The sequence below is a fragment of the Lactuca sativa genome, chromosome 3 (genome assembly GCF_002870075.4).
Source record: "Lactuca sativa cultivar Salinas chromosome 3, Lsat_Salinas_v11, whole genome shotgun sequence".
NCBI classification, from domain to species: domain Eukaryota; kingdom Viridiplantae; phylum Streptophyta; class Magnoliopsida; order Asterales; family Asteraceae; genus Lactuca; species Lactuca sativa.
The window spans coordinates 279,754,000-279,826,088 of record NC_056625.2 but is presented as its reverse complement, the minus strand read 5'-3'; the positions used below and the strand labels follow the sequence as shown (position 1 = coordinate 279,826,088).

The window sequence follows — 72,089 nt, the reverse complement described above, 5'->3', positions numbered from 1 at the left end:
AAATCCCACTGTATGAACTTGTGGGTGCAGTGGTGGTAGGAACAGTAACAACGTGAGCCGCTACCACTTGTTGTTTCTTGCGGTTCCCTTGTAGGGTTTGCCCCCTTCTCTTGTTCCAAGGCCTTCCCTGGCCCTGCACCTCCTTTGATGGGTCGGCAGTAGCTGCAACAATACCCTGTTTGACCCCATGGTCGATGAGTTGTTGAGCCAGGCGCTTAGCGCTGTTGAAAGTGATAGGGTTGGAAACCAAGATGTGACCTTGAATCAGGGGTGGCAACCCCCAAATGTACCTCTCAACCTTTTTCGGTTATGGGTTGACCATGGCAGGGCACAAGGCGGCAAGGTCGTTGAACCTGGCCGTGTAGGCTACTAGGTTAGACCCAATCATCTTCAGATTCCAGAGCTTCTGCTCTAGCTTTTGTATTTCGCCCCTTGGGCAGTATTCCTCCAGTAGTAGGACCTTCAACTCCTCCCAACTTATGGCGTTAGCGACGGTGAGAGTCACGGACTTCACATGGCTTTTCCACCAGGTGAGGGCTCGATCAGTGAGGGTACAAGCGGCGAACTTGACTTTGCTCGCTTCTTGGCAAGAGCAGATATCAAAGACCATTTCGGTCTTTTTGAACCATTGCATCAGTGCAATGACTCCCCCTGTGCCATTAAAAGTTTTTGGATTTGCGTTGGAGAACTCCTTGTAAGTACATTCCTTTACTTGACCATGACTAGTGCCATGGTTGGAACGATTCATGCTGCTTCCTGCCCCTCCATTTACGTTGGAGTTTATTTGTGTGAGGGCAGCGGTTACTCCTGCTGTGATAGCAGCCTGGACTATGGCCGAATCATAAGTTGGTGTTGGTATCGTGCCCGGCCTGGGTCTTAGGTTTGGACGAGAAGGCATCACGCTGCAAAGAATTAAAAATGAAAGATTATTAGTTTTGGTGGTTAAGGGTTGAATGACAATGATTAACTATCTTTAATAGTTTAAGAATTTGGTTTGACCTACACAGGGCTTTGAGTTTGATTCACAAATGGAGTTTGAATAGCAATAGATAAACTCATGAACTCGAATGAAATGCACATAATTAACACACGAAAGAGATATGCCATATATATATATATATATATATATATATATATATATATATATATATATATATATATATATATTAAACATATGGTTGTGTTACATCCTAAGTTAGAACAAAATTGACCTTTCTAAAGGTCTCCGATTACAGAAAGTTAAAGAAAGTAAGACTTTTAGCCGATGGTCCTATTCTATATCAAAATTTGGGAGTTAGGTGAGTACTACTCGCGGCGTGGATTGCACTTGGAGCTCGATTCTGCATCCGATTGCTTGGCTCCCATGAGACGCCTGTCAAAGGCAAATTGTTGCTCCCTCAAATCTCTCATTTCAAAGAGATCTGCAGTCATTTGCTCTTGGAGAGAGTTGGTGTGGAGTTCAACATTCCCTTGTAGCATGTCAAGGCGTCGGATATCAAATGCATTATCCTCCATCCTTATGTCAACCTCGTGAATCCTATTTTCCTGGACTCCAGATTGATAAGCTTGATTGGCAAGTTTTCCTACCATAACTGGGAGTGCTCGATCAACTGAACTTCCTCCACTGACTTCGTAGAAGTCCCGACACATACCGTAAGGAGGACGCAGTCCTTGCTGCTGGCTCCAATGGTGGATGTGGCTTCCCCAGACGGGAGTTGGTCCTTGAAATCCCATCCTGAAAAGAGGTCGAACGGATGGAGGTCGGACGGCTGGCGAATTGATTACCTCAGGCTCTGAGGCTGAGCTATATGAATCTTCCTCTTCCTCTTCTTCCATGGGTTCCTCCTCGGGGTCGTCTTCAATCCATCCCCCATTACCTTGGTTGGGGTAGTAGGGGTCGTCGGGGTTATGGAGTCCAACCATTAAGTCTATATGAGAATAGGGTGAAGAATTGACTATAAGCTAAAGCATGTAAAAACTTACCCTTTAGTTTGACGGTTGAAGATACCCAAATACTCCCATAGTATTCTTAATGATATGCTCTTGGTAAGTTTTAAATTTGTTGTCCACTGCAGACACTCCCTGGCATACGTTAGTCGGCTCTCGGACAAATATAGTTGATCAGGCTATATTCATCCCAGTTCTAATTACATGTCCCAAGGCACACCTACACTGCACAATTTGTTTATAATACTTATATATTGATCTATTTATGACACTGTTATTAATATGAAATGAATGCATGTCTACTTTACAAAAATTAAATAAATTTAATTTTTAAAAGTATGACTCTTACTCAGAGTGTTTTTGCCCAGTTGTGTTTATAGTTGTATACCAAAAATGGTTTTGATATACTTAATTCACTATAAACAATGCTCTGATACCAATCTGTCACACCCCCAAACCAGAACGGTGGAAACGTTCGGGGGCGGAGGACGTCATATTCAGTATCATAACAGTTCATAGTAAGGAAAGTACACACCACCATATATATATATATATATATATATATATATATATATATATATATATATAAAGGTTTCTAAAATGTTTACATAATTGTATTTGTTACATGTTCAAAAGATAAATACATAATCATCTTTCAAAAGAAGTAATTAACGTCAGAGTGTTAATCCCCAAAAGTTGATTTCCAAACCAGCTTAGCGGTTCCCTGCGAATACAAGTTATTTCAAAGAAAAAGTGTCAATAATTAAGTTGGTGAGTTCATAAGCGGTTTTGAGAAAATGTATGCCATTCCAAAGTTTGTGCGTTTTCGATGAAAATCCCTTATTTTCTTATAAAAGTATGAAATGCATATGAATATTTGCGTTGTGAATCGTAAATAGTTGAACCAGGAAAATCTCTTATTTTCCTATTAGCTGATTGTTTTGGATACAAAAAATCTCTTATTTTCCTAAAGTAACAGGCAGTCTCTAATGTCCAAGACCGAAAATCGCAAGCAAGTGACATGCTTAAAAGGTTGAGGCATAGTTTTATATAATAAAGCTATAAGAAGATCGCACTCGTTAGATGAAGAATAGTTTTAATAGCTACCCATTCATAAAAGCAGAATACCATAATAATTGTCTATCCGGTGAGTTTTATAACCATACTAAACATAATATGTCTGTGGTGACGGTCTTTAGGCGTCGAAACGTTTATGAAAAACTGTCACCCAAAGGACTGTAGCTAACAGTCAGGGTGCAGGATCATGACTTCCTGTATAGATCTATACACGTTTGACACACTCTCCTAACGGGAGACTCTAGTTATAATAGACAGGACTTTTGGTAGTACCTTTTTAACAAAAAGGTAGCATTTGAAGATGTAATCGTCTCACGGATTCTCAACTAAGTCTGTATTAAAATAATAGTTTTGTATGCAATGTTTATCCTCTTTCACAATGTTTGACAAAGCATAAATCATAAGTTCTTTGAATGCATAAAATGGTTTAACAAGGATGGCTACCCTGGATACTATGCATTTTGTATCAGTCTAATGCATGCATAGTATAATAAGAGTTTTCACGTTTTCACTCGGGATCAACCGTGTGTTTACTTGTATTCTCCCCCGAAATGTATTAAAAGTACATTATAAAGTATTTGAAGGTGTATAAAAGGGGGTATGAACTCACTTGATTGAAGTGGTTGTTTTGAAGTAGTCGAGAGAAGAATCGAGTAGAACTTCGACTAGAGAGAGTTGAAATCTCGGGATTCTCATGGATCTCGGGAGTGTAGAACTTCCTTCGGGACTCGAGTATGAAAAACCAGGGCTTCGGGGAGGCTTCTCGAGGTAATCACGTAGAGTAACGACACTTAGATGGAAAGAGATGAGCACCTAACCCGACACCCTTAAGCTTCTATTTATAGGGGCTGATTTTGGGTCTCAGGTTGTGTGTTTTGGATTTCTCACGTCGTGAGGCTTAGTCAGCATGATCCTCTTCGATGAGTTGACGTGGCTGACACTCTGGAACCCATCAGTCACGAACTCACGTCGTGAGCATGGTTCCCTCACGTCGTGAGGCTGAGTCAGCCTCAAGTTTTGTGTCCCGAACTTTTAAAATCCATCACTTTCGCGTACGTGCTCCGATTTTGACGTTCTTTATATGCACGCGTAGGTGTGAAAAAGCTCTACAACTCTTGTTTAGATTCTGTCGGCTAATTTTGACTTTATTTTTATTATATTATTTTTAATAGGCCGAGCCTGGAAAAGTCTATTTAAATTCCATAACTCCTTCATCCGGTGTCCATTTTTGTTAGAATTTTTACTATTGTACTACTATTGTTGGGGTCTTCAACTTTTGTTTAGGTTGTGTCGGCTAAAGACCGCTCGATCTTTATTTCGAGTTTTTAGTTGTCTACTGCTAGGTCAGAAACTTTGAAAAATCATAACTTCCTCATACGAAGTCAGATTTGGGGTGTTCTTTTTATGTATGTTCGCGGTGTAAAGATATCTACGACTTTCATTTAGATAGCTAAGGCTAAAAAGTATTTTATTGAAATTTCTCATTTTATGCTTAACAACGCTTTACCGGTAGTGTTACGAATCTTTGATTGGTCATAACTCATTCGTTATAACTCGGATTTTAGTGTTCTTTATATTTTTGGAAACCTTATCACGATATCTACCACATAGTGTACCCAAACAGAGCTTTTTGAACATTTCATTTTCGATGATATTCTTATTACTTTACAAAGAGGTTACAAGACTCGACTTTTAGTCATTATATTGACCTGAAATAACGGGTTGTTACATCATCCCCCCGTTAGAGGGAATTTCGTCCCCAAATTAATTACAAAATAAAAGTTTAGGGACTAGGGAAGAGATGCGGATACTTCTGTTGCATCTAATCTTCTCTCTCCCATGTGAATTCAGGTCCCCGCTTAGCATTCCAGCGGACCTTCACTATTGGTATGCGACTCTGTTTAGTTCGTTTGATTTCCCTTTCCATGACCTCGATGGGTTCGTCCACAAAGTTAAGATTTTCGTTATGTTCGATTTCTTCGAGTGGAATCAGAAGAGTTTCATCGGACAAACACTTTTTCAGGTTAGATACGTGAAACACTGGATGTACTTTGTTAAGCTCGATCGGAAGTTGAAGTCTATAAGCCACTGGACCAATCCTTGAAGTAATTTCGAAGGGTTCAATGTACCTTGGATTTAGTTTTCCACGCTTCCCAAAGCGTATCATGCCCTTACAGGGTGACACCTTCAGTAGAACGCGGTCACCAACCTGAAATTCCAAGGGTTTTCGTCTTTTGTCGTCATAGCTCCTTTGCCTATCCCTCTAGGTTTTCAGATGTTCTCTAATTTGAACGATCTTTTCAGTTGTTTCTCTAATGATATCCGTACTAGTGAGAGTGCTATCAGGGACTAGTCCTTTTACTAACTGCGTGTCGCCTACTTCTGCCTAGCACAGAGGTGATTTGCACTTACGGCCGTAAAGGGCTTCAAATGGAGCAGTCTTGATACTAGTATGATAATTGTTGTTATAAGAGAACTCGACTAATGGTAAGTGAACATCCCAAGCTTTACCAAAGTCAATTACACATGCTCGCAACATGTCTTCTAGGGTTTGGATCGTTCTCTCACTCTGTCCGTCAGTTTGTGGATGATAGGCTGTACTCATATCCAACCTTGTTCCCATGGATTTTTGTAACGATTGCCAGAATCTGGAAGTGAATCTACTGTCTTTGTCCGAGATGATAGACATCGGCACTCCATGAAGTTGCACAATCTCTCGGATGTAGGTTCTCGTTAGCTTTTCCATCTTATCAGTTTCCTTGATCAGTAAGAAATGAGCAGACTTGGTTAGTCTGTCGACGATCACCCAGATGGTGTCGTGACCACCCTGAGTCTTGGGTAGTTTTGTTATGAAGTCCATGGAAATTTGTTCCCATTTCCACTCAGGTATTTCGGGTTGATAGAGTAAACCTGAGGGCTTCTGGTGTTCTACTTTTATCTTGGCACAAGTTAAGCACTTGCTCACATACACAGAGCAGGTTACTGGGGCTTCGTGGAAGAAGCCCAAGGGATATGACACTAGGCCGAAGGGCCAGCCGGGCCAGAGCCACTGCAGGAAATGCAGCAAGCCACATGAGGGAGCTTGTAGATGGGGATCGTCGGCCTGCTACAAGTGCGGCAAGATGGGGCACTTCAGCATGGATTGCACCACCCCTATAACCACTATTCAGACATCAGAGTTGCTGTGTTTCCACTGCAACCAACAAGGCCACAAACAGGCCAATTGCTCGAGGTTGACAGCGGCAGTGCCAGTAGCGGCGCCAGGTCCAGTGACCCTGCGGCTTATGGACTGCCGACAGGGCAAGTCAGAGGCTCCAGTGGTGAGGAGCCGAGCGTTCTGGTTGAATACCGAGGAGGCACGCGCCGCACCCTATGTGGTAACGGGTATGATTTTTTCTCCCTAGAATTTATTATATGTTGCTTACGATATTAATGTGCCATGTTATATGCTTTGCTTATGATCGTTCCATGTGAATGATACCCCAATTCAGGTGTTGTTCGATTCTTGTGCTACCCGTTCATTTATGTCTCTTGAACTTAGCAAGAGGTTACCTGAGTCTTCGGGCATGTTGGATTGCCTTTTAGAGGTCGAGATTGTGAGGACCGATTAGTGCTAGCATCAAAGGTTTTTAGAGATTGTGTTTTGAGGTTGTATGAGGAGCATTACCTGGTGGATTTGGTTCCCATTCCGTTGTGTGGGAACAAGGTCATTATTGGTATGGATTGGTTGAGCCCTAATGGGGTAGTGATCGACTGCGTGCATCAGTTGGTCCGAGTCAGGACCCCAAGTGGGGGAGAGCTGGTGATGCAGGGCAAGAGGCCACAACATGGACCAGCTTTGTGTTCAGCAATGAGGGCTAGGCGCTACCTCCAACAGGGTTGTGTAGGGTATGTCGCCTATGTTATGGATACTTGGGAGACGGGTAAGGCGACGGTGAGTGATGTACCAGTGGTGTGAGATTATACGTATGTATTTATAGAGGATCTTCCTAGAATACCTTCGGAGAGGCAGGTAGAGTTCAGGATTGACGTAGTCCCTGGTGCGGCTCTGATAGCCAAGGCACCATATCGGTTGGCTCCTCCCGAGATGCAGGAGTTCTCTATGCAGCTACAAGAGCTGCTAGACAAGGGATTTATTAGGATGAATAGTTCGCCTTGGGGAGCCCCGATCCAATTCGTAAAGAAGAAGGACAGGTCACATCAAATCTGTATGGACTACCGGGAGCTGAACAAGGTAGCGGTGAATAACCGTTACCACTTCCAAGGCTTGATAATCTGTTCGACCAGCTATAGGGAGCATCTTCAATTTCCAAGATAGATTTGCGTTCAGGTTACCGTCAGATGAGGGTCAGAGATAAGGATGTGTAGAAGACTGCTTTTTGGACTCGCTATGGTCACTATGAGTTCGTGGTTATGCCCTTCGGGCTCACTAATGCGCGTGCCGCGTTCATGGACCTCATGAACCGCATATGCATACCGATGCTGGATCGGTCTTGTTGAAAAATACTTTGTATGTGACCATCACTGAAATAAGACGAACTATTTTTATGCTATCTAACAAATATGATCAGTTATTTCAGGTTACATGAAGTGGTGGTCAAACGGAAAATACGAAAATACGCAAAGGACAGAAAACGCATAGACAAGAAAATTTAGTTGTGCGACTGAACAGTTTCATATATATATATATATATATATATATATATATATATATATATATGTGTGTGTGTGTGTGTGTGTGTGTGTGTGTGTGGAATAGTCAACAAAAAGAGAAGCAAATAAGAGACCCACGTTTTTGCTCCTACTCCTATTACAACGTGCAACCTCTACATCAAACCAACTCAAACTCAAGTGCCATTTCGATATTTTTCTTTTGCTTCCATGTCTACATATATATATATATATACATATATATATATATATATATATATATATATATATATAGATATAGATATAGATAAATAAGTATGTAGTGTTTGTAAGTGTTGGTGAGAATAGAAGAGAGTAAGAGAGTTACACATGTTCTTGTGAGTTTTCTTTTGTAAAACATACACCATCTTCATCTTCATCCCTGGTGGTAATCAAGAACACCAAGATCAACACTAAACAACAAGCAAAGTGAAGAACACCATTAACCATCTTCATCTTCTTCATTGAAACTCAAGGTTCTTCATCTTCACCGCCTTTGTTCATTATGCCATTTACCACCAAACACCTCTCTTATATAAACCTTCTTCTAACCTACAAACAACCTCAAAATACTCTCCAAACACCCTCCAAACACCCTCCTTAAATCTCCTCAAAAAAACCCTATTTAAATCACCTCAACCATCACCACCTTGCTATTTTTTGACTTCAGAATCTTCATGTCATAAAATAAAAAACTGGGCACAACACCTAAAGTTCCTTCAACATCACCATCTTTGCTTCCTTTCACCACCAAAACTACAACGTTATTCTACCTCCTACCACCCTCCAAATACCCACTCCAACCTCATCAAATCTCCTTAGAACACCATATACCCGTATATAAATAGATGACCCGTGTACTTTGTACTGTTTTGTAAACAACCCATTTACATGAAAATGAACTTTGTGTTACTTATCAAATACCGGATTGATCTTTGAACAAAAAAGGAACAAAGTGTAATAATATTGAGTCCAACTATTGAGCAGTCGTTCCATTAGTCCAACTATCGACCAGTCGTTCCATTAGTCCAATTGTCGACCAGTCGTTCCATTAGTCCAACTATTGATGTAACGTCCAAAAATTCAAGACTAAAAATTTCTTTTAAATAAACATTAGTTAAAGCAAAATCATCAATCCAAAACATAATCAGAGTATTAATTTCCAAAACACATGTTCATTATCAGAGTAAAACATTCCCAGGCTGTCTAATCTATGGTGTGTGCCATGCGATCACCCCGAGCTCTTCCCTCCGCTACCGGAAGCACCTGAAACCAAAACTGAAAACCGTAAGCATGAAGCTTAATGAGTTCCCCACCCTATCACATACATGCATAACCACATACTACACATACTGGGTCACGCCAGCTATCCTGGGCCTCGCCCCTACCTCGGGCCTCGCCCGCTACAACAGCCCTGCCGCTCCAGGCCCCGCTTGGCTTCGAGCCCCGCTCGGATATAGATCTGTTTCATTTAGGCCTCGCCTGTCACTGGGCCTCGCCCGCTAACATATAATACCACATAAACATATAACAACACATAAACTAAACTCATGCTAACGGATCCTGTCCTAAGGCCTCGCCTATCCTGGGCCTCACCCTTGTCCTGCTACTAATGAGTCATGGAACCCCGTCCATGCTCCTGCTGATAGTGAGATTCAGGCCCAACTTACAATCACTCCTTCCCTAACTTGGGCCTCACCCCTATTCTGCTGCTAATGAGATGTGGAACACCATCCACACTCTACTATTGGTGAGGTACGAGACCTCGCCCACGCTCAGCTTCCTACCAGGCACATACATGTATCACACAGACAACAACTATAAACTATCATATAAACCATTCCTTGGGCACCCGCCCGCTATCATTGAACCTCGTCCTGAATATCATACTAGCATACTGTGCCTAGGGCTAACCCCCGGGTCTTCTACTCATAACTACATGGGCCAGCATTGTGGCCTTAGACCCATTCACACAAAGGGAAACTCACCTGCACTTGCTGATAACCCCTCTAGTTGCTGCCTGGCAACTCTCTGAACTCCTGCTCCACTAGCTCCCCGAGCTACCAATATTAATGCAACACTTAGTCTAACTGTTCCCCGAAAGTCAACTAAGTCAACGCTGGTCAAACTTAAAGTTCTGGTAAAAGTCAACCTTCCAGGTCAACCCTACTCGTCGAGTCTACCTACTGACTCGCCGAGTTCATATGCTCAAATTCTTTCCATTCGTGACTCGACTCGCCGAGTCAGTCCATGACTCGCCGAGTCTACCGATTTTCGAGTCCTGACCTGTCCAACTCACCGAGTCTCCACTCGACTCACTGACTCGAGTCTCAACTCGAAGGGTTTGGGGTTTCGCGACCTGACTCGCCGAGTCCAAAAACAGACTCGCCGAGTCCAAGGCAATCTTCATCCGACTCGACGAGTTGTTCATCCCACTCGTCGAGTTCTTCCTAATCTTCATGCTACTCGCCGAGTCCACTCAAAGGACTCGCTGAGTCCATTCAGATCTTCATACATGTAGAGGACTTTTGAGTCATGCATGGACTCCAAACTATAGATCTACCCTTCCCAAGCCTATTCGTCACGTAAAGTTGCAAACTTTACATGTAGAGAAGGAGATCTAGGCTAAACACACCATAAACTAGGGTTTAAGGCAAGGAGGCTCTATAATCAACTCAAGGGCAGTTACTTTATGCTTCACAAGGCCAAAATGTGTTTAAATCCGAAGTAGCAACTTCAGATTTGGTTTCTAACTCAATGGATATCTAAACATGGCTTAAAAGCCCCAAAACTCATAACTAGAATAGATCTAAATGAAGGAAACGACTTAGTACATTCAATAACTCTGAAAGGTTCCGCAAACTCTGGATCTAAGGCCAATCCTTGAAGCTTCAATGATTTCCCTCTTCCTTCTTCCTTCAAATCACCCAAAAAAATGGCTTGGAAGCTTGAATGACCAACAATAGGGCTTAGGGTTCAGTGTTCTGGGTTAGAGAGCCAGTAAAGGAACCCTAGGGAGAGAATGAGACGTTTAAATAGGCTCCAAGTCCCGGATTTAGGGTTTTCCTCGTTCAAACCAGACTCATCGAGTCTCCTTGGCCGACTCGCCGAGTCGGTCACTTACTCCTTGACCCGGATCCCGCTCGGACTCGCCGAGTTCCTCCTTGGACTCGACGAGTCGTCCGTTAAACTTAGGGTTTCCTTTCTTTTCTTGGCCTTCCTGACTTTGGGTGTTACAACTCTCCCCCACTTAAACTAAACTTCGTCCTCGAAGTTTTCTATGGCCCACCGCCTGCAATATGCTTCCAATACCCTACTAATTAATCCAACACCAGCTGCCTACCTTAGCTGGTCTTCCGCCCGGTCATTATGACTAACATTAACCGTTGCGGATAATAATCTCGGGTCAACCCTGACCCTGAACATTCTGGAAACCCAACTTACTCAACCGTCAACCTTCTGGTACTCTCCGAGTACTGCAACTAAACCCATAGGGGTTCACCCCCTCTCTCCTTGTCTGTTTTCTTGCCTCCCCAAGGCGATGCTCCATGACCAACTATTTCCTTCGTCACTGTGAAGATCCTATCCTTCACCAAATCCATTACTCCCACTACCTCCAGTACGGGTCATTATCGCCAGTATCCACTAGGCATTTCTTTCTACTATAATTTGGTGTCGAGCACCCCACGATCAATTAACTGAATTTCACCATAGACTACTTACCAGCACTGCTACTGACTGAAAATTTCTGCTATTCCTTATCTGCCTTCCGGATGAACTGAGACCACCCTGGTCCCTACCAAGCTATCAATATCTGGATTACTGTCTCCCACCAGTCGCTAGACCCAACACAACTCCTAGTCGCTCCTAGTGACTTTCGAAGAAACTTCGACCACCTATAACTGCTCAATCTATTCTGCCATTCAGGCACTACAATCCTGGGATCCTCGATCCCCTATCTGGACACTAAGGTCCCTACCAGGTCCCACCTGTGCTGCTAAAACTCACGGGCCTCGCCCATGAGTCCCACCCGCCTCTATCCTTCTAGTCCCACTTGTCTAACCACTCTCGCTTGGTCCTCGCCCACGGGTCTCACCGAACCATACTACTGAGCAACCCTGCTCTCAGGTCTCACCTATACTGCTACTCTCATACGGGCCTCGCCCACGGGTCTCACCCAATTACTATTCTCATCCACTATCCATTCCTGATGCCTATCTAATCACTAGGAGGTAAGGGCCTCGCCCCAAATCCACTAACGAAGCTACTATGGAATGCTACGGCTTACCCGCAATCTTACATCACCTTCCATCACTAAATGCTAGTGAATGATACAGCTGCCCCGTAGTCTTACAACACTTTCCACCACTGACTGCTAGTGAATGCTACAGCTGCCCCGTAGTCTTACAACACTTTCTACCACTGACCGCTAGTGAATGCTATGGCTGCCCCGAAGTCTTACAACACTTTCTACCACTGACCGCTAATACGAAATCACCCCATGCTATCAGTTCTCAAGATCCTCCTTCCGACTCACTCGAGTCCTACAGGCGATCCTCCAACCTGAATTCCCAACCACATACTAACCATCACCAATACACACACTAGCTGATGCGGAGTTTCTCAAACTCCCAACCCTGAACTCCTCAATACATCATACACTATACTACTTCTTTTCCTTCTCAGAGATCGTGCACTCATTCTGGATCTGCGTGCTCTTACCCTTGTAGACTCGGAGGATTCTCCCCCACTTCGATCCTGCTTACCCCTTGCTGCTCAATGCTCGAAAAGAAATCCCAATCGTTTCTACCATTCCATAATCAATCTGCTGAGGAACCCCAAGCTTACCATAGCTAGGGATCTAACCAGTCCATTTCTAAAACTATACGGCTCCAAACTAGCGAAACATACCAAGTCCCTCCCAGGCATGCTATAGTTACCGCATCCTAAGTAACCTTCTCCAATAGAGCCCATCCCTTAACTACCATTCAAATATCCAAGGTATGCAGATGACATATAACTCGATCATAATCAAGCCGCAAAAAAATAAAATACTCCTACCGATAATGATGCAGAACCATAACAATATAATCATGCACAAATAAAAGAATTGAAAACGGAAATCGCATACCTGCAACGTCTGATGCTGCTCGCGCCTCCAAGGTAGTCATCTGAAAAGCCCTGCCTCCTACCGCAGGCGCCTCTGCACGGCCCTGACGACCGTCCGTGATCCTCAAAGTTGAAGAGGCAGGTGCCATCACCCGTCCTGCCGGAAGCAAACTGGGGAACTGGGCCTTCTTGTGGTCCCGCTGATTGCAGTGAAAACATATCAGGTTGGATCCCTGAGTGGTGGTAACAATACAATCCCTGCTAAAATGACTAGTATGACCACACTTGAAGCAACCAGACTCACCACCGCTACCACTCCTGCACGCGCCCCCGTGCGCCCTGCCACACTTCCCTCACCGACTACAGTCCTAATAATCCCTCGATCTCGAATCCGATCCCCTGGGCCTTTTGCCCAAGCCCGTGGCTGCCTGAACCTCATCCAGCTTCCTCTTTCGGATCTGCTCCTAATCAATCTCTCTTTCTAGCTCGCGCGATCATATCCTCCAATGTTTTGCAGCTGGACCTGCTCACAAACTCCCTGATGTCATCCCTCAACATCTCATGGTATCGGGCCTTCTTCATCTCCTCATCTGCGACATACTGCAGTACAAGAAGAGCCCTCTCCCTGAACTTGGCGGTGATCTCCGCCACAGTCTCAGTGGTCTGCGTCAAATCCTGAAACTCTCGTGCCAACTGCTGCACCTCAATAATTGGCGAAAACTCCGCTCTGAACCTGGCCGAGAAATCGCTTCATGTCATCGCGTCCAACACGACATCATCCTCTAAAGCATGACCGATCTCCTCCCACCAATCCCTCGCTCTATCCTTCAGAAGACAGGAAGCGAGTCTGACCTTGTCCCCCTCAGGACACCGGCTCGTACGGAATGCGTTGGCAACATCAGCCAACCATCTACTGCTAGTGATGAGGTCCTTAGCCACATGATAATCTGGTGCCCCGCATGCCCTGAACTCTCGAAAGGTCAAGGTACGCGCTCCCATCAAAGCCATCATCTCCATACGGAAGGCTCCCAGCCTCTCATCTAAAATCTCCAATATACCCTCCTTGACCGTGCCAAAGATCACTGGAGTCTGATCTAGAATACTGCGCGCAACCTCCACTGATATCAACTCCCTCATTCGCTCCTCGAGCTATTCGGCTCCTGAACCAGAGCCTGATCCCTCTCCGGCACCTGATCCGCCCACTAGTCTCTCTCGCAACGTGACCATGCTGAAAATATAATACATCCACTATCAGAATACTCATCACTGCTGCGAGACCAAACACACGCACTACCATGTTCCCGGTCTTGTCTCGGCCTTTCTAGAATCGAGTATGGATCCTCTGCTTTCAGTAGTACGGTCCCATACTACCTTCCACATCTATCCGTACATTCCTCAGGACTTGCTTCGACTCCACCAGGTCCCTTTTCTACTACTACTGCTCCCAGCACTATCTCATCCTAGGCTTACCCTAGGGAACCTCCGAGTCAACTCAAACCAGTCCTCAGCTACTGAAGGCCTCCTTGTGATGCCAATTAGCCATCACCTGAATACCATCACATGTGACGAGGCTTAGATAATCCTTCGAGTAAAAGACTCGTCCCTACAATGGTTGGACTCAGACAAGAGCTGTGTAATAGGGCCAAATCCAGTACTCTGAGATTATTCAACCCTGATCACATGTGACGTGACGTATTCACCTAATGGCTAACTCCCATCGCTCAGGATCCCACAATGCTCAAAGCAAGTAGCATTCAGAAAAGGGAAAATCTAACCATAACATACTCAAGCAATCATATCCACATAGCAAGAATCTGTACTAGCATGCAACACAAACTCATAAACTCAGGTGATATGTGCATAATTAGTTAATTATTTAGTACATATTCTTAATCATTTTTAATTAATCATGTGAATAATGTGGACAAAAGGTACTTAAAATGTTTTGAATTTTGTTTTCAGTCCAGAAGATATGCTTGGAGGTAAAAGGAAGCAAGGAGAAGCAATTGAAGATCAAAGAATGAAAATAAGAGACAAAAGACCATTTACTCGGTGAGTAGACGGCTTTACTCGGCGAGTACACATGAATGTTTTAGAAGATAGCTACGATTCCTGATCCAAGACGGATAACTATACACCTACTCGGCGAGTAGGACATATATACTCGCCGAGTACCCCCTGTTTTGAGATATCTATAAAAATCGAACCTTTATCCGAATGGAAGACATTCCTGGCGATTTTTGAAGGTCAAGCTGCAATTAAGATCCCTAAAGGACGCTGAGGAACCCTAAGCTTCAATCTTTTGAAGAATTCAAGCAATTAGGTTAATCCTACCACTTAGATTTAAGAATTGAATATGTTTGATCTAGAAAACCTTGTTTTTATGTTTGTTTCTACTGCAACTATGAACTAATTTCGTTTTTGTTTCTGTTTGGGGAATACCAAGGAACTCCTATGGTTTAACTATTAGTTTTTGTTTGATTGTTTATTGGTGATTTATTAAATTAAGTTTGTTAAAGAACCTTATGCATTAATCACTACTATTTTCTGTTAATTGGAAGACAATTAGGCTGCATGAACATCTCTTAGTTGTTAACTTCATATGTCTATGTGAACACTAAACCATATGCTTAGAAGTAATGATTATGGAACTAAGATTAATAAGACAATAGGAAGATTAATGTGTGAGCTTGTTTGAGAAAGCATCAAACAAGAGGTTAATTGAATTAATAACTTAATTGACCATTACAAATCTTATTTAATCCAAACCATTAATCTAGGGAATTAATTAGTTTAAACACTTGATCACCGCTTAAATTAGTTAATTGTCTAAGGGTTAGGAGTAATGAACATGAACCTAACCATTATAATTGGTAACCAATAGCAATCAATCTATCATAAATACAAATAACCATAGGAGTGAATTGGTTGAACCTAAATAGAAACATCTTTATCAAACTTGGTGAATAGTTGTTGCTTTAGTTATTTAGTTAATTTAGTGTGCCTAAGTTTCTAGTCTTGCAAAACTAGAAGAAAACCCCTTTTACTTTTATTAGTTGTTTAGTTAAAATTAGTTATTAGTTTAATTTCCCGTTCCCTGAGTTCGACACCTTACTTACTAATCTATACCACTAAAAGACAGGTTCACTGCCTTTGTGTGTTAAATTTATTAATTAAAAGTAGGGATAAAACAAGTGCATTTTACACACATCAAGTTTTTGGCGCCGTTGCCGGGGAACGGTTCTAAATAATTAATCTAATTCCTAATTTTTTCGATCCTTTGTGTGAGTTTACTTGCATAAAGTTCATTTATTGCAATTTAGTAATTAGTAATTAGGTTTTAGTATCTGTTTTAGTTTAGTATTAAATTTAGAATTTTTTTCAAAATATCACTGATACTCGCCGAGTGCAATCGCACCGACTCGGCGAGTAGCAGTTTATTTAGCAGTAAATTTTAATTTTTTTAGTACATTTTTTTTTGTTCTTTTTATGCTTTTATTTTGTTTATTTCAGGACTTTCATGACCAGAGGATCAAACACCCCGCTGGTACCCCCGTTTGAAGATCCCGAAACCACATTGAAAAGAAACAAGGGAAAGGACGTGGATAGTTCAAGTACACCAAAGAAATCACCCTTGTGCAACTTGAAGACTGTTTTTGGGAAAAAGAAGAGCAGCAAATCAGGAGCATCCAGCGCTTCCTTAGTAATCGACGAACCGGCTAAGGAAGATATCGAGTACGAGACCGAAGAAGAAGAGGACCCGACATACGAGCACGAAACCGAATCCGAGGAAGAGTTAGTTGTCACAATGGCTAACATTGATGAAATCCCCATGGGAGAATGGAAGAAGAGGATGCGAGACGACACTGGCCCGAGACTTGTGCAACCCGCAATTCCCGCAACTGCTACCTTCGAGCTAAAGGGTCATATCCTAGCTTTACTTAAGGAAATACCCTTTTATGGAAAAGACCATGAAGATGCCTACAAACATTTGGATGAAGTCAATGATGTAGCTGATTACTTCAATGTTACAAATGTGCCCCGCGAGACTCAACTACTTCGTATGCTTCCGGTGACATTCAAAGGTGCTGCAAAAGACTCGCTCAAGTCACTTCCCCTCGGATCAGTCACCACTTGGGCCAAGATGAAAGAAGAATTCATTGATCACTTCTGCCCACCTTCCAAGATAGCCAAGTTGAAGAAGGCCATTGCTAACTTTGAACAACAAGCTGGAGAGTCTCTATATGAAGCTTGGGAAAGGTACAAGAGCTTACTAAGAAACTGCCCACACCATGACCTTAACAGCCAGCAAGAAGTGTCCATCTTCTATGATGGAGTCAATGTCACAACCAGGCAGTTACTAGACTCGCAAGGCCCGCTCACAAAGAAGCCACCCCCGGTGATCAAAGAATTGATTGAAGAATTCTCTAAACACTCTAGAGAATACCACAACCCTAGGCATGATGTCACTAGGGGAGCTGCCTATGCAGCTACTGAAGACTTATCCGTGGTCATGGCTATGCTAAAAACCATGGATAGGAGGATGGATAAAATGGATCAAACAATCCATGCTATTCAGGTGGGTTGTGAAAACTGCAATGCGCCTCACCTCACTAGGGATTGTGATTTAGATGAAAATGGCAACAAGAAGGCGCAAGTGTGTTACTCAAGTGGAGACCGATATGATGAAGACTGGAGAAAACAAAAGAAAGATTGGCTCCCTTATGAAGAGTACAAGAAAGCCAAGGAGGAAAGGTTTAGGCAAAAAGGGAGAGGATTCTACCAAAAGGAGGAACCGGTGCAAGAAAGGAAGCCAAGCTTGGAAGAAATGCTCACAAAATTTGTAGCTGCTTCAGAAAAAAGACATAGTGACCATGATGCTGCAATTCAAGAAACAAGAACCATGCTAAGGAACCAGCAAGCATCTATTCACAATATAGAGACACAGCTTGGGCAACTTGCTCAACAAATCAACCAAAGGTCACCGGGCGAACTTCCTAGCAAAACTGAAAATAACCCACGAGGCGCGCAAATAAACATTGTCACAACAAGAAGTGGGAAGATAATCACCCCCCTGGCACCTATTCAGACTGAGCCATCCATGAAATCACAGAAGGAGGAGGCAGAAAAGCAAGCAGAAAACTAAGAAACACACTTTCACAGTCCTACTCGCCGAGTACCACGTATGGACTCGGCGAGTACATCACAAAATCCCACTGCACAGATTCCTGAAAAACTTTACTAGCCTCCCATGCCATACCCAACCTGAGCTAAGAAGGAGAAGCAGGAAGAAGAGTATCAGAAGTTTCTAGATCACATCAAGACTCTTCAAATCAATATACCCTTCATTGAAGCCGTCATGCAAATGCCCAAGTATGCAAAATTCCTCAAGGAACTTCTCACCAATAGAAAGAAGATGGAAGAAGTTAAGAAGGTAGTACTCAATGAAAACTGCTCAGTTGCTATGCTAAATAAGCTACCAAAGAAAAAAGGTGACCCGGGGGAGCTTGACCTTACCTTGCCAATTTGGCAACTTGACCATCATTCATGCCTTAGCCGATTCGGGAGCAAGTGTGAATCTAATGCCATATTCATTCTTTAAGAAGCTAGATCTCCCGGAACCAAGGCCAATTCGCATGGCAATACACTTGGCCAACAAAACAGTCACCTTCCCAAAAGGCATATGCGAAGACATACTAGTCAAACTGGATAAATTCGTCTTTCCCGCTGATTTTATTATTCTAGACATGGAGGCGGATCCACAAGTGCCAATTATCCTTGGAAGACCTTTCCTCAACACGGCAAGTGCTATAGTAGACATGAGAGACTCAAAGCTCACCTTGCGGGTCGGGGACGATTCAGTAACATTCGGGGTGGACCAAGCTATGAAGTATTCTAGGAGCAGTGACGACACGGCATTCTCAATCGACATGCTTGATGAACTATTGGAGGAAGACATACCTGAAGATTCCAACAAGTTTGCAGCTTTAGATGAAGCATTTGATCCAGAAAAAGATCTATTAGAAATTGAAAGACTGTTGGAAGAAGCAGAGTATGAAGAACTAATGAAGCAATCTGACAACCCTACTCTCCGAGTAGGGCCGATCTACTCGCCGAGTATATCTGAAGAAAAGTCAGAATTCATGAATACAGCCACAAACTCGCCGAGTACCCCACCTGCACTCGGCGAGTGCAACAGTCAGAGCCAAAAATCGGAACTGAAAACCTTACCAGATCATTTGGAGTATGCTTTTCTCGAAGAAGGCAACCAAAAGCCAGTAATTATAGCCTCTGACCTGACCAATTCTGAAAAAGAAGAACTCGTGCAAGTATTAAAGAGGCGGAAACGAGCCATAGCATGGAGCATCACTGACATCAAGGGAATAAGTCCATCCTATTGCTCCCACAAGATCAACCTGGAAGAAGGAGCAAAGCCGGTTGTACAACACCAAAGAAGACTGAACCCGAATATGCAAGAAGTAGTCAAGAAGGAAGTGGTCAAGCTCTTAGATGCGGGAATTATATATTCCATTTCCGACAGTCCATGGGTGAGTCCGGTCCAAGTGGTGCCCAAGAAAGGAGGGATGACAGTCATAACCAATGAAAATAACGAACTAATTCCGACACGAACGATAACCGGTTGGAGAGTGTGCATCGATTATCGAAAGCTAAACGATGCCACTCGTAAATACCATTTTCCCTTACCTTTTATTGATCAAATGCTTGAGAGATTATCGGGCCATAGCTATTATTGTTTTCTAGATGGATTTTCAGGGTATTTTCAAATACCCATAGACCCAATGGACCAAGAAAAGACCACATTCACTTGCCCAAGTGGTAACCGGTTGGAGAGTGTGCATCGATTAAATAAACATTAGTTAAAGCAAAATCATCAATCCAAAACATAATCAGAGTATTAATTTCCAAAACGCATGTTCAATATCAGAGTAAAACATTCCCAGGCTGTCTAATCTATGGTGTGTGCCATGCGATCACCCCGAGCTCTTCCCTCCGCTACCGGAAGCACCTGAAACCAAAACTGAAAACCATAAGCATGAAGCTTAGTGAGTTCCCCACCATATCACATACCATGCATAACCACATACTACACATACTGGGCCACGCCAGCTATCCTGGGCCTCGCCCCTACCTCGGGCCTCGCCCGCTACAACAGCCCTGCCGCTCCAGGCCCCGCTTGGCTTCGAGCCCCGCTCGGATATAGATCTGTTTCATTTAGGCGTCGCCCGCTAACATATAATACCACATAAACATATCACAACACATAAACTAAACTCATGCTAACGGATCCTGTCCTAAGGCCTCGCCTATCCTGGGCCTCGCCCTTGTCCTGCTACTAATGAGTCATGGAACCCCGTCCATGCTCCTGCTGATAGTGAGATACAGGCCCAACCTACAATCACTCCTTCCGTAACTTGGGCCTCGCCCCTGTTCTGCTGCTAATGAGATGTGGAACACCATCCACACTCTACTATTGGTGAGGTACGAGACGTCGCCCACGCTCACCTTCCTACCAGGCACATACATGTATCACACAGACAACAACTATAAACTATCATATAAACCATTCCTTGGGCACCCGCCCGCTATCATTGAACCTCGTCCTGAATATCATACTAGCATACTGTGCCTAGGGCTAACCCCCGGGTCTTCTACTCATAACTACATGGGCCGGCATTGTGGCCTTCGACCCATTCACACAAAGGGAAACTCACCTGCACTTGTTGATCTTGCTGATAACCCCTCTAGTTGTTGCCTGGAAACTCTCTGAACTCCTGCTCCACTAGCTCCCCGAGCTACCAATATTAATGCAACACTTAGTCTAACTGTCCCTTGAAAGTCAACTAAGTCAACGCTGGTCAAAGTCAAAGTTCTGGTCAAAGTCAATGTGACAACCCGAAATTTCCATTCTGTACAAACTATATCCAGCTAATAGAAGTAGAACAGTTACAATGAATCTCCAGACTTTTGGGTATAAGTTTGAGTATTCCAGGTTTTACCCTTAAGGAGATATCAGGAGAGAGGATGCACTAGGGTATTGTGCAACTCTGTTATTCCAAAACTCTATGATATTAGAGTTCATTTAGTGAATAAAATATTTTCTGCCAAAAATCCTAGGACTATATATAGAATTCTAAACCATATTTATTCATTACTTACATTTCCAACTAGAGAAAAGCCGAATTCTCTCTCAAGGATCTTCGGACTTTCGTTCCGGAAAGTGAGTACTTCTATCTAGTGTTGTTTTAAAGCTTCTTATATGCTTAATACACTAGAAATCATAGGAAAACACTAAGATATGAGAGTTTACCGCCCAAGAACACCTTGGGGAGTAAACTCTTTTATAAGGGCCAAAGTGTGCCCAATATCCCTCCAAGCCTTGGAACTCAACATAGAAACTACCATGACATGTTTAGACCACAAAATCATTAAGAAAAAAAGGCTAGAAGTGAGTTCACGGCCAAGGATGTTCATGGGCCGTGAACTCCATTTTAGGTGCCAAAACACCCTAAAAGCCTTCCTTAAGCCAAGAGACTAATTTAGACATGTACCCTAATGAGTCTAGGACTAGAAAACACCATTAGAACACCAAGAGTAAGGTGTTCACAACCCAAGAAGTTCAAGGGTCATGAACTCGAAACAATAGGGCCAATTGATGCTATAACCTCTGCTAAAGCCTTATACAATAGCCTAGTTTAGTTCCTAGTTAAATTAGGGACTTGAAAACACCACAAACACCCATCCAAGGGAGATTACGGCCGTAATCTCCATGGGATTTGCTCCCAGGGCCGTAAACTCGTAAAAGGAGTTATATAATGCCCTAAACTCTTCCATAGACCAAGCCATTAAGTAGAAATGCTTCTTAAGGTCTTGTAGAGCATCAAACACAAAATGGTCTCATAAGTATGAGCTTACAGCCGTAAACTCACGAGTTTACGACCGTAAACTCATTTAGTAGGATCATTAGGGCCGTGAACCTCATGGTGGAGTTTTCCTTGAGCCCTACACACAATAGCTTCCCCTACAAACACTTAGATGTAGTCCTAGAGGCTAATAACAATTGATAAAGGTGTTTAGCATGTCCTAGGGTGTCTTGACTTGTTTATTAGTTGTTTATAGACTAATATGTTACATATATGTGATATTATATGTTAACTAGGATCATAGAGTGTGTTCAAGACTTCACTTGACACCTAGCAGTCCTACCTCTTCAGTTCATCCGTATTACCCACAACAGGTGAGTTCATACCCCTTAATCAATATTTTAAATGTTTTTAAATGATTTATGGGGGGATACAAGTATAATCATGCTACTTATTATATCAATCACATGTGATTAATAAGCAGCATTCAAATGATTTACTACTCATTTGCCGTTTTACCAAACAGTTTCCTTCAAATGATTTTCATGAACACTTTATATGTTTAAAACTCCTTATTAAACTGTACATTTTACTCTGTATGTTTCATTTCAAACTCATTTACAATTGTGTTTCAAACAAATGTTTCTTTATACTTAAACTGTTTTATCAAACCCATGCTTTCAAACCGTTTTATAGATTGACATCAAGTCGATCTTTTCTTAGATAATAATTATGTTCAAAGATTTTACAAAAATTCTTTTATGCTTTTATATTATAAATTGCATGCCTATATATGTATAGTTATATAATAAATGTTTAAAAGACTTAGGAAGGCTATCCAGCCTATTTCCTTTTCGCGCTTGAGATGTGGTCTGGTGGGACATCAGGTATCCATCAGAAGGTCGTTTAAATATTAGTTATATATCGTGTGTACATATATAGTTATAAAGGTTCATCCAGTTCATTCAATACCCTTGAGTAGCAAGGGTATACTTCCATGTTCATACGTACCAGTTACATTACCAGTAAGCTACCATATGGGTAGTTTAGGAAAATACTAGAACTATTACTAGAACGCGATATCATACAATGAGTCAGTTCATTCATGAGTCAATACTTGCTAGATAGAGAGAGAACACACATTACAGCTAGTACACACAGTACATTACTATACATGCTAGATAGAGAGAGAGCACACGTACAGCTGGCACACGCAGAACATTACAACACATTTACATAGATACATCTACATGAATACACTTACATGAATACATTTACATATATACGCTTACATGAGTACATTTACATGAATACGTTTACATATATACGCTTACATGAACACGTTTACAGATGTATAGATTCTGTTGTATAATCCTCATCCCTATCTTCACTTTGTGATACAATCACATAATTGCTGAGATAGGTGGGATTTAATATCCTAGTACCAAAGGATACTTTGCGGGACTAACCATTCCTAGAATCACTGTTAGCTATAGAGATAAAAACACATCCACGGATGTCAACGGTTGATACCAGTACGGGTATACTTTAAGGGACTAACTATTCCTATACCCAGCTGTTAGCAACAGAGGTAAATGTACATCTACGGATGTCTTCAGTTGGCACTGTTAGTTATCCTAGTACAAAAGGATAATTCTTAGTTTATTTATATTATTACCTCTATCATGTGACTCATTCACCTAACCGATGAGGTGAATTATTTGAGCATCCTAGTACCAAAGGATACAAATTCTTATAATAATAATAATAGTAGCACAATTGGGTCTTGGTAGAGGACTACATTTAGAACAGTTAAGTCTTGGTAGAAGACTACATTAGAACAGTTAGGTCTTGGTAGAAGACTGCCTTTTATACTATTAGGAATCATAAGGATTTTTAGGGTTTTTCAAACGTTTATAGTTGTTTTACAAACATTTTCATACTTACACGAACTTTATTTCAAAACATTTTCAACTCTTTCATTTCATGTCATACAAACACTTACATTTCAAATACACACAAATACTTACATTTCATTCGTACAAATTCTTACATACAAATTAAGACACTAAAATACTTATGATCTCACCAGCTTTAAGCTGATACTCGCTTTCAAAATAACTTGTATCCTCAGGTCAACGATAGACAGGTACCGATGCAAGGTTTAGAGAAGATGGAGCTCGTTCAAGACTCATCTTTCATTTTGATTATACTTTAGTATTTATCATAATTTGTCAGAACACACTTGTATTAAAATAATATTATTAATGCAATGGATGATGTTGTTGCTTGTTTACTACTTTTCATTGTTGTGATACTGTACATGACGTCCTCCGCCCCAGAACGTTTTCGCCGTTCTTGGTTTTGCGGTGTGACAGATTCGTATCAGAGCATTGTTTATAGTGAATTAAGTATATCAACCCATAAAAGATATACTAACTATAAATACAGAGGGATTAAAAATACTCTGACCAAGAGTTTATACTTTAAATAATAAAATATTTAAGTAAGTATACGTGTTGCATTCATACTAAAATCAGTGTCAATAGGACAGTACAAAAGAATTACGATTGTTGGGCAACACAGGTGGACTTAGAGACATATAGTCAAATCTGGGAAGATATAGCTTGATCAACTATATTATCCGAGGGTTGACTACCATGTGCCTAAGTGTAGTTGTGTGTTTGCAACAAGTCTAAAATCTTACCAACAATACCACAATGAGAACAGTAGAACATAACATTAAACTTAAAATACTATAGGGGTATTTGGTGTTACTATACGTACTTTATACTTGAGAACTAAAACAGGATCTTCATTACTAAGTTGACAGTTGCTAAGTGGATACACTCAGGATATATGTAATTAGGATGTTATAGACTTAGAATCTATGAAAATTTTACTTTACCCCTATTCTATGTGAATTTGGAGTTAAGGTCACTTATTCGAAGGCCTATCCTGTTTCGGTTACATATAATTTGTATGCACTTCACAAATGGCGATGTAACTAATGAAGATTTTCTAAATAATTATCTAGATAGTTCGTCTAATGATTATTTTCTTACCCCAATTCTCGCATAGATAACATGGCTGGACTCCATCCCCACGGCAACCAGTACCTTCAGAACGAAGTCATTGCTGGTTGGTTTGGAGAAGAACCAGAGAATGATCATCCTATCCTTTTGAATGATCACCATGATGAAGACCTTTCGGACGGCGCTGACTCCAAACCCGAGGTTGAGAACCTACCCCAGGCAGCTCCTGTTCCAATTCCTAACCCTCGTTCGTTTTTCATGGCCCGACGCTTGAGTGGGTAGAATGCTTGGAAACAAGGAGCCAAGGACAAGATAAGCCCATGCCATTTAATGGTGACCGGAGTTTTTATGACCTGAGCAATGGGGGCTCAGCAGACAGAATCTTGTCAATCTTGGTCCGCAGAGTGGCCCGAAATGAGATTCAAGGTAGGACAACCCTACATCAGATCACCGAAGTTGTCGCCGATGCGAGAATGCATACCCTCCGCACCATTCGTCTAGAAGATGCTCGTGAGAGATCTGAGAGAAACCATGAAACCCTACTACAAGCACTGGCTGAATCACGAGCCAAAGTCATAGAGCTCCGAGTACGCCAGAGAGTGTACGAAAGACACCTACTTGATATAGAACGTCATCTGGCTGAACTGAGAGTTCACCAGAGGGATGACCATCGCCAGTAGTAGATACTTTACTTTATCTTCCTTGTTTGAAGGAATCGTTTTTCTGTCTTTGCCCGATGTGGCATTTTCTATGAAACTATCTTGTACTGTAAGTACTTTTGGTTAGGTCTTTATGCTGTCAAGAACTATCTTCTCTGGATATGATGTAAGACCTTTTACAAGGTCAATTTCCCAAACTTTTACGTCATGAATATCAAAGATATTGATAGTCGGCTAACTTCTGTGTCATTCTTTATTCAAGTACTCTTATCATACTTTCATTGGAGTCTATCTGAAACATGCTTTAGTCAAGTCTTTGGACTATAGTAATTTAGCTCCGGAGACATTTCCAAGTCTCTTTCAGTGGTTGGATCATGTTATTCACCAACCAATGATACCTCAGCCCGAACGGTAAACGTCTTGAGACCATTCTACGAACTTACTTCCACTCGGTATTAGGACTGCATCATAGGGATGTAGGTCAAACCTTCGCGAACATACTTCCAATCCGTACTAGGACTGCATCATAGAGATGTAGGTCAAACTCACGAGAACATACTTCTATTCTTTACATAGACAGTCGAACTACATCTAGGATCAACCAAAATCACTCACAAAATCCTTATCTTTCGTGCTATCAGAATCCTGTCATCATCCAGAAGCAACCAGCTTCATACGTACACCTTTTCTCCGTAAACGTCTTTTTAGCGAAGCCGTCATAGCAGAACTCGGAAGTACTCCTGCATAGAGTACCTCACATCTCTTATCCTTTTTGAAGAAAGCTCAGCAGACCTCCCGGAAGTTCCACTTGCAGTACTTCAAGTTCAATCCATGGATTCATATAGTTGATCTATCACTGAGGAATGTATACATAAGGGTAATATATAATCAAGGTTCTACAGGTTTAGAATTGATGATTCCACTTTAACTTCTTTTTCCCCGATGGGATATAAGCTTAAAGAAGAATCAGTTATTTGACTACCTTTTCAATCTTAATTATATACGACTCGTATACACGATATAGTGATCGTTGAACCAAGTATGAATTCTAATATGAACTTCAGGACAGAGAACTGCCCAAGTCTACGAGTAATCGCATCGTAATGTGAACAAACTTAGAACCCAATAGGACTCCTGTAAACAGATCTCCCTACCGTCTAAACACCCGCAGAGATACAAGAAAAAGTCCGAAAAACTTAGGGAACTACACCGAAATAGAATCGGAAGACTAGGCTTCTCACCCTGGAGAGCTCCGATCTTATTCTTCCAGAGGTCGACGGAGTACATCGTATGTACCTCGGCTATCGAGGACCCTGTCAAGATTTTCCATTAGAAATCGTTGCCTCTACCTTGCATAGATGAATCGGTTGAGCAAAGGCAAGGAAAGAATTACTTTCAAAAATGGACCTGAGATCCGAATATCACCAGTTTGAGTGTTAGGAAAGGATGTCCGGAAGACTACCTTCCGAACTCGATGCGGACACTTCAAGTCCGTAGTGATGCCCCTCGGATAGGAACAATACGCCCGTAGCATTCATGAGCTTAATGAGTAGGGCCTGCCATTCTTACTTAGATCAGTTTGTCATTCTCCTTGTAATGACTTACTTATCTACCCTCGTAGTAAGAAGGAACCCGTGGAAACATTACCCTCGGAGATACTTTTCGCAAGGTTCTCTGAACGCGAGTATTAGAATTGAAGAGTCAAATTCCGAAGACACACTTTTAGTGTTGGGAAATACCTGAGTACTCTGTCAAGTTATCCAAAACCATTGGGAAATTGTCGACACCAGAGACGCCGACTGCAATTCGCCAAATTCTAGGTCTTACAGACCTACTGTCATAGTTCAGCCAGAACTCCTCGCATACTACAGAAACCCATACGACTTTGATCCAGCAGAGGGTGGCCTTTGACTGGGAAGTTAAGCAAGAAAAAGAAACCTGGGAAATTCCAAGTGAGAGACCAAGTTCTTTAGGAAAACTCACTCTGGGAATGGCTTAATACGCTTCGCATCGCGTGAAAAGCTAAATCCAAGATAGTCAGGACCTCCGAGATTCTTACCAGAATCGGTCTTGTATCTCACAGACTTGACCTACTCCGCGAACTCAGTAACGTACAGTCTACCCTTCGCATCTCGATCTTGAAACCGTACCTTTCCGTCAGGACTCTCGAAATCCCACTAGACGGGATCGAGATCAACGAGATCCTCGCCTTCGTGAAAGAACCATAGTGACCCTCGCCCGAGAGGTCAGACGGACGAAGCAACGCCGTCGCCCGTTAGTGAAGGTTCGTTGGGATACCAACCGAGGACCCGATTTCACTTAGGAGTGCGAGAACCAATCGATTAGGAAGTTCCAGGGCCGTGAACTCCAAACAATAGGGCCAATTGATGCTATAACCTCTTCTAAAGCCTTATACGATAGCCTAGTTTAGTTCCTAGTTAAATTAGGGACTTGAAAACACCACAAACACCCATCCAAGGCAGATTACAGCCGTAATCTCCATGGGATTTGGTCCTAGGGCTGTAAACTCCTAAAAGGAGTTATATAATGCCCTAAACTCTTCCATAGACCAAGTCATTAAGTAGAAATGCTTCTTAGGGTCTTGTAGAGCATCAAACACAAAATGGTCACATAAGTATGAGCTTACGGCCATAAACTCATGAGTTTACGACCGTAAACTCATTTAGTAGGATCATTAGGGCCGTGAACCTCATGGTGGAGTTTTCCTTGAGCCCTACACACAATAGCTTCCCCTACAAACACTTAGATGTAGTCCTAGAGGCTGATAACACTTGATAAAGGTGTTTAGCATGTCCTAGGGTGTCTTGACTTGTTTATTAGTTGTTTATAGACTAATATGTTACATATATGTGATATTATATGTTAACTAGGATCATAGAGTGTGTTCAAGACTTCACTTGACACCTAGCAGTCCTACCTCTTCAGTTCATCCGTATCACCCACAACAGGTGAGTTCATACCCCTTAATCAATCTTTTAAATGTTTTTAAATGCTTTATGGGGGAGGGGGATACAAGTAGAATCATGCTACTTATTATATCAATCACATGTGATTAATAAGCAGCATGCAAATGATTTACTACTCATTAGTTGTTTTACCAAACAGTTTCCTTCAAATGATTTTCATAAACACTTTATATGTTTAAAACTCCTTATTAAACTGTACATTTTACTCTGTATGTTTCATTTCAAACTCATTTACAATTGTGTTTCAAACAAATGTTTCTTTATACTTAAACGGTTTTATCAAACCCATGCTTTCAAACCGTTTTATAAATTGACATCAAGTCGATCTTTTCTTAGATAATAATTATGTTCAAAGGTTTTACAAAACTTCTTTTATGCTTTTATAGTATAAATTGCATGCCTATATATGTATATTTATATAATAAATGTTTAAAAGACTTAGGAAGGCTATCCACCCTATTTCCTTTTCGCGCTTGAGATGTGGTCTGGTGGGACATCAGGTATCCATCAGAAGGTCGTTTAAATATTAGTTATATATCGTGTGTACATATATAGTTATAAAGGTTCATCCAGTTCATTCAATACCCTTGAGTAGCAAGGGTATACTTCCATGTTCATACGTACCAGTTACATTACCAGTAAGCTACCATATGGGTAGTTTAGGAAAATACTAGAACGTGATATCATACAATGAGTCAATTCATTAATGAGTCAATACTTGCTAGATAGAGAGAGAACACACATTACAGCTAGTACACACAGTACATACTATACATGCTAGATAGAGAGAGAACACACGTACAACTAGCACACGCAGAACATTACAGCACATTTACATATATACATCTACATGAATACACTTACATGAATACGTTTACATATATACGCTTACATGAGTATATTTACATTAGTACATTTACATGAATACGTTTACATATATATGCTTACATGAACACGTTTACAAATGTATAGATTATGTTGTATAATCCTCATCCCTATCTTCACTTTGTGATACAATCACATAATCGCCGAGATAGGTGGGATTTAATATCCTAGTACCAAAGGATACTTTGTGGGACTAACCATTCCTAGAATCACTGTTAGCTACAGAGATAAAAGCACATCCTATACCCAGCTGTTAGCAACAGAGGTAAATGTACATCTCCGGATGTCTTCAGTTGGCACTGTTAGTTATCCTAGTACAAAAGGATAATTCTTAGTTTATTTATATTGTTACCTCTATCTTATGACTCATTCACATAACCGATGAGGTGAATTATTTGAGCATCCTAGTACCAAAGGATACAAATTCTTATAAGAATAATTATAGTAGCACGGTTGGGTCTTGGTAGAAGACTACATTTAGAACAGTTAAGTCTTGGTAGAAGACTACATTAGAACAGTTAGGTCTTGGTAGAAGACTGCCTTTTATACTAGTAGGAATCATAGGGATTTCTAGGGTTTTTCAAACGTTTACAGTTGTTTTACAAACATTTTCATACTTACACGAACTTTCTTTCAAAACATTTTCAAGTCTTTCATTTCATGTCATACAAACACTTACATTTCAAATACACACAAATACTTACATTTCATTCGTACAAATTCTTACATACAAATTAAGACACTAAAATACTTATGATCTCACCAGCTTTAAGCTGATACTTGCTTTCAAAATAACTTGTATCCACAGGTCAACGATAGACAGGTACTGATGCATGGTTTAGAGAAGATGGAGCGCGTTCAAGACTCATCTTTCATTTTGATTATACTTTAGTATTTATCATAATTTGTCAGAACACACTTGTATTAAAATTATATTATTAATGCAATGGATGATGTTGTTGCTTATTTACTACTTTTCATTGTTGAGATACTGCACATGACATCCTCCGCCACAGAACGTTTCCGCCGTTCTTGGTTTTGGGGTGTGACAGTCAAACTTCTAGGTCAACCCTACTCGCCGAGTCTACCGATTTCCGAGTCCTGACCTATCTAACTCACCGAGTCTCCACTCGACTCACTGATTCGAGTCTCAACTTGAAGGGTTTGGGGTTTTGCGACTTGACTCGTCGAGTCCAAGAACAGACTCGCCGAGTCCAAGGCAATCTTCATCCGACTCGATGAGTTGTTAATCCCACTCGTCGAGTTCCTCCTAATCTTCATGCTACTCGCCGAGTCCACTCAAAGGACTCGCCGAGTCCATTTAGATCTTCATACATGCAGAGGACTTTTGAGTCATGCATGGACTCCAAACTGTAGATCTACCCTTCCCAAGCCTATTCCTCACGTAAAGTTGCAAACTTTACGTGTAGAAAAGGAGATCTAGGCTAAACACACCATAAACTAGGGTTTAAGGCAAGGAGGCTCTATAATCAACTCAAGGGAAGTTACTTTATGCTTTACAAGGCCAAAATGTGTTTAAATCCGAAGTAACAACTTTAGATCTGGTTTCTAACTCAAATGGATATCTAAACATGGCTTAAAAGCCCCAAAACTCATAACTAGAATAGATCTAAATGAAGGAAACGACTTAGTACCTTCAATAACTCTGAAAGGTTCCACAACCTCTGGATCTAAGGCCAATCCTTGAAGCTTCAATGATTTCCCTCTTCCTTCTTCCTTCAAATCACCTAGAAAAATGGCTTGGAAGCTTGAATGAGCAACAATGGGGCTTAGGGTTCGGTGCTCTGGGTTAGAGATGCAGTAAAGGAACCCTAGGGAGAGAATGAGACGTTTAAATAGGCTCCAAGTCCTGGATTTAGGGTTTTCCTCATTCAGACCAGACTCGTCGAGTCTCCTTGGCCGACTCGCCGAGTCGGTCACTTACTCCTTAACCCGGATCCCGCTCAGACTCGCCGAGTTCCTCCTTGGACTCGACGAGTCGTCCCTTAAACTTAGGGTTTCCTTTCCATTCTTGGCCTTCCTGAATTTGGGTGTTACAATTGACCAGTTGTTCCATTAGTCCAACTATTGAACAGTCGTTCCATGAATCCAACTATCGACCAATCGTTCCATCAGTATAGACTAGTCGTTCCATCAGTCCAGTTCTAAAATCATTCAGTCAATTTATTGACGAACCTACTTGATATATATTTATATAGTTATATATTTTATTATAGCTTTACGTCATTTAAAAACAGTCATTTATATTATTTATAACTTAATGTCATTTAAATACAGTCATTTGTATTCTTTATAGCTTTAAGTCATTTAAATATAGTTATTTATATTATTATAGCTTTCAGTCATTTATAGCTTTCCAGTTTATATTTATTCAGCAATTCTTATTCTTTATATATCCACATTGTATATCTTTAATTTATATATTTGTCACACAGTAACTGGTATCCGAGCCTTTAATTGTGGTGATCAGATCTTATATTTTTAACAATTAGTATCAAAGCTTGTGTGATTTAATTTGAAATTTTTGTCGAAAACTTTTGGTTAGCGTTTATAAACCTTCCATAAGCTTTTTTTTAAATATTTCACTTTAATATCACTTGTTCAAAATCCTTTCAAATAAAATTAAAAAATCTTTAAAAAAATGTCTTCTGCTAATTACTCTTACATGAACTTTGTCTCTATTTCTAATAACTTAGGATCTGGTTAACGAACACCCATACTTATTCCTAAAGAGTATAATTCATGGGTTTGCCGTATGAATCTTCATCTTAACACCATAAATGAAAATGTCTGGAAAAGAAGGAACATATATTACTCCAGAAAATATGGCTACTCTTGCTACAAATCAAGCCACTCAAACTGAAATCTAAAGAATGTTGGAACTCCAAGCCAAAAAGGAACTTGTGTCTGGAATACCTCACAGTATTCTAAGTCAAATGGATGACATTATACTGTTAAACACAAATCAAATTTTGGAATGTTTGAAAAGTCGTTTTGGTAGAAATAAAAGAATTATCGGAAAGAAAAGAACATTTTTTGAATGAATTCGATAATTTCAAAATGCTTTCATGTTGGGTCAAAATATAGTTTATACTTTACTTTTCTGGGCAATTATATTTTTGTGTAATATTTTATGAATTTATGGTCATGTTTACGGCTGAGTTTACGGCCGTAAACACCTTACGACCGTAAACTCATTTACGGGCCATGTGTGTCCGGCCCATATTCAAATATAAATAGAGGTGTTAGGGTGAGGAGTAGAGACTGATGAACTAGAAGGAGTTTACGGCCAGAGAGAAAGGAGCTTTTATGTGTGTGTGAATCTCTTGTATCCGGATCATAATTCATATCAATACATACAAGATTCATATTAATTCTTCTTCTCCTTCTCTTATATTTTTATCTGACATCATCCGTTTGATTGGGATTCCGCACCATCAAATTTGATTGATACACAGGCAGTTTAGGGACTTACAATTGGTATCAGAGCCAAGTTGTATCAGTCAAAAGGATTTATTGTTTCATCCAAAAATCGAATATTCTGTGTTTACGGTCCAAGCTTACGGCCGTAAACACCGATTTCTTGGGCCGTAAACTCTATTTTGGAGCATTATTTGATCTTATTTTTGAAATATTTTTGCATTTTTGGATAGATCTCGCAAAAATAAGGGGGGTTTGTTCTTTGTGTTTTTCATAAAAAGGGGTTTTTGATTGAGTTTTGGAGCTTCAAAGTCGAAAAATCGTTGTTTTTCACGTAATTGTTGAAGGGTTTTCAGCCGGAGCTTACTGCCGGAAACCTTTCACGGCCGGCGGCGGAGTTCGGGTTTACGGCTAGGGTTTCCGGAGTTTGCGGCTCGATTGGAAGTATACGGCTCGGATTTCGGCTCGGCTTGGATCGCAGCTTGAAGAATCGGCTTGGCTCGGCGGCTTGCGGATCAAACGTATACGACTCGGCTAAGCAGGATCTCATTCAGCAACGTACATTATTAAAAAAAATTAAGGACGCGAATGTGCAGTGCCGGGTTTTGAACTCGAGACCTCCAGAACAACAAGCCTGCTCCTTATCCAATTCAACTAGCTGAACCCTTGTTCCTTTCCTTTGAAACTTAAACTATAACCCATGTTTTTCGCACCAAATTTCGAATTTTGACACTTTTAACCCAAAAACTCAATTTCTTTTATTTTTAAATTCTATTTTCATTCAAAATAAAAAAAATTATAATAAAATAATAAATAATAAAATTAATTAATAATAATAATAATAATAATAATAATAATAATAATATAATAAAAAATAAAAAAAAATTAGTTTTCAAACTTTTTGATTTTTTTATTTTTTATTTAAAGTTTTTATTTTGTCTTTCAAGTTTGACCTTTGATTTTAAACTTTGACTTTTTCGTTTAACTTTTAAAATTTCAAATTTAGCTTTTCGGTTTGACTTTTAAGTTTGACTTTTTTTATTTGACTTTTAAGGTTGACTAAAAAAAGCCATTTTAAATTTGACGTTTAATTTTTACTTTAGTTTCTAGTTTTTTTTTTTATTATTGATTTTAAGGTCTACGAGGGAGTTGAAAGTCGTCAGGATATGTTAAGACAAAATTTCAACTTTTTCGATTATGTCCTTGGAGAAACGCTCGAAACTCAGTTGCAGCGGTTTACTACACTCACTACTGAGATAAATATAGCCGGGATCTTCTTGACTAAGTCCGAGATAAACAAAAAGCTGCTAAATTCACTTCCAAGATCGTGGGATATGAACGTAGCTGTAATCAAGAAGACAAAAGATCTCAATCGTCTTAGTATTGCTGAAGTAATTGAAGAGCTTGACGCTTTAAAGAGTTCTGTAAACCTTCCGGTCAATGAAGTGTCATGTTCTCATTCATGTGAAGTTTCATGTTCTCAATCATGTGAAGATACGATTAAGTTTCTTCGAGAACAAATTGATGCATTTAAAAGAGAAGTTGAAGACCTGAGATATGAAGGATATCAACTCAGGAAAGGACAGAAACCCCTGAAGGCTGAGTTAGAAGCTAAAACCAAGGACTTTAGGAAACTTCAGGAAGACTATAGTAACAAATGTGAAAACTATGATTATGTAGTCAAACAAAATGCTGAGCTAGTGGCTGAAGTTGAATCTTTGAAAGGAAAGTTTGAAACCGCCAAACTTGATGTTAGAAAATATGATTTCTCAAGTGAGGTGGTTGCAAATATGATAGACCAAAGCATACAGTTTAAAAGGAATCAAAACAAGGGTCTAGGGTATGATAGTGTACCTCCTCCTTACAATCATAACTACACATCCATCCCTATGAAACAAGAAGAAATTGACAGGGAGGCACATCTGAAATACGGAAAACCAGCTGGATTTGTGTCAGGAGGAGTTATTAATGTTGAAAATATTGATGTTTCTGTTACATGTGCAGGTAAAGTAGCAGATGATGAGAACAATGAGAGTTCTTCTGAACAAACCAATGACTCCTTGAACTCTAAATATGTTTCTTCGAACTCGGCTGCTTCTAACAAACCTGCAGTTGAAAAATACACGCCACCAATTCCAACGCAACAGAGTTCTTGTGGCAAGTGTGCATGTGGGAACAACAAGAAACGAGGCAAGGATACGCCACCAGGGGCAGGAAGAAATAACTTCACAGTGAAGAAAAAGACATGTTTTCACTGTGGAACACCTGGACACATTGCCAGAAATTGTCCTAATCTCGCATACGTTCCCTACTGCACACAAGGATGGAAAAACGCGCCAAGAGGGAGATACTCCAAAAGAAACCCCTCAAGGTCACATTCAGACCATGATAACTGGAATGCGCACAAGGCCAAGCATCCGAATCCCAAGGGCAAGAAGGAAATGTCAGCCAACAAGCCCAGTTCAAGAGATGCTCCTGTGAAGCCAAGACCAGTTAGGTCAAAGTCATCTCGGCAGTCGGCTTCAAGTTCCAAATCAAGTACTGAGCCACCCATAGGATCGAAAAAGAAATGGGTTAAACCCAACTTCAAATGGGTTCCAAAGGCTCACTCTCCTAAATCTCCTAATGCTTCTAACGTTTCTACATCTTCTGTTTGTGATAAGCAGGATATGTCATGGGATAGAGTATCGTGCGTTGATGACAAAGGTCGACCCAGTTTCAAAATGGATTGGGTTCCAAAGACCAACTAATCCTGCTCTGTGTCGGAGCAGCTATGGAGGCATATCATCAGACTTCGGTTTGTTGGTAGTGGCTGTTCCTGGCACTTGATAGGGGACATCTCTCAACTGTACAACATTCAGACTTTGTTTGAGAGTATGTGTCCTTTTGCGGGAAAGGAAGAAAAGAAGGGATCACATGGGGTTAGTGCTTAATGATATGAAGAATTTTCGGATCTGTTCTGAGATTATGCATGCTGTTCTCAGACCTTCTGGATGCAAATTCAATCGGTGACTTACGGTTTGCATTTTCTTCTCTATACTCCTGAGTTTTTCTTAGCCTGATTCGCTTTGAAGACTAATTTTTGTTTTAGGATAGTTTAAATTTGCGCATTTACTTTTGTTTCTCTTCTATGCACAAATTTAGGGGGAGAAATAAAAACAAAACAAAAATTAGAAAAGTTTCAAAAATCCAAAAACATTACAAAATCAGAAAATCCAAAAAATATGGTGTAAATGAAATGTGCTTGAGGGAGATGTTTTGGGAAGTGATATGATCATGTGATAACAGGCAACCTAAGTCTGCGTAACATACCCAAAGTTGAAGGGTCTATGCTCTGACTTGATGCGTCGGTAGGCACGAAAATTTTAAATGGACATGACTAGGGAGAGTTGAACTTAGGAAATTTATAGACTTGATAAACTTTGACCTAGTTAGATCCATTCAGCCCGACAATACGACGCTCGGATAGGTTGAGCAGGGAGATATATATGGGAATCTACTCGTCACATTAAATGAACTCGTACTTGGAACCGTGGTTTAACTTTTCCTCGATGTGCGGATTCTGTCCTTAATTCCGGTTGGATGGGGCGACTGGTAAATTCCGATAAATTAGGTCTGTAGAATATCATTTTCTTTCTTTCCGTCTGTTAGCCATATGTTGTCTCCTTTGTGCGACTTCTAATCCGACCTGGTACACAACATATGCAACTCTATTTCTTTGCAGGCTATATATATATATATATATATATATATATATATATATATATATATATGTGTGTGTGTGTGTGTGTGTGTGTGTGTGAAATACTTCTCATCTATTAGCCATATGATGTCTCCTTTGCGCGACTTCTAATCCGACCTGGTACACAGCATATGCAACCTTCTTCTTCTCAACCCCTCTGAAGTAGTTAGCAATAGAATTCTGAATCTCTTCTCTCTCTGAATGGTTGTTTGCTCACCCGGTGTAAGGAGTACTCTGGAAGTTCTTGATGGCTGGGGCATATCAGGAAGCGGGAAACACGTTCCAGTACACTTAAAATTGAACTCATACAGATTGTCTATAGATCTCGCTGCTCAATTTAGGTGGACAACAATATCCCTGGTCGTCGTCAGATGAATGGTCCTTAAGATATAGTATCTAAGGAATTAGGATCAGATATAATTTTTAGGATCTTAAGTTCACCTTGTCTTGTAACAAATAGTATGTCCTAAATCTGTCACAAATTTTTCGTGTTTAAGTGGACCACAATACCGACGATCGGTCAGACAAAGATGTGAATATGGAAGGTACCGACAAGTGGATAAAGGCTGTCTAAAAACTTTGATCGCAAATCACTCTTAAAGTTAGATATCATTTTCATTTTTGTTAAATTTGTCATAGTTTCTTCTAATTTAAATATTAGGGGAGAATTAAAATTCAAAATAATGAAGATAAAAAAAACAAAAAAAATTCAAAAATCAAAGAAAAATCAAAAAAATTAAAAATCCAAAAATAGTGTTATTTATGTTTTATTTCTTGTTCAGAAAAATCAAAAATCCAAAAATATTTTTGTTTCTATTTTAATTTGTGTGCTAAGTTTTCTTTTAGTTTTGTTTTTGTCTTAAATAGTGATTTCAGGGATAGATAAGACTCATGGAGTTTGTGTTGAAGATTTCTGAGCCAAAGGCTTCGTCCGTGAGCATCGAAGAATTCGCATTCGAAGGAGCAAGAAATGAAGATTATTCTTTCAACATTGAATCCTTCAACCCCAGAAGCAAGGTGAAGCTGCAACTGAAGATTATGTGACGGATTGCATTGAAGCCTCCTCAATCAGTCTGCTGCTATCGTTGTACTTGCTGAAATGATCTAGAAGATTTGTTCTCTCTGATGTTCTCTCTAAAGATTCTCAAGCTGAAAGCATTATTTTTCAAGAATCAGTACAAGAAGCCTCCTCACCCAATGTGCGTTAAATGCCAAATTCTGAAGAAAACCTCATGTGCTCAAGATGAAGTCATTCATTGAAGATTCATATGTTCATCCTGATGCTGTGAAGAAATCGAAGGTTAAAGCTGAAGTCAAGCTCTCATTGAAGATTGACAAGAAGACCCAGCTACTTTTTAGGGGGAGCTTGTTGGGTCAATTAGGAAAAGAAAGCTATAAACCAAGGGGGATATTGTTGGGTCAAAATATGGGTTATACTTTACTTTTCTGGGCAATTATATTTTTGTGTAATATTTTATGAATTTATGGCCATGTTTACGGCTGAGTTTACGGCCGTAAACACCTTACGGCCGTAAACTCATTTATGGGCCATGTGTGTCCGGCCCATATTCAAGTATAAATAGAGGTGTTAGGGTGAGGAGTAGAGATTGATGAACTAGAAGGAGTTTACGGCCAGAGAGAAATGAGCGTTTATGTGTGTGTGAATCTCTTGTACCCGGATCATAATTCATATCAATACATACAAGATTCATATTAATTCTTCTTCTCCTTCTCTTATATTTTTATCTGACATCATCCATTTGATTGGGATTCCGCACCATTAAACGGATTTGATTGATACACAGGCAGTTTAGGGACTTACATTTCATCAGAAACCATCCATGATGCTCATGATAGGTTCAATTTTATTATGGTTAAAATGAACAATTTGGGTATCAAAAAGACACAACACGAGTAAATCTCAAGTTTTTAAACAATCTTTTTGAAAGATGGAAAATGGTTAAACAAATTATTCAGGGAAATCCAGCTATTCATACTGAAACTTTGTACAACTTATATGGAGATCTTCAATCCTATAAATTCTCGATTGAACCACCAACCACTGCAGCTTTTGGAGGACCACTTGCTCTTGTGTCCACATCTTCTCAAAACCAAACACCTTTCAAGGTACATCTTTTCAAAACAAGCCTTTGTAAATAATTGTTTTGATCAGTCTGATTTGAATGATGAAGCAGAATATCAACAACTGTGTGCGTTGGTTGCAAACAAAAATCTCTAGAGATTTCTCCCAATTCATGGTCAATCAAATTTTAGACCAAAATTTCAAAACAGACCATCTTTTACACAAAATTATTTAGGGTTTTAACCAAGACCTTCATCTAGACGAAACAACTCAGGTTTTCAACCTAGACCTTACTTTGGACAAAATTATCAAAGACCTTCCTTCAATAACAACTCAAACCAAGGTTTTCAAAACTAGGGATTTCAAAACAATCCTAACTCAGGTCATAATAATAATCCAAACAACAGTTTTCAGAATCAAAACAGAGGCTTCCAAAATCAAGGTTACAACAATCAAAATAATGGTTTTCAAAACAACCAAAATTTTGGATTCCAACAAAACCATTCTTAACCTTCCCAACAAACCCAAACTCAAGCACCTGAAAGACTTCTGATTAAGAGTCAAAAAGGATGACAGTGATGAAGAAGTCATCATTTGTCACAACTGCAAAGGAACTGATCACTATGCTAGAGAATGTCGAGCCAAAAACAAAACCAAAATCCAAGACTCGGCATACTATGCTCAAAGAGCCGATGAACTGAAGAAACTAGAAAACCAAGAAAAACAAAGAGCATTGATGGCAATCCATGAACCAAGCGTGAAATACTAGCCAACTTCTGATGACGAAGCTGGCAATGAACCAAAACAATCAAACTTTTTCTTTGTAGCTGGTGTTGATATACCTTCAGGAGCTCCCAACATCATAGAACACGTATGGTATATGATCTTTAAACTTGGTTTTTCCAAAACAATTTTTGAGTCCCACATAACCAATATTGAAAAAAGTATGGAAGTTGATCTTAAAACATATCATGACAAAATGGTCAATTTTGATATTTGCGAATCTGAGTTACAAACCTTGCAACTCAAATTTGGAGAATCAATAAGAACAAAAAACAAGAGATGTTGAAAGAAAATCAGAAGATTATAATCACGTCTTGGAACAATTAAATTAGACCCTAATACAGAAAAGGGATTTGGAACAAAAAAAATCAGTCGGTCATTTCTTTTGAAATAAAAGATGTTTTAGAAATGGAAATCCTTTGGTTGAAAAAAGACTTTCAAGAATCAACTAACAAATACAATATTTTAAATGAAAAACTGACTGATTCTATAAAACAAATCCATTCTCTTGAAACCGAGAATAAAAGGCTGATATGGAATATGGATTCAATCAATGTTGCTAGAAAATTAAGTGATGATATTTTCACAAAGGAAAACACCTTAGGAACTAGCAAAATTGATACGAATTACAGACCAGGAATTGGAAGAGAATCCTTTGAAATTGAACAAGCAAAACAGAAAAACATGACGAATTGTGAAAACTCTAAATCCACTCTAGCAGATCTGTTCACATCTGCAATGAGGAAGATTCAGATGACGAAATAGTTATCAACTGTAGCCCAAATGATACTGCTTTCACAGTTTCCAAAAAGTCTTTCAAAAGAGTTGTAAATTCGAAAACAGACTCTGCTAGTTCTTTAACTCACCAAATCAAACATACTGATAGAACCCCCAAACTTGAAAACTTTTTGAATGGAGAAAATTCCTCTTATGAGGATGGTAGTACTTTTGTACCAACTGCTTTTCCTACAATGAGTTCATCAATTGTTGGAAAAACTAGTCTGGGACAAAAATACTCCAAGAAAATAATAACAAGAAAAAAATCCATTCAAGTCACGAAAACCCCACTTGTCAAGCCAAATGTTTTTGAAAACCAACCAAAGGAACCCGTTCAAGCCTACGTAATACCTCATAAACAGGTTTCCAAACAAAAACCAAAACCATTTCGAAAACCTTTTGAAAACCGCTTTCAAGATATCATTTTTAATCATTCAAGGAACTTTCAAAAACAATCACATCAGAAAGTTCCAAATTATCATCCTCAAAAAGCTTTTCAAAAGCGCCCTTCACATCCCAAATATGAAGAACACTTTTCAAACAAACCTTCAAATCTAGGATATCTTTCACCAAATCATAGATCTTATCAACCCACAGGTTTTCAAAAACAAATCACATTTTGGGTAAACTTGATTAATCAAATGAAACCTCAACCATTCCATCCTCATAAACCAAACTCTTACAACAACGTGAAGTAAATGTTAAAAGAAATTCATTAAGCAAAGCACCCAAAATAACAACAACTGACAAACCAGGACCCATTCAGATTTAGGTACCTAAACCATCTGTTTGATTGCAGGTACTTAATGCTGGAGAACCCAATGATGATACATGGTATATTGATACTGGCTACTCCAAGCATATGACAGAAAACCGGAACTACTTATGTGACTTCAAACCTACACAAATCAATCAAGATGTTACTTTCGGCAATATGACATCAAAAATAAAGGCTTATGGAAACATAACAAATGGTAATTTCACCATAAAGAAAGTTTCCTACGTTGATGACCTGAAACACAACCTCGTCAGTGTTTCTCATCACTGTGATAACAATCTTGAAGTTCTGTTCACCAAACAATGAAGCTTGATCATGGATGCCAAAACTAAAGATGTTATAGTTAATTCTGACCGTGCCAAAAATATGTATCCACTTGACATGGATCTTATCTATGGTAAACCTGATATATGTCTTTTATCTAAAGCCCCAGCAGATATTAGTTGGTTATGGAACCGCTGCCTTTCCTATCTAACATTTGGGTACATCCACAAATTAATCGTCGATGATCTTGTTCGATGGCTACCACTTCTGAAGCTTGATAACGAAACTCTTTGTGCCGCATGTGAAATAGGAAAACTTTCCAAATCCACTCACAAAAGCATCTCAGAATCTAGTGTACATTAACCATTAGAATTACTGCAGATAGACCTTTGTGGCCTTGCTAAAACCCAAACCATACAAGGGAAGAAGTACATTCTTGAGGTCTTTGATGGTTTCTCGCGCTTTACTTGGGCCTTTTTCTTAAGACTAAAATCAAAAGCACTGAAGAGCTGATCGACTTCATCAGACAAATCGAACTGAAGCTCAAGCGACTTGTTCAAAGAATCCAAAGTGATAATGGTTTAGAGTTCAAAAACAAGAGTCTAGATTCATTTCTCAAAGACAAAGGAATTGAACATAAATTCTTAGCCCCATACACTCCACAACAGAATGGCGTTGTCAAAAGAAGGCATAGAAGTCTATGTGAAGCTGCAAGATCAATGCTTATCATCGCAGATCTGCCACAATACTTTTGGGCAGAAGCAATAGCCACATCTTGCTACATTCAAAATCATTCCTTAATCCATAAACGTCTTCATAAAACACCATATGAATTCATTAACAAACGAAAACCAAACATCTAAATTTTCCATATTTTTGGTTGTCGATGCTTTGTAAAGAATAATAAAGATCATATTTCAAAATTTGAATCAAGGTCGAACGAAGGAATTTTCCTTGCTTACTCGTTTTCCTCAACTGATTATCGAGTACTGAAAAAATGTACCAAAGTAATTGAAGAAAGTACTGATGTTCATTTTGATGAATTTTATGTCAGGAAATTAGACCATGAACATTTTGGTTCTAAAATGATTGATAATATTTTTCAAAATCCAATTCAACAAGCACCTTCTCCTGACATAGACATTGAAATCAATCTTGATTTACTTTTTGAACAGCCCAAAACCGCTTACAATTATGAACTTCTAACTACTTCAATTAATCCTACATGAACACCCAGTGAAGGAATTCCACAAACAAACCAAAATGATGCAGATCAATTAGTGGGGGAACCACCAACACATACTTCCTCTTTGGAACAAACACCAAATCCTCCTTTGAACACCCAATCCACAAATGTCCAAAAGAATCCCGATGCATCATTTATGGGGGAACCTTCAAACCTATTCCATGTTAAAACACCTAGAGAAGAACAATGGGATACTGAAATTCCAATTATTATAGCAGAAGAGAATTGCTTAATAAAGTGGACCAGAAATCATCCTACATACCAAATCAGCGGAGATCCCGACTCAGGCATTCAGACTAGAGCAACATCCACAAATGAATGTTTATTTGGAGCCTTTTTATCTATGACTGAACCCAAAACCATACATTCTACTTTGAAAGATCCGGACTGGGTAAAATCTAAGCAAGAAGAGCTAGCAGAATTTGAAAGAAATGACGTATGGAATCTTGTTCTAGCCCACCTGATGTTATTATTATAGGTTCAAGATGGGTATACAGAAACCAGACTGATGATCAAGGAATCATTTACTAAAACAAGGCATGTCTTGTAGTCAAAGGATATTCACAATAAGAAGGAATCGACTACGATGAAACATATGCTCCAGTTGCCAGAATTGAAGCAATTCGCATCTTTCTTGTATATGTTGCACATAAAAACTTAAAAGTATTCCAAATGGATGTTAAATGTGCATTCCTACACGAAGAGATAGATCACGAAGTATAAATCCAACAACCACCAGGTTTCAAAGATCCCAAATTTCCATATCACAGCTTTAAATTGCAGAAAGCTGTCTACGGCATGAAATAAGCACCCCGAGCCTAGTATGCCACATTGTTAACTTTTCTCGAAGAATCAGGTTTTAAAATAGGTTCAATCAATCAAACCCTCTTTCGTAAAATCTTTAATAAACATATATTAATCATACAAATATATGTTGATGGCATTATTTCCAGTTCTACAGATGAATCTTTGAGTGTTAAGTTTGCAGATCTAATGAAGAGCAAATTTGAAATGAGCATGATTGGGGAGATGACTACTTTTCTTGGACTTCAAATCAAACAGTCAACTGATGGCATTTTCATCAACCAACAGAATTATGTCAAAACCTACTCACTTGCTTTTCAATGGACAAATCCTATACCGCAAAAACCCCAATGGCTTTTGGATAAAAAATTGATGCAAACTTAAATTGTAACACCGTAGATTTCAAAACAATTTTTCGCATTTTATAAAAAAATAATCCATTCATTATTCATGAAAACATCATTGATTAAAACTCAATTCATAACATATGTCAATCCCAAGACCTCATAACATAAAAATCCTATGTGTGTACTGATCATGCCGACGCCTTCCCGCGTAAATCACTGGTACCTGAAACACACCACGCAACAACTGTAAGCATAAATGCTTAGTGAGTTCCTCAAAATACTACTTACACACATATGCCTTTCCAGGCCATGACCTTCCGGTCCATGTGTCTCAGGGGACTTCCGTCCCAACCCGGTAAACCTTCCGGTCTTACCCGCGTCGACCTTCCGGTCCATATCACAATGCCTTCCGGCCCATAACATAATGCATTCCGACCCATAACATAATACCTTCCGGCCCATAACATAATGCCTCCCAGCCCATAACATAATGCCTTCCGGCCCACATCAAGCATAGCATACATAGCACATATAAACGGCTAACTTAATCACATACAATGCATACAACCCATAACATATCCGACCTTCCGGTCACACATAGGTACCTTCCCAGGTACAGTATAGTGAGAAGACTCACCTCGCAGGAAGTCTAGAATCTCGCGTGCTCGATATCTCCAAATCTCGAAACGACGACCCAACCCCGCCTAATCACAACGAAATATCATTCTAAATAATATAGGCTTCCAAGACTAGGCTACACCCTTTTCATTATCCCACAGAGGGTAAAAGACCATTTCACCCCTCCTTGGCTCAAAGTCCACATATTGTCCAAAACCCTAAAAGTCAACAGACACAGTACACGGGGCATACCAGCTTCTGTACGCGGGGCGTACATCGATGAACCACAATCGGGGGTCGCCACCCCTTACGCTGCGTGTACTGGGATTTACGTCCAGCGTAAATCCCAGATTCAGCCATACCATATTTCTTTGTCTTAAATGGTTAAGACACTCCTTCAACTTCCAGATTTGGCTCTCTTTAGGTCTCCTAACCCACAAAGTTGGAACCTTTAAGCCTTGGCATGGCTGTAAAGGCTCCTACACCCTCTAATACCTTTCTTTTCACCTCCAAAGATCTAGATCTCATGCATGGCTAAATATATACGTCCAAGATCACATTTTTATAAACATACAACTCAAATAGACCTGGAATATGGTAGATCTAAGCCAATGGAGACTACTTGCTCATAAAGTCTCCATTTTTGGGACCAAAACCCTAGAAATTGGTCCATGAAGCATACCATAAGAACTACAAGGCAAGATGATCTGAACTTTTTACCTCAGGAAGAAGTTCCAACCTTTGTTATCCTCGGATCTACACTTGTCCACCAGCTTCTAGCCTCCACAATGGACTTCTCTTCTATTTTGCTACCTTGAAATGACACCTTGAGGCTTAAAATACTCACACTCCAGCTAAAAACGAAGGAAAAGCTCTCTTAGGGTTTCTTTCTGAAGGATGGTGGCTGAGGGACAAGGCCATCTCATTCCTTTTATAGCCACCAAGCCATATTAGGGTTTTGGGTCTGGACTGGTTACGCCCAGCGTAACCTTAGGTACGCCCAACGTACCCGGGTGACAACGTGTTCAATTTAAGCGCGTGAGTATGCGCAACGTACTCTTTGTACGCCCAACATACTCGCCCCAACACAAAAGGGCCAACATAACACATATGAAAAGATGAAGGGCTAAATGGTTATACCTAAATTCCGAGTTGTTACATAAATAGCAAACCCATTGACCATAAAAGATATTGTGGAATGATTGGATCACTCTTATACCTCACTGCCAGCAGACCTGACATCATGTTTTCTACATGTGTCTGTGCCAGATACCAAGAAAATCCAATGGAATCCCATGTAGTTGCTATAAAACGCATCTTCAAATACTTAAAAGTCACTCCCAAACTTATCCTTTTGTATCCATCTAAATCTGATTTTTAGTTGAATGCTTTTACCGAATCAGACTATGGAGGATGCAAGTTAGATAAGAAGAGCACATCTGGTAGTTGTCAATTCCTAGGAGGCAGACTAGTGAGTTGGACTTCAAAGAAACAGACTTGTGTATCCACATCAACAACAGAAGTTGAATATGTCGCTGCAGCCAGCTGTTGTTCACAAGTCATATGGATGCAAACTCAATTGCGTGATTATGGCTTCAAAATCTCACAAATTCCCATATTTTGCGACTCACCTAGTGTTATTTCCATTTCCCACAATCTTGTTCACCATTCCATGACAAAGCACATTGACATTCGATATCATTTGATCAAAGACAACATTCAAAAGGGTCATATTGAATTGCACTTCATCAACACCTAAGATCAAATTGCTGATGTCTTCACTAAGGCACTCGATGAAACAAAGTTTCAATACTTCCTAGGCCGTCTAGGAATGTTAAATCCAGATAACATCCATCCTTAAACCATTACTTTTTTGTGTGTAAAAAAGTGTGTTTACTTTCATTCAAAAAGAAAATTCAAAAACAATTGAAAATTGCTTTCCTTTCAAAAATACCAAAACATTCAAATAACAAATATTTCCAAAAGCATTCAGATAAACAAATCTTCAAAAATATAATAAAAGACTTGCCATAATAAGCTTTTATAGAACATTGTGATTAATGGTCTCTTGACTTCATTTTCAGATGCTTGTGCTTGATGAAGATTTTAAGTCATATTGCTTCTCAATTAGAGTAAACGTTCAAATCTACTACTTTTCATAATGTATATAACCTTATCACTACTAGAAAATAGCCCTTTAATGATGCGCAAACCACGAAACGCTCATATTTATGATACGTAAAAGCACGTGTCATAAAAATAATGTCAGTTCTCCCTAAATTTAAAGGATTTAGAATACGTATTTTTGCGCGCCCTTAATTTAGTGTCTCATAAAAGAAACACGGAGGGCGCTTATCTTAAATGCGTCCTCTATAAATTTCGCTTTATAATTTTACAAACGCGCGGCTCCTCTTTAGCAACTAGTACAGCGGGAAAAGAAAATCCAAAAAAATTAGAAAACTCGCTCTCTGTTTCCCCTCATTTGCACTAGGCGTGTTCTTTTCCCCATAACCATGGCCGCTCTTTCTCCCCCTCCCTACATCGAGTGCTTCATTTAGAGTTTGCAGTGAAATATGATGATATTTTCGGAGCTGGTTTATAGGGGTTCATTCACAACCATCTGGAGGAGATCGCTACCGGAAAAGTGATCTCTGGTTGGTTCCTTTATTACCCTCACCATTGTTTCACAACTTCACGACCTCCGCCGTCATCACAAGATTTGATGCTAAATATTCTCATTCTCTCGATATCCACTGCACCGTGCATCCATACATCAAATCACTATATCATTCTTTCACCATCTTGAACCCTAGATCCCCGTCCCCAGCCTTCTTTCAGCATATGTCCCGTGATTTTGATATATAAGTTTGGCGTTTCTGTTGCAATGCTTGTTAATTTTGTCAGATTATGTGTTCTTCGCTTTAGGCAATGGAGTCTCACTAAGGATTTTTTTAAAGCTGGGGCCAGGGCAACTCGCATTTTTATCTTCATACTCTAGTTGCTTTTGAAGCGCCTGAGGTGAAAATGGCATTAATTGCTTCAAAGAACAAACGCGTGAAAAGGTATGCCCCATAACTGTTTGATGATTTTACTCTGAGAAAGTTTTTTAGCTATGATTGCTTTGTTTTAATGGATCTTACGAAAGGGTCTTGAATCTGTGATTTTATAAGATCAAGTGCTCACATTCACTCTTTCTTTTCTTCACATTTTCTTCACATTGACAGTGATCTGACTATAGAAAGAATCGATGATGCTAAGAACGTCATTTTCACAGCTCAACTACCTTCAAAAAAGGTGAGAAATTTTCTTCACATCTAAAGACTTTCGGTCATTACAAAAGCCAAAATGAACCAGCAAAGAACAAGAAGATTTAGAAATTCCAAAGACCACAAGACACTTGTACGTTTTTCTCCTACATTACATGCTTCTTCGTACACATTTAATTGAAATAACTCTAGTAGAAAGCTGTAGAAATGATTTTCTTTCGCCTATGCCAACCTTGGAAATTCCTGAGGATTGAATGCCTTTTCATTTTAGCTATTTTGCTTCAAGGAAATTTTGATGATGACCAAATACAAAGATGAAAATTGCTAGAGTTTACCAAAAAGTGTATCGAAAGTCCAAATTCTGAATTTTTATCATTCTTGATCAGAGTGCTATTGATCTATTGATTTATGTGTACAGGCACGAGTTTAAGAAACTTGGAGGGTATATTGTGAATATGGAAAAGGTAACTAATGATGTAATGTAAATTAATTTAGTCTCTTTCATGACCCTAGAAGAGTCTGTTTTTGATATATATATATATATATATATATATATATATATATATATATATATATATATACTCATTCTTGGTGATTGTATATAATATTGGTTTCTATGATTTTGAATTTTTGAAAAATGGAAACAGGTTAGTGATGAAAAAGGAGGGTAACGGAGAAGATGATTTGTTTCCACAAGAGCAAACTTCGATACATGTTATCAGAAGTCAAGGATAAGGTTCTTTATCTTTAATTTCTTACAAATTCATAAAGTTTTATAATAGTTGTCACAAACATATTTTTACAAGAAATCATTCGTATAGAGTGGTAACAGAGAAGACGATTTGTTTCCTGTGAGTAGAAGGGATCGTCTGTTGGTTCTGATGTTGGGTCACCATACACCGAAAAATCACCCAATCATCATGTGCAAGTACGATATATTATTATCTTTCGCTATCAATTTTGTATCTTTTCAAATTATATATTTACTCAATATGAAATGTCTTTTTTCTAGTTTTCTCAGATAGTCGAGAATACAAAAACATTGAAGGAGAGATTAAAATCTTACATGCGTGAGATATCGAATAATTTCATAAACGGTCTTCTTTCGGACATTGTAGCTAGGGATCGTTCTTGTGAGCATTCCTTATTTTCAGGCTGTAGATTATCACTACTAAGCAACAGTTAAACAAAATTTTGTCAGGTGAAACTAGGTATGTTCTTAAATTTCTTTTTTAGAAACATGGTTACATTGGTTGAGAAGTTCTTACAGAAGTATTACTCAAGTGTTACTTCTTCAAGGAACATAATCATCCTAACACAATTAGTTAATTATCTGATTAAATGAGAAGTTCTTACAGAAGTTCTTACTCTCTATCTTCTTGTTCCAGACCATTTATGAAGTAGTAGAAGCTTCTTCTCAAGAGTATGAATAAAGCATAAAGATTAAGGAAAAATTTTATTTCTAGTAGTGCATCTATTCAAGTGATGGTTTTTTAATCTTTTAGTATAGGATGATTACATGTCATAACAATCTTACTGAGGTCGGACTTTAAAAATCTTGTTATTTCTTTTTTATCTAATAGATGCTGCTCAACTAAGTCCTTGGCTAGTTTTATGTCAAGTGTCTTTATCCATAAGGGCCATAGAGATTTTAGAGCATATGACTACTAGATGTTATATATCCTTGAAGAGTTGATAATATAAAATAAATGTTTCTTCTAAACAAACAAATGGTTTGATTAAAACCGGGCATTGGAATGGATTGTATTTTCAAATCTAAAAAATACTCCTAGTTTTTATGTATTTTTTTAATAAATCATTTACCAATTAACAAAATTGCACGTGATGGTGACAATTTCGTGGCACAAGAACAATGGTGCTTTAAAGGGGTGATCGCATGAGCTGATGACATCTTTTGTCACTTTTGTGCAGAGGCGCAGGAATAAAATAAGTGAAAGAATAAGAACCCTCTGGACACTTGTTCCCAACTGCAACAAGGTGATGACAAAATTTGTTTCTGTTGTTTTTTGGGGTCTTTTTTTTGTTCTTTTCCCTTTTCTGTTTTGGAACTAAACTTACATCAACTACAGAGAGAGAAAGCAAGTATTCTAGGCGATGCAATTGAGTATATCAAATTTCTGCAAATGCAAGTTCATGTATTTCTGTTTATCATAGTAGTACCTGAGTTAATAAATGTTGTATTCTTTCCGACTTCTTCTTGTTGGTTGTTGGTTGTCATTTTATTTTATTTTGTTTCAGTCCTTGGCACTTCTCGCTGATTATCTGGATACAAAAGACGCTTCCTCTAAGACATGGAGCAAACATGCCCTTGGTCAGATTGTTTCAAGAATCAGGCTTTCTCATTCCAAAAAGTGCTCTATTGGCGTTCTCTCATCCTTAGATGTTTTCTTCTTGTTTCCTTTGTTAACTGCACCTAGTGAGCATCCTCGTGTCTACAGGTGTAATGCAAGTTTGTTATGAGATAGGTGTTAGATCTTTAGTCAACATTGACAAGTGAAGTAAGCTGGTCAACATATTGACAAATTGCAATTTATAAAAAAGTTTTCATCTTGTTTGTACTCATGTCCTTTTCTGATAAAACCAGTGCACTTCCGATACATTAATCACTTTTAAATCTTCCAAGACCATCTACTAAGGTAAAGCTTTAATTATATCATCTACAGTGTATGCTGACTAAATTACCATTTTACCCCTACGTGGTAGTTTCTAACACTTGTCTATTCCATCCTCTCTCAATGCAGGGCTGAACTTTAAATGTAAATGATGAATTTTGCATTCACTGTTAATTAGTAGATGAGATACTCTTTAGTAACACTCCTCTTTTCTAATGGGTACCAACTAGATTTACCAAAACATTGGCTGAAAATTTTGCAACAAAATCCATAGGGGTAAAAAAGTCATCATCAAGATTTCTTTTTGGGTACGAATATAAGCTTAAGCACATCAAGATGCCCTTCACTTCTCACTTCTTATTGCTTTCTATGCCTTTTGAAAATCTGGGCTTCATCGATCGGGTGTCCATAAATAAAACTTTCCATCATAAGCTTTTCACTCTTCTTTTGCTCATGCATCAAGAAAGTTGATGTTAGATAGTTTATTATTATTATATTATTTTCTAGTTGTCATTCTATTCCATCCAACGAAATAGGTTCCTGAATTTATCCAATATTTTGATTTAAGTTATAACAAATGTTGTTGAAATGAAACATGGACCTTTGGCTTTACTTGATGAAAACCTTTCAAGTGTTGCCATTGCTACTCATGATCAATGCTTCAGGTTTGTTATTAATTTTTATTAATTTCTTTGGTTATGACAATCAGCTCAAGGAACCAAAGGGGGTTCAAGTGGGTCCCCAGTTGTTGATTAGCAAGGACGAGCTGTTGCCTTAAATGCTGGAAGTAAATCTTCAAGCGCTTTAGCATTCTTCTTACCTTTAGAACGAGTAACTATACTATATAATCCTTTATCCTTATATCCACTTCAATTTTTCAGTCTTTTTCACATGCTTATGCATTGATACATGTGCTTTATACATGTACAGGTGGTTACGGCTCTAAATTTCTTACAGATGGGAAAATATTCATTTCAAGATAAATGGGAAGCTGTTACAATACCACGTGGCACCCTCAGACAACATTTATCCACAAAGGATTCGATGAAACCTGTAGAATCAGTCTTCAAAATCAAACAGAGCAGTTAGTTCGCCTTGCATATCCTCTAAATTTCTTGCAGCTTCAACCTTCAAGTATGTTAACTAGTTTTTAATTCTTTCTCTTTCTTGTGGTTTTAAGGTAGCAGCCACTACTTTTGATTGGATCATCATCACTTCACCTAAAGCCGAGATAGAGAAGGAGATGGATATTGAGAATATGGATGATGAAACTGAGTTTCCAGAGCATAAAGAGGAGCATGGGCTAGGGTTACATACTGTTGATATAGTGATGGAAGAAAATGCACATGGTGATGATGTAAATCAAAGTAATGAAAAAGATGAAGACGCTTCGGAGGCTGGAAATGAACTTGTAAGTATCTAATCTACTGGTTTCTTGATCCTTGTAACTTTTTATTCAAACTTTTTACTGATTCTTTTGGAGTTGATTCTAGGTAGGAGTTGTCTCAGATGAGAATTTATTGGAACTTCTGGAGTTAGCAATGTCATCAAACACAGCTGAAACTGTGAAAAGAGCCAGAGAACTGATGGAATTGGGAGTTTACCTTATCGTCCTCATGTCTCAAATGGCTACACTTATTATGGACATTATTGCTGGAACATATCAAGTAATTGAAGCTAGTGCTGACTCATTGTTTGATGGTAGAAGCTGTAAGTTCTTCTCAACTTTTTTCTTTATTATTATATTTTGATTACTATAAACTGAAACTATGGATAGGTAAATGAAACTAGTTGCTAATTCTTGCGTTTTTTTCTTTGTTTAAAATTTTTTAAGAGTTTTTTTTTAAATAGATTGTAGCCTCGGAATCCATATGAGACACTGAAGCAGTTGCAAGTTCTCAGGCTGCTGAAATTGGGCTTGATATTCTAGCACAAACAATCCAGGTGTCACCTAGTTATTAAAGTTATATTTGTAAACATGTATATAAATACAAGGGCATTTCGGCCATTATACCCCCATAAAAGTTTTTAAAAAAGATAGGCAACTATTTGTTGCGCTTAATTTATGGATTTATACATTAAAAAAATCACATCTCATAGTATTTTCAAATATACATTTCTCCTTTTGTCTTACAATTGTTATATTGAATGTTCAGGATGATTTAGATAACATAACTCGTTTTCTAATACTAGCAAGAGAACCTATAATCCCAGGAATTGACAAGCCCCATAAGGTAACAAAAAAGATAATTTATTTTATTGTATTTTAAATCAAATTATCAAATCATATATAAACTACCCAAACAATATCCAAATTTTATTTTATCGCCTCAGTTTTGCAGACGAGCATTGTGTTTACATTAGAAGAAGGCCCTAGGGTCTTGTTCAATGCTTTAGCTGTGTTTGCTCTAAGGGATATAAACTTATCAAAAGTAAGATATTTTTTTCACCCTTTTATTTAATATATTTGTGATTGAATGAAAGTAATTGACAACCCTTTTTCTGTAAATGATGTTGTGATTGTGGGAGAGGTGTTGTGTTTTTCTCTGTTGCTAGGTAACCTTCTCAATAACAACATTCTACTTAAGCAGGTGAGTAATCAAGATTAAGGGAGACCTGTAATCATGTTTGGCATTCCTTTCCAGAAAGAAACAGAGTTGTATGATTATTTGTTAGTTTTATAGGAATGTATAACCCACGTTAGCAATGTATTATTTTTGTTTAACATTTGAATGATTCTTTGTATGACATTATAATTTGTGCAATTTATTTTATTTTTTGAGTATGAAATTTTATTTTATATTATGCAATCGATTGTATTTTTTGTATATGGTATTTTATTTCTATTTTGAGAAATTAAATGCAAATTTAATTAAAAATTTAATAAACATATAAATTTATTTTTTTAAACATTTACATTTACGATACGCAAAAATGTGTGTCATCTTCATTTATGACATGACCTTTATTGACAGGGGCTTTCTTGATACGCATTGCGTGTCATTAACACGCGCGTCGTAAGGTTACGACACGCGAATGCGTGTCGTCTTCCTTTATGACAGGGCCTTCCATGATACGCATTGCATGTCGTAAACGCGTGACGCAATTGCGCGTCGTAAATGCGCGTAGTCTCTCTTTATGGCAGGGCCTTCCTTGACGCGGATTTGCGCGTCGTCTGAGCCTTTTACGACGCGCAATGAGCGTCATAAAAGGCTGTTTTCTAGTAGAATATTTTCGATTTTATTTCATTATTGACAATTTTAAAAAATCAAGGGACATAGGGTTAGGAGGTTCAGACGAAACAAAAACCTATGTGAGAATTTGTGCCTCGTTAATCAGTATCACTATGGAATTCATTTCTTGTGAGCTTAGGTGTGTCACTATTGCTTATATGGTATACTCAATTATACCTTGTCTCAATCTAATTTTTTCTTAGATATCAAACTGACTAGGGACGATACATTCATTTCTTACATACTAGACAAACTGTCTTTTATGCCACCTATCCCAACCTAGATAAAAGCCAACCAAAAATGAAGACTTGCAATCCCATGATCCATCAATAAGAATAGACGAAACGAAAAGGATTTCAAGAATCATCGATCAAAGAAATCCTCAAAACAGAAAGACTCCAAACTACGACATATCATTACAAGAAAACCAAAGGAGAAACAAAGAGCTATCAATATCCAATCCTCAAAGATGAATCTAGATAAAGACGAATCAACAAGAAAGCCAAATCATTCATGAAGAAATACCAAACAAAACAAAAAAATTCTACATTTGGTATTTTCAAACAAACTTTCAACAAAATGGTTATTTCAAAACAAACGCCATAAAATCTCACGATTTGTTTTTAACCATTTTTGACAAAAGAAGATATCTCAATAACTTAAGACATATACTCTCAAAAACCCAATTTTCTCAAATATTGCAAATTCTCGAGCTGAAACAAAATATGTTTTTACAATAAATCGATATTGATCAACAAATAGGATACCATCAAAGAATAAGCTACAACAAAATTAGATTTCTCGGGATACTGTAGCCTTCATTACTGAAGATTCTTAGTTGCAAACTGCACTATGAAAATTGTTAAACCCCTTTACATGTATTTCGCAACGGAGAGAGAGAGAGAGAGTGAACATTAATGGCATGAATGAAGAAACCTGTAGAGCAATGCCAAAACTAGCCATATGTGATTGATTATCTAATAATGAGACTAGGTGACTTTACAGGAAAAGCATAGTTGAACACCTCCATTATGAGTGTGATTTGTCAGAGAGAGATATCACTCATTTTTAGTGATCATCAACTTGTTTTGTTGTCAGAACAACCAAACACCCAAGTAAAGTGTGAGCTATACCTATTAGCATTCATCTAAATCGACTTGTTAGACCACTTGTCGTCATTAATAATGCTATAAAATCTTAGGAAATTGCTTTAGATACATATATGGCTACCCTTTGATAATCGAACCCGAGACTTTGATTCGGAAACAATTTTCTAAAAATCTTTTACATAAGATATGATAAATCAAGTCACAATCTTTCAAATCAATCACTAAGGTTTTATATATCTTATCTATTGACAAATCTTTTATCTCGAATATTCAAAAGTTGAACTGTGAATATGATTAAGTCAGATTTGTCCTTATTCCAACAATGATCACATAGGGGAAATTGTTGAAAAATATTTTTGTATGTGACCATCACTGAAATAGGACGAACTGTTGTTATGTTATCTAACAAATATTATCAGTTATTTCAGGTTACATGAAGTCGTGATCAAACGAAAAATACGAAAATACGCGAAGGACGGAAAACACATAAACAAGAAAATTTAGTTGTGCGGCTGAACAGTTTCATATATATATATATATATATATATATATATATATATATATATATATATATATATATATGAGTGTGTAGTGTGTGTAAGTGTTGGTAAGAATAGAAGAGAGTAAGAGAGTTACACATGTTCTTTTGAGTTTCTTTTGAAAAACATACACCATCTTCATCTTCATCCCTGGAGATAATCAAGAACACCAAGTTCAACACACAAAACCAAGCAAAGTCAAGAGCACCATCAATCATCTTCATCTTCTTCATTGAAACTCATGGTTCTTCATCTTCACCACCTTTGTTCATCACACCATTTACCACCAAACACCTCTCTTATATCAACCTCCTTCCAACCTGAAAATACTCTCCAAACACACTCCAAATACCCTCCTTAAACCTCCTCAAAAAACCCTTTTTAAATCACCTCAACCATCACCACCTTGTTGTTTTTTTACAACAGAATCTTCATGTCAGAAAATAGAAAACTGGGCACAACACAACCAAGATACTACTAGATAGATTTTCACCACAAATTATTTAGAACCACAGCTACATCTAGGATCTTTCGTGGACGATTTTGACCAAGGGAAACCCCAAAGAGACGCAAAAGAGAATTGGATATCCAAAGAGATTTCTGTTTTCGAGTTCAGAATCTTCATTTCAGAAAATAAACAACTGGGTACAACACATGCAAGATACTGTTGGATTAGGTGTCTAAGCCCATAACTATAATTCGTATGTACTTGAATTGATAGCAGCACAGTCCTTTTGGGTTGCTCTCAAACCTAGCAACCGGACAAGGAAATTATGAAAAGAGAGATATTAATTTATTATAAGATTAATAAATTAATATAAATGAATTTATTAATATGTTAAAAGATTAATATATTAATAAGAAATCATTTTGTTTAATTAATTGTTAGCCAGAAATTAATTAGAATTAATTTCGGGGTTAAAAGAATTAATTATAAGGTGTAGGGACTAGTTTGCAATTATCTAATAGTTGAGTGGAAGGCTCTAGAACCCCCTTGGATAAGGGTGGACGAAATCTTTAGAGGAAACCCTAATAATTTCGTCCATAGGGGCTAGGATAAGGCCCATGGGTTTGCTTAGGCCCTAAGCAAAGGATAACTAGGGTTTCCCCTAAACTCTAGATCCCTCAGCTATATAAGGAGCGTCCTGGTTCATGTTTTGGTCACTCTTTCTTTTGAAGAAACCCTAAGGGCCGAAATTTTGCATACTCCCTCTCCCCTCTCTCCTCTACTTTCCTTCTTGCTAGTTTGGGTGTGATTCCATTAGAGGCATTACACTTGTGGTGCTAAGCTTCCATGAAGATCAAGATCAAGATCAAGGGAATTATCAATTGTTTACTATAACAATTGAAAGGTATGTAATTACTAAACCCTAGGTTGTAAATTTCGATTATAGCCTCTCTCCTCTAGGGTTCTTATTTTGCAATTCAAAGTTGTATGTTCAATAGATAAAACATAGATCCAAAGTAGGTTGCATGTGAACTTAGGAATTGTTTTCTAGTTTATTTGTTTTACCTAAAATCCATCAGTGGTATCAGAGCCAGGTTTGTTTTAAATTGAATTGTTATAATTGTTGAATTGCAAATTAGGGTTTATAGCTATTAAACCCTAAAGGCCATTTTTCGATTTTTAGGGTTGTGGATCAAAGGGTTTTTGAAAACCCTAGCCTCCAAAGAACCCTAATCAAAATTAGGGTTAGGGTTTTGAAAACCCTAGCCTCCTCCCTTGGAAATTTCGAAATATGCTATAAAGATTAGGGTTTCTTTGTTTTGGATAATAGTTGCCTTATTAGATAATTGAGAAAAATAAGGAAATTATCCTATCCCCATATTTTCGAAATCTAGAAGGGATATGGATTAGGATTAAATTAATTGTTTAATTTAATTAGATAATCCTTAAAAGATTTAAGAAATTAATTAAAAGTTAATTAATAGATAAATATTAAATCTAATTAATTGGTTTATTTAAATTTAAAATTTAATAGTTTAAATTTCGAAAAAATTTATATAAATCCTTGGAGTTTTAAAATGTTTTAAAACACACCTTATATATGTATTATAATTAAAAGTTAAATATTATATATGTATAAGAATATGTTCAGTCAAATCGCTAGTATGCCTCATTCACGAAGCTAGTCTATAAGGGGGGTATAAGGAAACTGCCTATAAAATGGTAGTTGAATGGGTGTCCACTCTCACCCACCGCTTCCTTGATTAGTGGAGGGTCGTTAGCAGAACGGATTTGATAGGACAACTACTTCCATTAAAAGTATAATGCTATTAAAGAAAGTACTAGAACTCTATTTTTCAAAATCCCAACTCTAGTTACTTTAGGAAAAATGTGAAAAGTATGCTAATCCATGAAATTGCACATTATGCTTTATTGGTCGTTAGTGGAGCGTGTGTGGTTAACCGGCACACTAAAATTACTAATAAAGAGTAGTAATGGGTATCTTATAATTATCATTTTGATGGAGCGTGTGTGGTTTACCGACACATCAATAGTTAATGATAAAGACAATAAGGTTACCAAGCACATTTGCATGGTTATTCACATCTAGTTTGTGATCCTCGGTATCCCAGTCACAAATAGTAGAGCATAATCCAAGATTAAAACATGTCATTAAATAGTTTTAATGTATCTCAAAAGAATTAGGAATTTCACTTCGTTTATTTTGTCTAATGGTGGAATTGGTGAATCGTTATTCACCTACCTTTATGAGATTTGAACTTGGATCTCGGCATCCCATTTCTAAGTTGTAAATCGTCATAGTTGGGTCCTAACCTTGATATGATATCTTTGGGTTATTATATTGAGGTGTCTTGTAATCTAACAAAAACTATCTTTCTTTTCAGATGTCTACTCCTGGAAACACTTCTGCTTCATCATCCTCCAACCACAACTTCTCTCTACTAAACATCTGCTCCAAAGTCGTTATGGATGGCTATAACTATAACGATTGGATGCATAACATCAAGATGGCGCTTAGATTCGAGGACAAAGAGTATGTCCTTGAAAAGGAGCTCAAAGAACTTGATGAGTCAAAAGCCACTCCCGAAGAGTATGCTGCCTACAAGAAACACTATGATGATGCTACCAAAGTGGCATGCATCATGGTTGCAACCATGTCCCCAGAATTGTAGAGGTACTATGAGGACTACTGGCCTTTTGAGATGAACAAGGACCTTATGGAAAAGTACCATAAGCGAGCTCGTCAAGAAAAATTTGAGGTAGTCAAGTCACTCATGGCTTGCAAGATGAAAGAAGGGGAATCGGTTGTATCTCATGTGCAAAGAATGCAACGCTACATAGAGCGTTTGGTCAAGCTCAACATTCACTTCGATGAGGAATTGGCCATTGACATGGTCTTGAACTCGTTGCCTGATTGTTATGGTCAGTTTATCTTAACTTACCATTTGAACAACACAGAGCAGACTTTGGCCCAATTGCACAACTTATTGCAGACAGCTGAGGCAGGGATGAAGGGTAAAAATATACCCTCCACACCTGCAAGTGCCCCTGTCTTGGCCATTGGACAGGCAAAGGGGAAGAAGAGGAAAGGTCCTCCCAAGAAAAACTGGAAGAGCAAGGTTCAAGCTGTGTCATCTAGTAATGGCCCGAAGGCTAAGCCCAATGGTTCCACTCCCCATGTTTCTAATCCAACAGAGGCCATTTACTTTTACTGCAATCAAAAGGGGCATTGGAAGAGATCTTGCCCACAATATCTGCAAGATATCAAGGATGGCAAAGTGAAGCCATCCTCGGCAGGTATTTACACTATTTCTGCTAATAACTCATTATCTTCTTGTTCATGGGTCCTTGATACAGGATGTGGTTTTCATATCTGTTCTGATTTGCAGGGGCTAAAGGAAAGTGAGGAGATAGAGCATGGGAGGATAAACTTGATCATGGGGAACAGAAAGTCTTCACCAGTGACCAAGATCAGAGTTTATCAACTATTGCTTAGTAATGATGTTAGATTAGACTTAATAAATTGTTGCTATTCGTCTGAGATGAAGAGAAACATTATTTCATTTCATGCATTGTTCAGACAAGGTTTTAAATATTCTTTTAATGATTTGAATGGTTCAATTTCTGTTTATAAGAATGGTGTTTTTGTGTTTGAAGCTTTACCTTGTGATGGTGTGTATGAAACAGTGACTTGTGTTGATAGCTTAGGAAATAGTGTACTTAATATTGACTTGTCTAATAGTGTAGACAAGGCATGCTTGTGGCATTGTCGTCTTGGACACATTAACAAGAAACGCATAGCCCAACTCCAAAAGGATGGAGTGTTGGAATCATTTGACCTAAAATTAGATGATATGTGTGAATCTTGTCTTTTGGGAAAGATGACAAAATCACCATTCACAGGGTCTTGTGAAAGAGGTGAAGGTCTGTTGGATCTCATACACACAGATGTGTGTGGGCCCTTCAGATCAACCATAAGGGATGCTAATCGATTCTATGTGACTTTCACTGACGATTATAGCAGATATGGTTACATCTACTTGATCAAACATAAGTCAGAAACCTTTGAAAAGTTCAGAGAATTCAAGCATGACATCGAAAATCAATTGGGCAGAAAGATCAAGATACTTAGATCCGATAGAGGCGGGGAGTATCTTAGTACCGAATTCAATGACTATCTGAAAGAATGTGGGATAGTCTCACAATTGACTCCTCCTAGGACACCACAGTTAAATGGTGTAGCTGAGAGGCGTAATCGAACCTTGTTAGACATGGTTCGTTCTATGATGAGTCGTGCCTCACGTCCTATTCACTTATGGGGGTATGCCTTAGAGACAGCCGCCCACATCCTCAATCTTGTCCCTACAAAGAAGGTTGCCAAAACACCTCACGAAATGTGGACAGGGAAAGTTCCCTTGTTAGCACATATTAAAGTCTGGGGTTGTGAAGCTTTCGTAAGACGAGAGACTCACGACAAGCTAGCAGCTAGAAGTGAGAAATGTGTTTTCATTGGTTACCCAAAGTAGTCTTTTGGATATTTGTTCTACAGACCTAGTGAACACGTGGTGTTTGTAGCTCGAAGAGGAGTCTTTCTGGAAAGAGAGCTCATATTCAAAGAGGACAGTGGGAGTACCATTGACCTTGAAGAGATTCAAGAGTCAACCAATGAAGGAACCTTATATGACACTAGCACTCAACCAGAGGAAACAGTTCCTATTGAACCGGTTGATAAATCACTACCTCTTCGAAGATCCACTAGGGTGAGTGTGCCACCTGAGTTGTATGGTTTTCATATTACTTCAGATGGTGACACATTCATAAGTGACAGAACACTGGTAAACTTAGATGAACCAGTCACTTATAAGGAAGCAATGGCAGGCCCAGAGGCTTCCAAGTGGAAAGAGGCAATGGACAGCGAGATTAAGTCCATGTATGACAGCCAAGTTTGGAATTTGGTTGATAGTGCACCAGGTCGGAAGACAGTTGGGTGCAAATGGATCTTCAAGAAGAAGACAGACATGGATGGGAATGTGCATACGTTCAAGGCTCGACTGGTTGCAAAAGGTTTCACTCAAACCCCAGGGGTTGACTATGATGAGACTTTTTCGCTGGTGGCTAAGATTAAATCTATTAGGATATTGCTCGCCATAGCTGCCTTTCATGACTATGAAATCTGGCAGATGGATGTCAAGATTGCCTTCCTTAACGGGAAGTTGGCTGAGGATGTTTACATGAGTCAGCCAGAGGGTTTTGTTGATGTAAAGTTTCCCAATAGAGTATGCAAGCTTGAGAAATCCATTTATGGATTGAAACAAGCATCTCGCAGCTGGAATCTTTGCTTCCATGAGAAAGTCAAAGAGTTTGGTTTCTCTAGAAGTGAAGATGAGTTTTGTGTGTATATCAAGGCTAGTGGGAGTATAGTAACTTTTTTGGTGTTGTATGTCGATGACATATTACTCATTGGTAACGACGTTCCAACCTTGAATGAAGTTAAGTCTTGGCTTGGAAAGTGTTTTTCCATGAAAGACCTAGGAGAAGCCGCCTATATTCTTGGGATTAGAATATTGAGAGATAGAAAGAAGAGACTAATTGGACTTAGTCAGAGCACATACTTGGATAAGGTACTAAAGAGGTTTAGTATGGAAAATTCCAAGAAGGGAGAGCTACCTATCTAGAGCAATACCAAATTGAGTAAGACTCAATGCCCGAGTACAAATGAGGAAATAGATGACATGAGTCGTGTACCTTATGCTTCCGCTGTTGGATCGATCATGTACGCTATGACATGTACTCGCCCTGATGTGGCATTTGCTTTGAGCATGGTCAGTCGCTATCAGGGAAACCCAGGTAGAGCTCATTGGATAGCCGTGAAGAATATACTCAAGTATTTGCGAAGAACAAAGGATTGGGTCCTTGTACTTGGTGGCAATGATACTTTGAGAGTAGATGGTTACAGTGATGCCAGCTTTCAAACGGATAGAGATAACTTTCGTTCTCAGTCAGGCTGGATATTCTTATTAAATGGAGGAGCAGTTACTTGGAAGAGTTCCAAGCAAGATACGGTGACTGATTCTACTTGTGAATCAAAGTACATAGCAGCAAGTGAAGCGTCGAACGAAGCAGCTTGGTTGAGGAACTTCATCGGGGATCTCGGAGTTGTTCCAACCATCCAGGAGCCTATGGAACTGTTCTGCGATAATGAAGGAGCGGTTGCCTTGACAAAGGAACCGAGAGATCATGGTAAAACCAGACATATCGACAGAAAGTACCATTTCATCAGACATAGAGTAGAAGAAGGCCATCTTATAGTGAAGAGGGTGCCATCTGAAGATAACCCAGCAGATCCCCTCACAAAGGGTCTGAGTAGGGCTAAGCATATTCAGCATGCTCGGAGCATAGGACTGAAAGATGATATTAGTTTTAGTAGTTAGATTAGTTTTCTGAAACTTGTAACAAAGTAAATGTAATTGACTTTTGGTGATTAAATAATAAAGTATTATTTATAAGTTTGGGTTCTACCTTTTGTCAATTGTTTATTATTGTGTTTCATTTTTGTATTTTTGACTTCCCGAATAATAAGATTATTCAAACTCCACAGTCGCTCGTACTTTTGGAAGTAAGTAGTGAATCAAGACTGTCATGAACTGGATTGTAGATTGTCTAAGGATAGACATGGCAATAGATTTTGCTGCAACGTTCATGAGTACTCAGAAATTGAGATTTGAGTATTGGATAAACCCTCGCTCAGAGTATTACTTCATGGAATTCATCACGAGTAATACTGAGACGATAATATCTTATAATCTTGAAACAGAGATATATGAGTTGTAATTTGCAAGTCGGCTATGCATTGGTAATACGAAAACGCATCTGTAACTTGGTGTTATAAAACGTATTATCTTGTATGGTTTGATGAGTAAAAGATACAAGCATATGAGTCAATGTTTATTCGTTCCTTTTTCCTTAATGGGAAAAAGCGATATCTGTGGGCCCCTCGATGATTTGGTGTTGACTTATGTGCTGGGCCCAGCCAGGACTAAATTGATGTGTTCAATTAGAAGTCCTACATCATCACTAATCAGGAATCGGGAAACATAGATGCTGGACAAAGAGGTTGATTGCATTCCATGTCTTTTATCTAGGGATATCTAGCAGAACGAAGGATTATATGATCACTTATCTTAGGACACGTAACTGACTGGGTCAGAGTTCGGCAGTAGTTTTTTTGAAGCTACAATTTGCTGGTCAAATTTAGAAGGCATACTAGCAATTCTAGTTACAAACTTATCCAAGTGGGAGACTGTTGGATTAGGTGTCTAAGCCCATAACTATAATTGGTATGTACTTGAATTGATAGCAGCACAGTCCTTTTGGGTTGCCCTCAAACCTAGCAACCGGACAAGGAAATTATGAAAGGAGAGATATTAATTTATTATAAGATTAATAAATTAATATAAATGAATTTATTAATATGTTAAAAGATTAATATATTAATGAGAAATCATTTTGTTTAATTAATTGTTAGCCAGAAATTAATTAGAATTAATTTCGAGGTTAAAAGAATTAATTATAAGGTGTAGGGACTAGTTTGCAATTATCTAATAGTTGAGTGGAAGGCTCTAGAACCCCCTTGGATAAGGGTGGACGAAATATTTAGGGGAAACCCTAATAATTTCGTCCATAGGGGCTTGGATAAGGCCCTCGGGTTTGCTTAGGCCCTAAGCAAAGGATAACTAGGGTTTCCCCTAAACCCTAGATCCCTCAGCTATATAAGGAGCCTCCTGGTTCATGTTTTGGTCACTCTTTCTTTTGAAGAAACCCTACGGGCCAAAATTTTGCATACTCCCTCTCCCCTCTCTGCTTTACTTTCCTTCTTGCTAGTTTGGGTGTGATTCCATTAGAGGCATTACACTTGTGGTGCTAAGCTTCCAAGAAGATCAAGATCAAGATCAAGGGAATTATCAATTGTTTACTATAACAATTGAAAGGTATGTAATTACTAAACCCTAGGTTGTAAATTTCGATTATAGCCTCTCTCCTCTAGGGTTCTTATTTTGCAATTCAAAGTTGTATGTTCAATAGATAAAACATAGATCCAAAGTAGGTTGCATGTGAACTTAGGAATTGTTTTCTAGTTTATTTGTTTTACCTAAAACCCATCAGATACTACTAATGAGATTTTTACTACAATTTCTTTAGAACCTTACCTACATCTAGGAATTTTCGTGTACAATTTTGACCAAGGGAAACCCCAAAGAGAAGCGACAGAGAATTGCCTATCCAAAGAGATCTACTCCGAAAATCTACATTCATCACCACCCAAAGCTCCTTCAACATCACCATCTTTGCTGCCTTTCACCACCAAAACTACAACGTTATTCCACCTCCTACCACCCTCCAAATACCCACTCCAACCTCATCAAATCTCCTTAAGACACCCTATACCTGTATACAAATACATGACCTGTGTACTTTGCACTGTTTTGTAAACAACCCATTTTACTTGAAAATGAAATTTTTTTTACTTATCAAATACCGGATTGATCGTTGAACAAAAAAGGAACAAAGTGTACTAAGATTCAGTCCAACTATCGACCATTCGTTACATTGCTCCAACTATCGACTAGTCGTTCCATTAGTCCAACTATCGACCAGTCGTTACATTAGTCCAACTATCGACCAATCGTTCCATCATTCCAACTATTGACCAGTTGTTCCATCAGTATAGACCAGTTGTTCCATCAGTCGAGTTCTAAACTTGTTCAGTTTATTTATTGACGAACCTACTTGATATACATTTATATAGTTATATATTTTATTATAGCTTTATGTCATTTAAATACAGTCATTTATATTATTTATAGTTTAACATCATTTAAATACAGTCATTTATATTATTTATAACTTTACGTCATTTAAATATAGTTATTTATATTATTATAGCTTTTAGTCATTTATAGATTTCCAATTTATATTTATTCCGTAATTCTTATTCTTTATATATCTGCATCTTATATCTTTAATTTATATATTTGTCACACAGTAACTGGTATCCGAACCTTTAATTGTGGTGATCAGATCTTATATTTTCAACAGGTTTGTGATAGTTTTCATTGACGACATCTTGGTTTACTTCCATACGCATGAGCAACATGAGGAGCACTTATGGGAGGTGTTGGATACCTTACGGGGGGAGAGCTTGTAAGCTAAGCTCTCCAAGTGCGAGTTCTGGTTGCGTGAGGTTCAGTTTCTTGGGCACCTTGTCAACCAGAACAGGATTCTAGTTGACCAGGCCAAAGTGGAGGCCGTGATGTGATGGGAGGTTCTGAATTCTCCATCTGAGATTCGGAGTTTCCTGGGATTAGCAGGCTATTATCGAAGATTCATTCATGACTTCTCCGAGATAGTCGCGCCTTTGACCCGTTTGACGAAGAAAGTCATGGTCTTTTGTTGGGGGTGTTAGATGCATTTTATATGCATCTTTAGCACAATTTCCTACTTATTTCATTATAAAAAGCTAACTAACTCCCAATTATTCTTTTGTATTTCATTTTTCACGATTATTATGTAGAATGCCCGTATTGCTCACGTTCGTCAGGACTTTTCAGGGCCATATGGAGCACATGGATGATTGCGTGAGTTTAGGATGCGTTAGTGTATGCTTTAGAGCTTAATTGGAGTCTAGACCGAGGAGGGATGTCGGGAAATGATCAAGAACTGCTTGGAAGGAGGAACAACGATCGAAAGAGCCGAAAATTGGAACTTGAAATTGTACCTTGTGTCCCTGCGATCGCAGGTATGCCTATGCGATTGCAGGTTTGGTCGCAGGTTTGCTTCGTGGTTTTTCCGTGCCAAAAAAGTCATCAGCCTAAGAAAAACGATACATGCAATCGCAGCCTTGGAACCCGCGATCGCAAGTTAACCAAAATGCATCAAAATGGCAACGTACTTCATTAGAGAGTCCCGTAACATGTTTTGGGTGATACATGCGATCGCATGTATACCCCCATGCGATCGCAGGTACAACAATTTTATAGTTGGACATATAAATACATCCCCATACTCTTCCAGTAACCCTAATTGGTGATTCGTGACAACCCGAAATTTCCATTCTGAACAAACCATATCAAACCAATAAAAGTAGAACAGTTACAGTGAAAATTCAAACTTCGAGTATAAGTTTGGCAGTTTTCAGGATTTACACTTAAGGAGATATTAGGAGAGTGGATGCACTAGGGTTTTGTGCAACACTGTTATTCCAATACTCTAGGATATTAGAGTTCATTCGGGGAATAAAAATATGTTCTTCCAAAAATCCCAGGACTATATATAGAAAACTGAACCAAATAGTTCATTAGTTACATTTCCAATTAGAGAAAAGCCAAAATTCTCTCTCACGGATCTTCGGGTTTTTATCCCAAATTGTGAGTACTTCGATCTAGTTATGTTATATAGCTTAGATTGTGTTTAGAAACATCAATTTCATAAAAAAACAACTAGATTCGAGAGTTTACCGCCCAAGAACGTTCTTGGAGAGTAAACTCCAATATGTGGCTTAAATGCTACCTAGTCCTTTCCCCGTGATTTGTAACTACCTTAGACTTGTATGCTAGTGGGTATATGACTAGAAAACATCAAAATCGGAACAAGACACCAAGATTTGGGAGTTTACCGCCCAAGAACACTTGGGGAGTAAACTCCATTTTAAGGGCCAAAAGTGTCCCAATGACCCTCAAAGCTTTAGAACTCGAACTAGAACCCACCATTGCATGTTAAGGACACCAAAAGCAATTAAAATCAATGATGAAAGTAAGTTCGCGGCCAAGGAGGTTCTTGGGCCGTGAACTCCATGTTTAAGTGCCAAAATGCCTTAAAAACCCTCCTTAAGCCAAGATACTAATTTGGGCATGTACCTAAATGAGTTTAGGAGTAGCTAACACACTTAGAACACCAAGAAAAAGGTGTTCACGGACCAAAATGTTCCAGGGTCGTGAACTCCAATAAATGGTGCCAAATGGTGCCATAAATCCCCCTAAAGCCTTGGACAATTGCCTTGATTCATTCCTTGTTAAATTAGGGACTTGAAAACACCATAAACCTTCCCCCAAAGGAGTTTACGGCCGTAATCTCCATGGGATATGGTCCCAGGGCCGTAAACCCCTATAAAGGGGGCAAATGTCACCCAAACACTTGATTTAGCCTTGAAACAATTCACCAAACTAGTTGTATAAATGATAGGCTTCAATTGGAGACCTTGTTGAGAGTTTACGGCCAGGAGTTTACTTCCCTGGGCCGTAAACTCCAAAAGATATGGTCATTTGACCATAAACTCCCATTAGAGGTCTTGCACTCCTTTGTTGCAACCCATTAGCCTCCTAGCACTTGACCAAAAGTGTTTTCCTTGTGTTAAAATGTTTATACTTGTACAATTAGTGTTTTAATCACTAAGTATTTATACACATATGTCTTCATATGAAATTAGGATCATTGTGTGTGTCTAAAGTCTTCACTTGACACCAAGCACTTGTCCGATCCTTCCTTACGATAACAGTCCGTTCAATTCTAGTCACTTACTGCAGGTGAGTTCATACCCCTTAATCAATGTTTTAAACTATTTTTAAATCTTTTATGGGGGGATACAAGTAGAATTATGCTAATTATTATATCAATCACATGTGATTAATAAGCAGCATTCAAATGATTGGCTACTCATTAGCCGTTTTACCAAACAGTTTCCTTCAAATGATGTTCATAAACATTTTATAGTCCTTATTACACTGTACATTTTACTCTGTATGTTTTATTTCAAACTTATTTACAATTGTGTTTCAAACAAATGTTTCCTTATACTTAAACCGTTTTATCAAACCCATGCCTACAAACCGTTTTATAGATCGACATCAAGTCGATCTTTTCTTAGATAATGATTATGTTCAAAGGTTTACAAAACTTATTTATGTTTTTATATTATAAATTGCATGCCTCTATATTTATAGTTATATAAGAAATGTTTAAAAGACTTAGGAAGGTTATCCACCCTATTTCCTTTTCGCGCTTGAGATGTGGTCTGGTGGGATATCGGGAACTCGTCCGAAGGTCGTTTAAATATTAGTTATATATCATGTGTACATATATAGTCATAAAAGGTCTTCCATTTCATCCCATGCCCTTGGGTAGCAAGGGTATACATCCATGTTCATACGTCCCAGTTAGATTACTAGTAAACTACCATATGGGTAGTTTAGGAAGATACTAGAACTTTTACTAGAACGCGATATCATACAATGAGTTAGTTCGTTCATGAGTCTATACTTGCTAGATAGAGAGCACATACATTACAGCTAGAACATTTCATTACTATGAGTACATATAGAACTATACTAGAGGAAGAACATATACAACTATACTAGAGAAGAACATATACAGCTATACTAGGAAGAGAACATATACAACGATACTAGAACGATTACATTACTATACTTTCTAGGTAGAGAGAACGTACATTACAGCTAGAACAGTTCATTACATTACATATACATGAATACGTTAATAATTGTGATCCACTGTATTGGAGCATGCCTTAAATGTCATGGCCCGAGTTGTTGCCAGAGTCTCTTGAAGGGAGAGCGTGAGTTTGCATATAGATCTATATTGGATTGACTATCCTACACCTTGCTGCTAGCTACAGCCAAACCTGCAGGTCTGCGGGTGCCAAACGTCATTCCGTTGTACGACCATTCGTATGTCGTTGTTACCAGTCGATAGTATGATACAATTAATCACATGATGCCTTAATATAAATCCGGTTTAAGGTAGTTAGTACAGCAGTAGTTCCTAAAATACAACACTACAGTACTACATTTATTTTCCCTTGCATATATTTAGTGATCTTTTTCACTTAAACATTTAATATAAAAACTATATTTTGATAATGATAGTTACACTTGGGAAAATTACACACGTTTACAAGAAATAAACATATAGAACAGTTAGATCTTGGTAGAAGACTACATTGAGAACATTTAGGTCTTGGTAGAAGACACCCTTATATAATAGTAGGAATCATAGGGATTTCTAGAGTTTTTCAAACGCTTACAGTTGTTTTACAAACATTTTTATACTTACAGTTCATTTACATTTTCCATACTTACAGTTCATTTACATTTTCCATACTTACAGTTCATAAACTTACAAATTCTTAAATACAAATTAAGCCACTAAAGTGCTTATGATCTCACCAGCTTCAAAGTTGATACTCGCTTTCAAAATTACTTGTATCTTCAGGTCATCATAGACAGGTACCGATGCAAGGAGAAAGGAAGATGGAGCTTGTTCAAGACTCATCTTTCATTTTGATTTATGCTTTAGTGTTTATCAAAATTTGACAGAACACTTGTACAATAATTATATTATTAATGCAATGCATGATGTTGTTGCTTGTTTACTACTTTTCATTGTTGTGATACTGTACATGACGTCCTCCGCCCCAGAACGTTTCCGCCGTTCTTGGTTTTGGGGTGTGACAGATTGGTATCAGAGCATTGTTTATAGTGAATTAAGTATATCAACCCATAAAAGATATACTAACTATAAATACATAAGGGATTAAAAATACTCTGACCAAGAGTTTATACTTTAAATAATAAAATATTTAAGTAAGTATACGTGCCTGCATTCATACTAAAATCAGTGTCACTAGGACAGTACAAAAGAATTACGATTGTTGGGCAACACAGGTGGGCTTAGAGACATATGGTCAAAACTGGGAAGATATAGCCTGATCACCTATATTATCCGAGGGTTGACTAGCATGTGCCTAAGTTTAATTGTGTGGTTGCAAGAATGCTAAAATCTTACCAACCCTACCACAATGAGAACAATAGAACATAACATTAAAATTTAAAATACTATAGGAGTATTTGGTGTTACTATAAGTACTTTATACTTGAGAACTAAAACGGGATCTTCATTACTAAGTTGATAGTTGCTAAGTGGATACACTAAGGCTATATGTAATTAGGATGTTATAGACTTAGAATCTATGAAAATTTTACTTCACCCCTATTCTGTGTGAATATGGAGTTAAGGTCACTTATTCGAAGGTCTATCCTGTCTAGATTACACATAACTAGTATGCACTTCACAAATAGCGATGTAACTAATGAAGGTTTTCTAAATAATTATCTAGATAGTTCTTCTAATAATTATTCTCTTACCCTAAATTCTCGCATAGAAAACATAGCTGGACTCTATCCCCTCTGCAACCAGTACCTTCCGAACGAGGTCATTGCTGGTTGGTTTGGAGAAGAACCAGATAATGATCATCCTATCCTTTTGAATGAGCACCATGATGAAGACCTTTCTGATGATGCTAACTCCGAACCAGAGGTTGAGAACCTACCCCGAGCAGCTCCATTTCAAATTCCTAACCCTCGTCCGGCTTTTCATGGCCCGACGCCTGAGTGGGTGGAATGCTTGGAAACGTGAAGCCAAGGACAAGATCAACCCATGCCAGTTAATGGCGACCAAAGCTTTTACGACTTGAGCAATGGGGGCTCAGCAGATAGAGTCTTGGCAATCTTGGTCCGCAGAGTGGCCCGAAATGAGATTCAAGGTAGGACAGCCCTACATCAGATTACCAAAGATGTTGCCGATACGAGAATGCATACCCTCCGCACCATTAGTCTAGAAGATGCTCGCGTGAGAGCAGAGAGAAACCATGAAACCCTGCTGCAAGCACTGGCTGAATCACGAGCCGAAGTCATAGAGCTCCGAGTACGCCAAAGGGTGTACGAAAGACACCTACTTGACATAAACGTCAACTGGCTGAACTGAGAGTTCACCAGAGGGGTGACCGTCGTCAGTAGTAGATTCTTTACCTTACTTCCCTTGTTAGAAAGTAATCGTTTTCTGTCTTCGCCCGATGTGGCATTTTCTATGAAATTATCTTGTACTGTAAGTACTTTGGTTAGGTCTTTATACTGTCGAGAACTATCTTCTCTGAAAATGATGTAAGACCTTTACAAGGTCATTTCCCCGAAACTTTTACGTCATCAACATCAAAGATATTGACAGTCGGCTAACTTCTGTGTCATTTCCTTTATTAAAGTATTCTCATCGTACTTTCATTAGACTCTATCTGAAACCTGCTTTAGTCAAGTCATTGGATTATAGAAAATTAGATCCGGAGACATTCCCAAGTCTTTTTCAGTGGTTGGATCTTGTTATTCACCAATCCACGATACCTCGGCTTGAACGAAAAACGTCTTGAGACCATTCTACGAACTTACTTCTACTCATTACTAGGACTGCATCATAGGGATGTAGGTCAAACTTTCGAGAACATACTCTTACTCTTTGATTGAACAATCGCCGTACACCTAGGGTCAACCAGAACCGCTCATAAGGTCCTTTTCTTTTGTATTGTAGAATCATGCCGCCATCCGGAAATGGTCACCCGAACAACGAAACCACTACCCTTTATATCGATGCAACTACCTTTCTAGTCGCAGTCTTAGCTGTCGTGACAGATGTGCTGACCCACCTTAACGCTAACAACGTAAATGTTGGTGGAATAGGTATCAATGATAACCAAGTACACCCAGGAACAACGAACTACCACAACACTCCGAATCTAAAGCCCAAGGATAGCAAACGAAAGTTCAGGGAGGGAGTCAAGGGAAACTCACCCTAGGGAAGGAGCAAAAGGCAACAACCAGTGGCAGCCTTCGCAGCCACGACATCTGTACCTCCCACTGCCATCCCTTCTAGTATCCCAGTTAACTCAGTCATACCTTATGCGGGAAAACTCCCAAAATGCATCAAATGCAATTATCACCACCATGGACTTTGTTGGGAAATGCAGTGCTTAAACTGCAACAAAAAGGGACACACCATCCGTTACTGCAATACTCCGATTCGACACATTACTTCAACCACAAATGTCGGAACTTCTCGAGTATGCCACCTATGTGGAGTAATGGGGCACTTCAAGAAAGATTGTCCATCGGAGAAGAACAATGGGGGAACAGGAGGAGTTTGAACCCCGAACCTTGCTATAGCATAAGTTCACTTTCTTTTGGACAATATTTAAGTAAGCTTTCAAACTATTTAAAGCTAGTGCAACTAGAGTCTCATCTTTTACGGGATCATGTCGGTATAGGGATGCTCATGCTGCGTATACTTGTCTTTTGTAGTATACCTCATTCGCAGCAATAGTCTTGTAATAGGTCTAAAGTATTGTAACTCTGTTGTTGGTTGCACTGAGGTGTTTTTCTGTAACGCCTTATGTTCAAATCTAATCTCTTTAGTTTCCATATGATTCCGACTTTATCATATGACTCGAGTAAATTCGATCCTCGCAATACCAGCTTCATACATACATCTCTTTCTCAGTAAACGTCTTTTAGCGAAGCCGTAGTACCACTCGTGCATAGAGTACCTCATAGTTCTTTTTCTTTCCGAAGAAATCCCCGAAGTACCACTCGTGCAGTACGTCAAGTTCAATCCAATGATTCATACGATTGATCTATCACTGAGGAATGTATACATAAGAGTGATATATAATCAAGGTTCTACAGGTTTAGAATTGATGATTCCACTTTAACTCCTTTTTCCCCGATAGGATGTGAGCTTAAAGAAGAATCAGTTATTCGACTACCTTTTCAATCTTAATTATATACGACTC

At 38.7% G+C, this 72,089-nt stretch overlaps 1 long non-coding RNA gene and 1 other non-coding gene across 2 annotated transcripts; one reads left to right on the top strand and one right to left on the bottom strand.

Moving 5' to 3' along the window:
* Positions 1-17,014: 17,014 nt before the first annotated feature.
* On the bottom strand, positions 17,015-17,121 carry LOC111877379 (small nucleolar RNA R71). Its single transcript, XR_002845390.2, has one exon. It is a non-coding gene; the product is annotated as a small nucleolar RNA R71 (small nucleolar RNA).
* A 29,467-nt stretch (positions 17,122-46,588) lies between these two features.
* On the top strand, positions 46,589-52,805 carry LOC111877371 (uncharacterized). The gene is made up of 13 exons (XR_008231145.1): positions 46,589-47,215; positions 47,378-47,883; positions 48,067-48,155; positions 48,241-48,347; positions 48,432-48,630; positions 49,352-49,417; positions 49,510-50,883; positions 50,983-51,136; positions 51,233-51,463; positions 51,546-51,762; positions 51,904-51,996; positions 52,209-52,286; positions 52,387-52,805. It is a non-coding gene; the product is annotated as an uncharacterized LOC111877371 (long non-coding RNA).
* The last annotated feature ends 19,284 nt before the right edge of the window (positions 52,806-72,089 follow it).